The following is a 72089-nucleotide window of genomic DNA, read 5'->3' on the forward strand; positions in this document are numbered from 1 at the left end:
CTAACATAACTTCAGTAGCGTGCTGTTAGCCTGATCAAAATTTTATTCTAAACATCATAGACGATTGGTTTTCGAACGACCCGAACAAGCCAAAAAAATGTATGAGCATGTCAAGCCTCATCTTCATGTACAAGTATGTTTTTCAATTTTAAATTTTGCATCAATACATCTTGCGGCGCCAACCACAAGTCATATCTAAACCTTTGTCCATTTTTAGCATGAGCAAGACTTTCGCCATCGCCTTCCTTTCATCCACCTAAAAAAGAATCTTGTATGAAATTTTTAGATTGCTGTCTGTTTGTTTATCGACCTGAAGCCTTTTCACTTTATTTCGCTAATACTTAATTCTTATTATTTAAGGGTACTAATATGGTCAATGGTATTTGCCATTCATTGAACGGTTTATTGAATTTATTTGGTTCTAAAGCTAAGGTATGCACGAACAAGTATTTCCAAGTTTAGAGTTAAGATTTGACTACTAATATCAATGAATTACAGATTGATTGTCACGGGCAATCTTCTGATGCACGTGTTGGTAGATCATTGATGGCCGCTGCAACAACAAATAGTCCCCTTACCGTAAGTTATTAATGCTCTAGTAACCTTATTACAATATTAGGCTGGTCTTTGATGGTCAACTTCTATTTATTTCGTATATTAAATAGGAAAAGAACTTTTTGAAAAGATTGAACATTTCACCAGTTTATACATCGGATTATCCAGTTATTTTCAATATTATCTTGTGGTTGATGATAATCCTCGCTATCGGTCTTTACGTAACTGCTGCTGTTATGTGGGACATGGATCCTGGTCGTGATAGCATCATTTACCGAATGACTAGTCAGCGCATCAAAACCGACTAAATTTACAATCCGCTCGCTTCTAGACGGTTAAACATGAAAACCTTTTTTTTTAAATAGTAATCATGACTTGAATAGTGATAGACATATATATGCTAAAATCTGTTGTAATAAGATGATGGTAGAATGTAGCAGTAGGTTTAAAGCTTAATATTTTAGAAATGCACTCAGGGTAACCTGCTGTGGTGATATCCTGTACATATAGTACTTTAAATGATAACATTAATAATTTTAGACAAATCTTGCCTAGAAAATAACGATAGCAATCTGCTTTAACCTGCTGCTGCAATAATTTAGCTCGATACAGGACATGTATTTACTGTCAAGCAGTATCGCATGGACTATGTATTACCTACTGATACTAAACTGGATATTTAATACTAAGAAGTAGACCTAAGCATACAGTAGTTAGCATTCGAATTTTGCTACTATTACTTTAAATTTGCCTTCAGTGGAGTATTTACGCACTGAAATGCAGATCTACAGTTAGTACAACAATGTTAATCAGATTTACCAAGAAGTGTTACCTGCTTCGGTTTACAGATACAGAGATTATTATTAGCTACTAGTCCCAATACTACAGATATTTTTGGACAGATCAATTCATGCAAGTATTGCTATCGCATTTATGGATAGACTATCGGTATGTTGTTTGCTTTGCTAATTACTTAAAACAAAATTTTAAAGAAGCAGTTTGTTTAGACAAATTTTATATATTGTATCTAATTTATTGAAACTGTCATGCTATTGAAAATTGTTGAAGTGAAAGGTTTGAATAAAACATCCACTTTACTGCTTAGTGTTCATTTCTTAATGTATTTCGTTCTCTTTTCAATGCAAGACTGATACTGCATTATCTATTAATAAGCTATCCGGCTTATGAATACAGTATGATTAATGTAATTGCCATAATGAAATCCATATTAATTTTCTGCAACTATTTACGTACTGTATTCATCTTTCATAAATTACGATATACTCTTACGTTTACCTCAGTGCGAAAATATTATCTATAATGAATTAAACTCAAATTTATTCGTATCATCTGTTACATTCTGACACGAGTAAATGACGTAAAAATGCGATAACTCGCAATGCGACTGGTGTTTCCTGAGGCTATTGATTTCTTATGAAAAATTTATAGTTATTTCACTATGATAAAAAACCCCCTAGTTACAGTAATTTGATTAGAATAATATACTATCAGGTATTCCAGCAGCCTATCATTATAACCCGTAAATTAACTTCGGTAGTCAATTTAACTGTTCACTCTTTCACAAAACCAATCATTACAAGTAGAGGATCGTCTCTCAACTTACATTATTTTGCATATATCAAGGTGCAGATTTTACATCGATGCAATTTCAAACTATAGTGCCACAGTATGTCAGGTTGAAATGCCAATTACAATTTCATCATGATGGTTTTAATCTGAACGCGAGAACTCTCTTTTAAATGGTTCCTTTAAAACTTAGATTTACGAATTCTACGCTATTTTCTAGTGCTGATTTTGAATATCGATCAGAAAAAACACTATTAATGGTAATATAGTATTAAACTACATGTAAGCTATTCATTTCATGAGAGCATCCCAGCGATGATAGAAATGGTAAATTAACTTGGATATTAAATACTGTTCACTTATAACTACTGTAACGTTCCACTATAGCATTCAAGAGCAATAATAATTAAGTAATACCCATATGAAATTCTTCCAACCAAAGCGATTATTGTATCATCTTGAATCGACTGAAGCTTTTGCAATTTCTCCGACTGTATGAATTTGGGGTATTTTTGCTGCACATATCTGTATTATGCGTGTACAGATATTTAGTCAAGTATTGTAGACTATAATCTGTCATGTAACATCTCTCTACTTGATAGAGCACAAAGCGATATTTTCTTACTACCATTGCGAGCGAAATGGGTATAATTGCAGAACTAATTATATGACATAGAATCTTACATGATTATTTACTATCTTTACTCCAAAGGAAATATTCGAATCGATCTATATGCGCGAAATCATCATTATAGATTGATAGTCTCTAGGAAATAGTTCTATTCTGATTAAAGGCTCTAATTAAACGGTAAAGTTCTAAGAAAAATTCTCTACAAACTTTACAGCATATAAGGAACAGCAAGATAAACTTTTCTGTTTAATAATGACTGCGCACTCTATATGCTTTGTCGGGAAGATAATATAATTTAGATCTAGTTATTATTAATTAATTTCAATGGCATCCAGCAGCGATTAGTCAGCCTTACTAGTAACGGAAACTTGCAATACATTCGATGTGACTCATAATTAAGATCACCAGCAGTTGAAAATTGGGCGACATTATTTCGATGACCTTAATATGGAGTATCGAAGCCAGTTTCCTACCGCATTTATTATTGAAATTCAATAAAGCCTACCCTATCAAAATAATAAGAGTGATTTAATTTTCAGTTGAAAAGTTCCGTTAACATTGCCGATTGTACTTGCGAACGATATATTAGGGAAAAAGGCCATATTGATGATAGGTTATCAAGTTAATTCAGCCAATTTTATGTTTATGACAAAGGATAAGGATATTAGAAATATTAATATGTTACAAATCAACTTATAGACCTCAGTAAATGATAATAAAATAATATGGCCATTTCTACTGTATGTTATATCGTGATTGCTACCTTGCTGCTACTGAATTGATACAATAATGTCTGCTGCAGTGATTTTCCTATTCTTGGCTCTGCGAATGCTGATGTCCTCGATCAAAGCTTAGCGGCAATTCCTTTATGTTACGAGGTATTTCTTGCCATTACTTACATCAAGTATGGGCCGATATCGATCCCATAGAAGTAATTAATGATGGATTATTGGCAGCCAATGATATTATGATTCCGAAAAAAGTGGTAAAAGTAGGGAGATTAAATTTTTTGCAATTAGCAAAGGGCCAATCTTCATATTATATACTACATTTTTTATTTTTGCTTTAAAAATGAATTACTGATTCATTCATTTTTGAGGTTATATAACAGTCTATACAATACAATACAATACAATCATTCACGCATTTTTGAGAGCAGAGAGTCATTTGAGAAATTCACGATAGGAATTTCACTTAGGATTTTATGATGACTATAAACATAGTCTTTTATTTTCTTTCTAGTTTATCTATTTTTTGTCTCTAGAACTATGTGCTGTTAATTTATAGGCTTATTAATAAGTAATTCTAGGTTTTGTAAACTCATCACATTTATGTCTCACCTATCTAACAATCCACGAAGAAATTGTTTCACGATATTTATTTATAATTAATAGAAACAACATTGGATGATATAGAATCTGGAATTACTGATGACGTTAAAATCATCCATCTTTGTCATCACTAACGTATAGATTCGTTATGAATTCTAACTGCAACGTTATGAGCTAAAATGGACTATTTTTATTATGTTGCTGCAAATATTACTACGTTCATTGGTTATAAAGGACAGGATACCTCTAAAACTGCCCAGTCGAGCAACTAATTATACTCGTAAGGATAACAGTTTAAGACAAGGCTTTGTCTACAATATAAGAACTAAACGAGTATTGCATCTCGTATCTAGAAACTGAATATATTCCGATTGCGCTACCAAAATAGCATATAGTTTTCTGTCTATATTAAGAACACGATAAAGGCTGCAGCAACCTTAATTTATTTTGCTGTTAAAGATAGTATAAGATACTCTATTTGTATACTCTATATTTCTATTACCCACATATTCTAGGATGATGGCTATGAGCTACGGTATTATTTATTAAGTTGAATAGTATATTTAGATCCATGTCCATTATAATGATTAGTTGATAGCAAGAGAAGAATTTAAAAAGCAGTTTAGCTCAATTGACTTATGGAAGAGTATTAAAAAGTAATGATTAAAATGAGTTGGATTTACATCGTCGATGAACGGAAAGTAACGTGATGTAGAAATAATTTCATCGCTCTGTTTCATCATCTTGACAGTATAGCCAAGTTAGAGTTAGTAATAACAAAATATCCAATATAATTATTGATTGATATTAAGAAAAAATCCCCAAATAGTATACGTAAGCATAGTTTGCTAATATTGGAAGAATAATAAAGACGACAATAAAAACGAGTTGAATTGACATCGTCGATGAGTGGAAAGAAATGTAATGTGGAAATGATTTTATCATCACGTTTCATCATCTTGGCAGTATAATCAAATTAAGATTGGTAATAACTAAAAGGACAAGAAGAAACAATTAATAAACAATATCCCATTTAATTTTATTTCTTATCTAGTTAACGGTTAGAGATAAAAAAAATTGGACTGATAAGATTAAAATTTATCTACCGACAAATCTGTATAATAAAGAATATATTCCTTTCTCTCATAACATTTGATTCGGTAATTTAATCCAAATTATTTGATATTTTTTCAATGAAATATGAAATACATGTACTATGTATACATCAATCTATTGATCTGTGTGGGATCGAGCTATAGATAGAATAAATTTAACACAGGATAAATTATTTTTTATCATCCCCTCTTCAAATTAAATAGATATTTATTCATGGAAAAATATTTATTTTAAATAACAACTAATCCTTTGTTCAAGCATGATCGTACGAGGAAAGTGGGGGAAGGGAGACACTGATGATGTCCATCATTGCGATTTGAATAGTGTAGCAAACTATTTGAGTTGTAGAATGCTATTTGTTTGATTAGTGGTTGAAGGAAAAAGAAAAATGGAATAATATACAAATGCTGTTGGATGCTAAAGTAAGTTGATTTATCGCGCTGTTCGAACTAACTTACTTCCCTGCCTACCAACCTGAAAACAATATAACAACAAAATTATTACCTGTTCACATCTTCGTCTGTCACGCAAAGATTGACAACGACGAATGATCGATTCTAATTTTAGATAGTAGCAATGATTACCAGTCTTATTATAACCTGAATTGAAATAGTATAAATCACGGTAATGTAGAAGATAACGCTAAAATTGGATTTCAATTTCCTTTGTTTTTATCTAAATTGATTTAAAATCTTTCAGTAGTGAATTGTTTCCTCCATCTAGCTGTAATACTCCGATGAATAAAGCCAAGTAAAAATACTGCATCATCTTGATAGCCAGTAGGCAAGAGAGGAAGGTATTTTTAAATGATAAAGCAACGACTGATTGATGATATTTGCATGTAAGGAAGGCCCAAAATTTGAACATTCGTCCTGTAACAATCAATTTAGATTGGCACCAACTTTCTAAAGTATTTTTAATTCAAATAAAGATTATTAAATCAATTCAACAATAGGTGTGTCTATCAATTAAAATAGTAGAATGGAGTGACGATTAAAAGATATTTCAAAATTCTTCTCAAGTTGACTATTATCCTATTTTACGGTCAACATACGATGTGTTGTACGTCGATATTACGTTGAACATGATAAAAGGGTGGAGAATAATGCCATGCAAAGCAAACTCGTTGTCATAAATTACGCTGGTAATTTACCCATGGTTATCCTTCATTTAAAATAGTCATCGTACCAAGTATATATTTAATGTACCGACAAGGATAACAACGACAATAAATTGCTCATTCTGTCGAGATAGTCAAAGTCAAGTTATCAAGCAGATAAGATTTTCAAATAAGCATTGAACTTTAGTAACATTAAATAGCCCGCACCATTCTGATTGATATGTGAATTTTGAATGGATTATGAAGGCTATCCAGATGCGATAGGAAGTAGACGTGATTGAATTTATTCTAGGCGACTATTGGTATGCTCGTATGAATTATTGCTAAAATTGAAACTTTCAGTTGAAATAGGATTATGCTATGATAACTGAAATAAGAACAATTTGACCCCAATATTATCCCCTATTCCTGTACTCAAATATGATAGCCTCCATATTCAGACTGTCTCAATCATTTCAATGATTGTATTGATCTCGACATGATGATGCTTATGATGATAATGCTATCCCTATGGTAATGTTAGGAGATGACGACAGTAATGATTGTAATAATAAAAAAATAAGAATAACAGTTATGATGATGATTATGCGATGGACAACAAGGATCATCCTTCCATTCTTCATATTGATGAGTTAATTGATATTAATGATAGAAAAAAGAGTAATAATTACATTGGCTAACAATCATAACAATAAATTATCATTTAATCAAGTTGGACAATAACATAAATCATCGATTGGATAAGATCGCAAACACCCAACCTAGCCTAGACTATTCTACTGGTTGGCACCATCATCATTATGTTAATCACCATGTCCATCAACTCAACAATAGTCCATCTTTATAATAGAAAATCCGTATAATAAGTTGTAACAGCGCCAGCGTATCCATAATCTCGCTGTTGGCCATCCAATTACGGTTGGATCACAAGGTGACAATCTGACATCGCCACCTTGTTATTATCATTTATCTAATCCGATTGGCGATTGCCATCTCTTATTTTAACGATCATCCTCATCATAATTTCAAGCAGTAGGAAAGGGTAACAGTATCGCTAAGACAGCCAACACTATCTCTATCACTATTACTAATTCATCCGATAGGATGGTTCATTTGATTGATCGATAATACGCAACAAAGAAAACAACCGCAACTATTAGAACGACAACAAGGAATAGACGAATCGATCATTTATCGCTTTCGACGCTACTATCATTTATCCTTGTCAAGTGAAGAAGATTTCTTCCTGTTCATCAATCGATTGTAGCCAATTCTGAAATTTATTTCTTTTTTTTTTCCTGTGTGTGTCTACTTCTATTCTATTCTTGTCCATCTTGTTCATAGATCCATCATTGGAAATCGGTCTAATCATCCTGTTGATCGGAGAACCGATCCATCTTTACGACGTGAAGGTACTTTGATTTCTCAAATCAATAACAACTGCTATACAACATGAAGTCGACATCGGCTCGATCAGGTTATATCACGCGTTGTCCACCACAACAAGATCATCATCCTAATAATTTAAATTATGGACGCAATACCACACCTGGTAATATCGTCAATCATGATGAAATCAATGATGTAAATCACAGCCATTATCATCATTCTCCTAATATATCACGGTATCATTATGATAATAATAATACTATTTCAGTCAATCCAGCAGGCAATAGCAATAGCTATAACGTTAATCCCAATTATAATAATCATGTCAATCAGAGTTATAGCAATCCAATTGGAATTAATCGAAATAGTTCTGGCCATCTTTACAATTCTCATCATTCTTTCCATCAACAACAACATCATCACTATGGATCACAACCATCTCAAGCATCGCTATCGTCATCGCCATCACAACTACATTACCATCCTCAACAGCCACCATCGTCATCATCGACATTTTCTCACCATCATCATTATAATTCTTATCATTCTTCACAATATAATCAACAACAGCAACAACAGCCACTGTCTCAATCGCCATCATCATCGCATATTCAACATCTTCATCATCATCATCCTTCTTCTTCTCATTCTCTTCATCACTCAACTCCTACTACCAATCGAAAAAATGATTTAAAAGTAGTGGAAGTAACTGCACGCCCAACCACACTTAATACATCCGTTAGTCATCATATTGTGCCACATAAAAATCTGAAACCCATCACCATTACTAGCTTAGATGATGGCTCCATCGAATTGGAAGTCAGTTGTGGATCGGATAACTTAACCCTTGGACAAAAAGGACATCATTATCATGAAGAGAATAATAATAACGGATTAACCACCACGACAACGACTTCAACATCTTCTTCTTCCATAACAACGACAACATCGACTAGCACTGGTGTTCGAACTCACCTTAGTTATCAACCAACTACACAAAAAGTGACTACCAGTGTAGAGAATAAAAATGTCGATCATCCAATGCCATCATCGGCATCTTCTCCGTCGATTACATCCATCATACCACCATCACCACCACAACCGCAATCACAGCCACCACAACAAAGCCAGACATCATCGGCTTCCTCTCCATCATCGTCGCAACCGCAACTACCGCAATCGCAATCACAGCCATCACAACAAAGTGGCTCTCGTCGAACATCGGATTCCTATACGAATAATAAATCCACTTCAACAACAACAAATCGCAATCTTCATAGCAGTAGCAGTGGCAGTGGTAATAGCAGTAGCAGCAATAATATCAGTACCGGCAATAACGACGACAATGGAATTCCAAATTGTAAAAGTCAAGATGCTTCGCCACTACCTCAAAAGAAAGTATTTACTTCATCACTTTACCTTATTCCCAAGCCCATGACTAATTCAGGCCAACGTCAATATTCTACATCATCGACATCCAATAGTAATGTTAATTCACCCACGACTAATCATCCACCATCATTATTTCCAGGACAACTTCAATCAGTATCGCCGTCACCGTCATTAAATAATAATAATAATTCAAGTCCTACAAGTAGTAATAATAATAGCGTTCCGACAACACCACCACGAGAATATCCATCAACGACGATAAATGATTTAGAAGATAATGTAACCATACGCCGAGATTGGAATCCATCATCGTCTACTGTCCAACAGCAACAACAGCCAAATATAACACCGTTACATTCAACATTAGGACAAGCTCCATATCAACGCGTAAATCCTTATGCTAATGGACCAATGCCATCGTCATCGGTACAGCCACCACCAACGCCTTCATCATCGCTTAATCCGATGGCCAACAATATCACTTCTACTAATAATATCAATAGCAATAGTAGCAATAGCAATATCAATGCTGGCAATAATGCGACTCTCAATAATAATATTGGTGTTAGCAACAGTAATGGTAATACAAATTATGCTTTACCCAGATGCGGTAGCTATCATGAAGGACGACGAAGTCCACCACGAAGTCGTTCTCATACCTTCAATTCTGCCACCGCTAATATGGCCAATAGGACATCATCGCCAGATCGCCACTATACTAATAATTATTCATCGTCAGGAGCCTCTTCTCAAGGTATTAATCCGATTTATGATAATACAGGATCATCACCATTGCCATCAGCTGGATATCCGTCATCGCATCGCCTGTCACAACAGCAGCCATCGCAACAACAACAGCAAGGCCAACAGTTACCATCGACAAGTTCGGTATCATCCTCGTCTTCTTTACATTTAGAATTAAATCATCATCACGATTATATCAGTCCATTATCTAGTCCTGATATGGATGTTCTAACAAGTTATCAGCAACAGCAGCAACAACAATCATTATCGTTAACAGCATCACAACCAGCATCATCATCATCACTCCAGCCACTGCAACCACAACAACAACCATCTCAACTTCATCGAGAAGATTTAGACCATTCCATCGATAGTCCAAGTAATAGTCGTAAAGCACTTCTTGCCACATGTCAACTGAATAAAAGTACACCCAGTTTACTAGAAGAATTTGGACTAAATAGTAATGATGAAAAGACAACACGGGACGACTTATTTGTTGAAGGTAGAAGCCAATTTCACTTGGGTATGGAAGCTTCTATCTATGGTTCCGATTCCAGCTTAAATAAATCATCCACATCTAGTGTCATGGTAAGTCATTGATTCGTTTCTAGTCATTTTGGATTTGTTCATCTGCTTTCAAGAAAAAAAATTAGGCTTCCTTGTCATTATTTTAAACATTAATAGATTACTCTACTTTCCCTAGAGTCATTTTTTTTATTTTCAATCTCATTTCGCATATTTTACTTTTCAAATATTTTTTGGGGGGGGGGAGGAATTTTATATCGTCAGTCGTATCGTTTTTATAATAGTCAGAAAAAAAAAACTAAAATAATCATCATTGGAATCAGTAGCGGATTTCTGGCTTTCTATCCTGATAGCACCTTGAATCATCGTTTTATTTTCATTTAAATCTGTGAAATACAATTTTATTGGCAATGGATCACGTTTTATTTTGACACGATAATAAGGGAAAGTGGACATGCCAACTTTATTTGTTTTTTTTTTATATCCTGTATACCGCAATCTTAGAGGTTTGTACATCAGGATGAAAAAAAAAAAATTACCAGAGCGTGTTAGGGTGGGAAGACATGGCATTTTTTCTTTCTCAGTATGAAACACACTTTTATCCATTTGGATATTTGTGTCCAACCGGTTTTACGTTATTATTTTACCATGTATCCAATCTTTATCGGAAAAAATGTTTTCTTGGCTCGTTGTCTACAATAAACTATATTGTCCGAACTATTTTGACCATAGTCTAATAATTCTATGGATTAAAAAGGATTCTAATAAGTAGATTAGGGGCAATTTAGCCTTCTAAATCGCCAATGTAATCTTTTCATGGACAGAAAAATCAAATTAAATTCTAATAATGGATAATTAGAACCGGAATTAGCCTATGACTTTCCTCCATCATTTTGTAATGCATTTCGAATCCAATTTTATAAAGATAGATGGATATTATTCTACCCTATAATCATGTCTCTATTGACTATGATAGCGCTTGATTTTTTCCCTTATGAATGTTGCAAACAAGAAATTGATAGAGTGGATGAAATCGGACATTTCCTATCGACTAAAGATCATAGTATTATCGTAATGTATATATAAGCTGGAAAACAAATTCGTTTTTCTTTCTCCCAGTATTTTATGATGTGGATGATAAATTAGTCCTGTAGTCTTGTCATCATTTTGACATTTAATAGTAACCTAACCTAATCGAAAATAATTTCACAGAATAATGACCGATCGTAATGTCTTCTTTGATATCGAATTGAAAAGGAAAATATTATATTAGTCGATCTCTTTCCTCCCTATTTATCGTGCCTAGAAAGGATTAATCTATTCGTACGTCTATTTCTTTCCTTCTCATTTATATTGGTATCGTCATCAATTCAAATTGAATTGATCGAATGATTTAAACCAGACACTTTTTTACATTCTTGTTTGCATAGCGACTGTGTCCACTCCTTGTGAACTGAAACTTTCTATTTTTATAGTTTTTGATCTTCTTTTCTGCTCCATTCTCGATTTACATCTATCTACGGCGACTAAAGCCAAAAATCTTTGGTTCGATCCCTATTTGTATAAGAAGGAATAATTTCAAAATTTCAATTTAATCCTAGTGATACAGATAAATTTTTACTTTAGTTTATTATGATTGTAAACTTTGTGTCTTTCTCTCCATTCCTGTTGTTATGGAAATTTTAACCTTAAACTCATGCATTATTATGATTATTTGATTATGCACTTACCGTAACTTATTCAATGATTGATTCTCCGTCTAAAGTCCGATAGAGATTATTCCTAAAGCATATTCTGCCTTGATAGCAATCTTATGCTAGAACAACGGCAAGATTTGCCGTAGTATCAGCATTTATTTCGATCATGGTAGTCAAATATCTCTTTTTTTTTAAACCATGCCATCGTATTCTCTCTTATTCTTTTTTCTGCCTTCCATACTGTATCTTCGAAGTCAGCGTTGTTTCTGCTTTGATAATGCTACTACATCATTCTATTACAGAAAAGCCCACTATCATCCATTTCCATAAATTCGTACGATATCAGTAAACTAATATCTATTTAAGTAAGAGGGGCTATTTAGCTTGATTTGTTTTGCGATATTTTAGTCGTTTTTAACGCGCCTTAGTACAATATTGATAAACTAATATCCATGTAAGCGAGACGGCCATGATTGGTTTTACGGTATTTATTAGCTTTCATCGTGCCTTAATACGATATTGGCAGAGCAAGGTTGATTTGAATGCGAGGGCCATCGAGCATAATTTATTCTGCGTCATTTTATTATCTTTCCTACGCGGTGCGTCTACATAGAGCATAGGCATATGCTCGTGATATAAATTAAATCATTCAATTTAAGATTCTTTCTGAACTTTAGTTCAACTCCTGTATAGAAAACCTGGAGGAAAGATTGCTGTATGCTAGCTAAACCTTGAATTAGTTGAAATTTGCTGTAATTTCATTCTATACTAGAAACTTTTCGTGCTCAGATCAATTGATAACCGGCTTTAAATTTTAGAATTCAGTTGCTGTATTCATTCCTATTGTACTGAATCTCTATTGGAATATTGAATATTAGCAAATAATCTAGATTGTTAAACAGAATCTCCAGGAGCCGCATTAGTATTGATTACTGCTTCTTTGAAACTAAATGCAATTTAGTGTCATAATACGTAACTTTGGAGATATACTTTTCATAGCTTTGCACATTTACTGTCTATGCTATTTAGCAGCCTCGATAACCAGCATAGTGTAGATCGATGATCGCATTTAAACCATATCGACGAAAAATTATAGGCTAGAGATTTAGACATGATAGGATAACTGCTAGGTTTATAATTATACTATTTATGATAAAGACATGCTATTGGATGCATGATCCATCAGAAAAAAAACAAATTTATACTAGCGCAAGAAGAAAACTGAAATCTTCAACATGAACTACTATTAAGTATTACACATTAAGTTAATATTCAACTGCAAGCCATAGGCCCAGCATGTTCAGAACGATATTAATATTCAAGCTACTATATCGTTATCGAAGGAATATAATCTAATCTAGCTAAATTTCATTTCTGAATACTTATGGGTAGAAAAGATCAAGCTTAAATGATTCGATAGTAATAAGATCTCGTCATTCTACACCCGATAACTTTTGACCCTAGTCAAAAATAGTCATTGAAATATTTTAGGAAGTCCATTCTTATTCCATTCACAATGGGTGTTTATTTAACTACGGAAAAAAAGTTGGATTTGACGATTTACTCAAAGTAAGAAATGATCGTTCCGTCAGGTACTTTCAAGAGATTTTCTTTTTCACTTCTAAGAGAAATTCTCTTACAAGTCCGCTCACGCTTTACTGCAAGCTATAGATCTCACATTTTCATCACGATATCAATTTAGGCTAGATTGTATTATGTAAGGAGTGGAATCTAGCCTAGCCGGATTTCATTTCTAAATATTGATTTACAATGATTAATCATCCTTGATTGCTATCGTTTATTTCAAGAACGGTAGGATAGGTAAGGCTATGAAGGGAATAAGATATAAACTAAACGGGCTGTCAAGGTAGTTCTGACGTTAGTAGTGATTTATGTTAAGTTAAGCACTCTAGTATGCCATTAACCTTCATCCACTATTTTCCACTAATCATTATTGGATGATATCTTTTATTTTAATAGCAATATGAAAGATAAAATTATTGACCAGATTTAACGCTCATAAAAGGGTTGTCATGGGTGGTTGTGGTTTGAGCAGTGATTTATGTCAAGTCAATAACTCGAGTATTCCTTCGCTGATGAGGAAGTTCATGGCGTTATTATGGCATAAGCCATAAACCCTTTATTCCCTGTTTTCGACTAATCATCACCCGATGATATCTTCTATTTTGATTTCGATAGGATGGGCAAAGTTATTGACAAGATGTCAACTAAAAGGACTGTCATGGTACTTCTGACGTGATTAGTGATTTATGTCAAGTCAATAACTATTTGTTCTATACAGTAACATAATGACTAGACAGTAATGTAGAATGGAATAATAAATGCAATATCATAGCTCGAGGCTTGATTCTACTTCAAATAGTTCTGTTATTCTCTTGAGAATAATGGGATAATACTCCATTTTCTGACTAGTCTACCATTTGAGTTAATATTACATATGTTACGCTTTTATCGCAAACAACAAGGAGGATACCTTTGCTTTCGGCATTATGTTGTACCCTAATTCAATGGATTATTCTTTTCAGTATCGGTAGTGGATGGATTTGGAAGGGTTATTATTTCATACTGCTATTAGGGATGCTTTAAAATATCATTCATTTATATTCATATTACAATCTATCGCGTACATGAAGAAATCATATTTAGACTGTTAATCGTCATTCCTAGATAGATTGAAGATCATGTATTCGCCTATAAACATGGTTGCAATTAGTTGCAATAGGTTTTCAATATATTGATAGCATCTTTGTCTCTTTTTTGGACCTTTTTGCATTTCATCGGATACAGTGATAATGATTTCCTTTAATATATTGAATTGAATTCAATAGTTTAATCAGTTGGATTGTTTCTCATCCATTTACGATTGAATATTCAATTGTATTAGGAAGGCTGATGGATTAATAATTGTGGAGTAATGCAATCATAATCATAAACTCAGGAGTTTATGTCGCTTTCCATTCAATATAGTCAAAATGTAAAATTTGCTATCATACTTCATCAACTCTACTCTATATTAGTAGATTTTGCTTTTGGATGAGTCGTTTTTCGTTTTGGGATAAGGCATGGAAATTTTCACATTTAATTGAGTTACAAAGTCTAACCTGTTATTGACTATATAAGTTTGATTTTATACAAGCAGATTTTGTTTTTGGAAGAGTCCTCTTTCATTTAAAGTAAATTTTGCTTCTAAAAGGGTCGTATTTCATTTTAATGGGATAAAATTTTTATATTCGTCTTTCATTTGAATGGGATAAGATTTTCACATTTAATTGGATTACGGAGTCTAGCTTGCTATTGGGTTCATAAACTCGACTCTATAAACGTCAATTTCACCTTTTAAAGTAAAGGGTAGACTTTCATTTTAATGGAATAAAGATTTTTACATTTAATAGGATTACACAGTCTAACTTGCTATCGAATCCATAAGCTCGATTAGATATAAAGGTCTTTGGTTTTTAATCAAATTAATCCTTTTATATAGACTAGTAAAGTTGATGACAGTTGAGCGCTGTGTAGAATGGTGGATGATGAATGGATTAAATAGATTGCGTAGAAATTTTCTTGTTAATGTATTCATAAATTGTATTTATTGATCATTAGGCATATGAACCAACAGCACAGCTATTAGCTCGAAAAGGTCCAACCTTTGCTGAAGCAATGTTTGATCATGTATCGTATGAAGAAGATGAGTTAAAATTTCTTGTTGGTGATATTATTCTTATACTTGATGCTAATGACGAAGATTGGTGGTATGGTAAATTGATTACCGATGACGAAGATCAAGTAGAAGGGTGGTTTCCTTCTTCATTTGTTAGAGTAAGGAGTCATTGCAGTAACTTATAATCCTTTTCTACTCATATGTAATCATCCTTAAATAAAAAATTCAATTTTAGTAAGCAAGATATAGTCTATAGGATATTCTTTACTACTAATTAGGGTGTTGTCTCATCATTAGCAGTTTGTGTAAGGACATATTTTAAGTGAATTATACAGTTTTATGGTAACTATCTATCAGTGTACTGTTTGCTTCTTATTATATGAGTATCCATAAATGAAAAATTTTGCAGACAATATTCTATAAGTTTCTCTAGTCAATTTGGCAAGTATCACTCCATTCTCTATCTAGAATAGATTCAATAAAGTGCAGTAGTAGTTTCTCAGCTTCCATAGGCTATCAATCAAAGTAGGAAAGGGAGTAGAATTCCATTATAACTAATTAATGGGATTAATTGTATAATCATTTTTTAGTTACGTGTAGCTCAAGAAACCGCGGCCGAAGAGGTTGCCGAAAAGCAACGTAAAACAAGCGTATCCTCGGATAAAGGTGTTGAAAAATTAGCTTATATTAGGGGCCGAGTCATTGATGAACTATTGCAAACCGAGAAAGATTTTGTTGGATATCTTAAATTTATCATCCAGGTCTGAATTTAAAAATAGGTCTAAAATTGACATTAATATCATGATCAAGTTAATTATCATAAGATTAAAGCATTGATAATATCGATAGTCTTATGACAGAAACCAACTTACGCATGTAAATTATAACAATTTGATTTAGGATGTATTATACGAAGCAAAAGCACATCCCAATATGTTTTCAGAAGAACAGATTAAAACAATTTTTGGAAATTTAGAAAATCTATTTATATTACAGAAAGATTTTCTAAAAGATTTAGAAATTTCAGTTTTAAAGAATGACAACATATCATCGCGTATTGGCAAATGTTTTTTAGATTACGTAAGTTGTTAGCTGTTAGTGTGTAGGCTAATTAAATGATTGTGATTTATTGACTAAATTAAATCACTTCGAGTGTATCCTATAGATGATATCAATCTACTTAAAGGTTTGCTAAATATAAATTTAAAATTTTTTTATGACAGGGTGATCGTTTTGGTATTTATACTGAATATTGTGGAAATCATCCTAATGCCTGTGCTGAAATACGACGATTGTGCACTAATTTGAAATATCAGCGATTTTTTGAGGTAATATAAGAATGGCATGTTCTTTAATTGAATTGCAATTACAATTTAGCTGGTTAAACTTTCACGTGTCTCTTGTAGCCATTGTAATTTTTTTAAGACCATAGTTCTTGAACTATTTTCACGATGAAATACAAATGAAGACACTGGTATATCAATAAATCGTTCAGAAATAAGCCTAATCATTTATCTGCAATCTATTATAATTTTAGTTGTGTTGCAAACTGCATCCACTTGGTACATTGGGTATGGATGGATTTTTAGTTATGCCAGTCCAGCGTATTTGTAAATATCACCTACAGCTAGCAGTAAGTGATCATAAGTGTAAATGCGTATTGTATAAATTAATTGCCTTGATCGCCCACTACAGTCTAGCAGTGGATGATTTTATAATTATTTAGCTAAGAGAAATGGTAGATTTAAATTATTTTATCTTCATGGTATCTTTTCATGTAGGAACTACTTAAGCATACATCGCCAACTAGTAGCGAGTATAGTATAGTAAAGGCTGCTCACCAACGTATGAAAGGTGTAGCTAGTAAAATAAATGAACAGAAAAGATTAATTGAAAATATTGCGCAAATCGCAAACTGGCAGAAGTCGATCGAAGCATGGGAGGTTAGTTTTTAAAAGCTTAATCTTATATTGTCAATATCTGGTTACCAATGAAAATTGCACAAGCTTGATTGAATTTTTTACTTTTTACGTACGCTCTAGGGTGATAATGTGGCTATGAAAAGTATCAAATTGATATATAGCGGACCTGTGCGTTTATTGTCGAAAGGCAAAGTGAAAGATCGTATGTTTTTCTTATTCGACCGTCAATTAATTTGCTGTAAAAAGGTAAATCATACAACAAGTATTACTCTCAAATAGATTGAAATTTGCGACAAGAGTTGTTTCCTTGTAGATTAAATTGTTCGAATGTAAAAGTATATTCAACGTTAATGGTATTTGTTTGTGTACTTAGGATGGTGGAGGATTAACAAAAGGTAATTTAGTATATAAAGGACGCTACGATCTAGAAGAATATGATATTATTCCACTGGAAACTTTTGAAGGTAATATTTAAATAACAATTTAATTATTTTATAGACATTAAAGGTTTTGATTGTGATTTTCTGAATGCTGTTTCCTTAATCATATGAATAGAGGAAATATTGGAAAGTGAGGGTTGGAAAGTACGCTGTAAAGATGATGTATTTATATATGGAACAGCTACTGTAGAAAGAAAGAAAGAATGGGGTGATGCTTTTATTCGAGAACGTGAAGAAGTTGAAAGTATGGAAGGTAACAAAATAGTGTTGAATGTACTGTTATAAAATTCATTATGATATTATTATTGACTTTTTAACTTTTATATAGATTTGGAAATTCCTGAAGATATACGACGAGCTTTAATTATAGCATCGACAAAAACAGAAAAGAAGAAACCGCTTTGTAAGTAGAATGTAATATTTAAAGTTTTAATCTTTCCCCATTTCTTGTTTTACTTTACTTTCGAGCCTTTTAGGATAATTTCGATTGATAAATACCGCGTATATCCTAATTTTTGTTCTCTTTGTCGTGTTATCTCATAGCAACAAGATTAAAGTTATCACGTACAAATACAGAGCGTATATTAAGGGATTTTAATGATGATAATGAAGTTTTCACGAGGCAGCGTTTAAATACAATATCAGGGCCTGTTATCGATATAAGATCAAAAGCAATGCAAAATAAGAAAGCTGGCCGATGGACTAAATTTGCTTTCCTTAATCGTAAGAAAAAATCAGAAGAAAACGATTAATGTTGACCTAACTATTGAGATGGTGATCAAGATTGGAAAATGATGTTGATTCAATGGAATCGCCCATTGGTGCGTCTGTTTATAAATTTTTGAAATGGATCATTCGAGTGATTTCCATTTTATAAACTGCAAGAGTAAAATTACTGGGGATCTCATTATATCTACTAATTTGATTTCTAAATTGTTGTACTTGCTTAGTTATATATAACATAATGTATCATCTATTTACTATTGAACAGGGTATAATATTGAATTATTTGTAGAGTTTTGAATCAGTTTTTGTATATTATCCACATATGATAAGTCAAATATTGATATAAAGAGATGATACTATGGCACTGGTTTACTACAATAATATCGCTACTTGCATTTTATATTTTGTATATAGAATATATATATATATAGTGTTGCTATACATCAGAGTAAACAATGAGGATAAGATTGGCTAATCGGCATCCACTAGCAGTACCAGCATGTACATTTAAATTGATGAAAAGCTTCTTTTTAAGTCATTAATTAGATTGAGATGATAAGAATTTTATCTTCTTTTTTAGTTGATTACTTCAGTCTTATTTTTAAAGTCTCATAAATTGAATGATAATTATTCCTGTGTATACTCTTTCCCTTCACAAGAACTGATGCTGTTTTTGCCTGTAGTTTTATTGATCGAAAGACTCAAGGATTGATAGATTATCTTACATTGTTTTCAATTATTGCAACTGACGTAAACGATGATTTAAACGAAATTCTATAACAGAAAACCATAAAAATATTGTGGAACTATTCAATGTTGTTATCATATTGTCATGATGTTTTATTAACTTTGCTCTCTCTCTCTCTCTATATATATACACTTTTCTCTCGTTGAAATGACATGGATGGAAATTATTCAATTTCAGACATTTCATGCGTAGATTTTATTGTAACTAGAAAACATTGTACGTTATTGCAATTTGACACTGATATTATATAGCAAGACGAAAAATTGTTATCAAAATTGAATAAAAAGTCATTTATTACACACTTACTCTCGGATGACGATTATTCGAATGTAAAGCCCTCTCTCGCTAATATACTGTAGAGGAGGAGATACCGTATCATTTGACCTTGCAAAAGGAACAATTTGGCCATTTGCCTATCATCATAGGAAGGCGTCGGCAATGGCAATATTCATGCAAGATGAAGGCATACTAATTGCATGTTTTCGATGGGAGTTATTTTGACGAATGTCGGTGCGAGGATAAGCTTCTAGGTAATACTTTGACTGATGAGATGATTGCCCTTGTAGATTATGTGGTTGCACACCGTACAGTACCGTAGTAATAAGGAAAGTGAATCGTTAATCTCATATTGCAATTCCTTACTTCTAGGTAATACTAGACTGATGAGGTAATTGCCTTTGTGGATTATGTGGTTGTGCAGTACTGTAGGAATAAGGAAAGTGAATTGTTAATCTCATATTGCAATCCCTTACTTCTAGGTAATACTAGACTGATGAGGTAATTGCCTTTGTGGATTATGTGGAAAGTGAATCGTTAATCTCATATTATAATTCCTTACTTCTAGGTAATACTAGACTGATGAGGTGATTGCGCTTGTAGATTATGTGGTTGCACACCGTACAGTACCGTAGCAATAAGGAAAGTGAATCGTTAATCTCATATTATAATTCCCTATTTAGGATTAACTCAACTACGAATATTATTTTTGATTAAAACTAAATCGAACCAAACGTTATCATTCGCCACTAGTCTCCGAACTTACTGTAATTCCTAACCCTAAAGGCGATTACAAGTCAATCTGGAAGTTTTTGACAATCCTAGCAATTTTAGGACTGTGCAACCTCGGGTATTGGCCATATCATAATCGATCTCTATACGAGTATATCGAATGATTGAATACCAATTATTCAGTTATGAATTGATCAACAGTAAAAGGATATGGAATCGCTACGATCTGATGATCTATTCTGCAGTAATTGTTTTGTATGGTTTGTATGAGTACGAAGACAGTGGAATGGCGCAGACTTGTCTCGTTGATAGGATCAACTTGTTCCAAGTATTCTTCTTCAGTTCATAGTAGGGCTGCAAGAAGTGAAGAGGAAATAAGCTTTCCTTCTTTTCCCTTGTTCGGAGCTCAGAAAAACTTTCACTCCATGGAGGTAAAGGGAAATCTTGATTCTTAGCTCAGCACTTAGAAGTAATAATTACTATGTACTTTGCAGGGGTGTTTATTTTCTTATCAGACGTAGAAAAAGGGAAAAAATATTACTGAAACTAAGGTAAAGTGGCCATATTTAACACCATTACGTAGCTAGAGAGCTGAACTTTTTATACAAGTTGATCGAATTATGCTATTCGTCATGTCCATTATAAAATATCAGTTGAAAGACGAAATGTGCTACAGAACAGTGGAAGCTCTTAGTAATAATAATAATTGATCAAGAACTTTGCCATCCAAGAGTTGGAAACGAAAATAAAACATAGCGGTACAGTGTACAGTGTACAACATACAGTATATTGTACAATGTACTGTGCGGTATTGTACTGTACGGTTCAGTACAACACAGTGTATTCGTCTTAACCCTAACCCTACTAATGGACTGTACATGTGAGCACCATGTGAATACTGTACTGTACTATACTGTACACTTGCCATCCAGTACAGTACTAATACATAGTGTTTTCCAGCTGTCCGTACCAGTACCTCATCGACTGTGAGAGAAACGGACTTTCATGCCGGGCGAGACCGAGGTAAGTCAATGGATTGCATGATTATCCATCATTTTATTGCTCGATAGAGGCATCAATTTGATCGATGGACGGGTAGACTAGTCCAATTGATGGTCTACTCTGTCTGGTTAATATGTCGGCCAACTAAAGTAGCCTTTTCTTAGCATAATTATGCGTTGATGGATCAATATCGATCGACATCAATTTTATCTTGATGATGATGATGATGATGAAATAATTCATCAACTTGTTGTCAATCTTTGCTAGTCAAGAGCGACAAGTTGGACTGTTGCAATGCAATTTAATGGATATTATAAATCATTTTTAGGTCATCAATCAACATTTTACACCGATTAATAAAGTCAAGCTATCATGAAGAAGAAGGTTTGCACCTTATACCAGTATATCTATACTAGACACTTTTTCATGCTGAGAGCGAAATGGATTGCTTCCAGGAGACCATTTACAAGCAGTCGCAAGATATCTTTCTCTATCATTCAAGTACTCTGTTATCCTATACTCTATACTGTTCTAATAGTGTAGTGGATACTGGCAATATCGATCATAATCGATCGGCACTAGTCGATATCCTCAATCAATCAATCAATATCATTAACCAAAATCAATCTATTCAAGTGGACAATTGAATAGTACTTCGTTATGATCATAGTGACTACATCTCTTCTTGTATCATCCTGTACTATGATACATGCTCGATGCTGTTCAACTTTTGTAGTCCATACTTGAAGTATCCATAACAGCTGATCACAACGTGTCGATATATCCTTCATAAGCATGATAGACTAAAGTTAACTTTAGGTTTGATGTAGATAAAAAGTCACGGTACAATTGGTAATACATGTCCAAGATCATCAATTAATTATACGCATAGATGATAGGCCAAGTCCTCTAGCAATACATCTTTTTCCCTCTGTGTGTTGGACTATCATACAGTACTGTACAATATCTAGAACGCATAGATAGACTGCTATACTGCACAATGTAGTTAGTGATGGTGCAAATGGGATAGTAATCACTGTCATTTCAACAACACCGACCGATTCAACGGAAAGCCATGCCTTGAGCTGTACAACGATAGATAATAATCCATGCGAGTATATTCAGATGGCAAGTGTCCTGTATATTTTTAAATCTACATCATCCAATTATAATTGGATGATATAGTTTGAAACATTATATCGAAGAGACTGAAATTGAGTCAAACAGCACATTGCTAACATAACGTTATCATGTTAAAAAAATTGAAACAATTTTTACTAACTTGGATGAGCTTATTCTTTAGCAATATCATCTGTTCTCAAAGTAGTTCTTACTTTTATTGTAAGATCGAATCGTTCTTCATTGAATCCTTATCATTTTGTAATCAATATTTTTAAGTACTTTATAAGATAGTTGAAAAGGATTTGAGTACAGTATTAATTTCACAGCAGCCGATGGAGCAATAGACATCTTGCAGTGGTTAGCAATGATATCGTTGAGTGGATAACATTATAATATTATGAAATTGAAATGTTTAATATAGTGTCGCTACATAATTGAAATAGATATACAGTAAACATGACAACGTATTTCACATATACGTTGATAGTAGCATTACTATATATGTAGGCTTAATCAGCACTTTGCTCTATTTTATTGCCGATAAACAGGTATTACTGATGGGTAAGAGCGAGTCTGGCAAGACGAGCATGAGGTCAATCATATTCGCAAATTATATCGCTCGCGACACAAGACGTCTTGGAGCTACTAGTAAGTCAATTCTTTCCTCATGAATAAAAAAAATATTCAGTTTTGCCTATCAAGTTTGCGTTATCTTCATTTAATTTCACCTGACTGTATTAGCATAATTATGATAACATACATCTGTATATATCTGTACACACAAGATTGAGAAAATTTTATAAATTTCACCTAAAATAGCCATTACGTTTAGGGTGATAATAAGTACTGCTGTTATGCTTCAGTAATGGCACTAATATACTGTATATACTTTTTTTGCCGTGATTTCAGTTGATGTAGAACACTCTCATGTACGCTTTCTTGGTAACCTAGTACTAAATATCTGGGATTGTGGAGGGTAAGGATGAATCAGTTTTATAAATTGTTTTGTTATCATCTACGTATTTCAATAAAATGTACTATCGTAGAGGTAGTTCAATACATCATGTACAAACTTTTATTCTTGATTCGATATGATATGGGTACTGTACTGTATATGGAGAACCAAAGACACTAACAGTGATGTTGACACTGTCAATGATGTGAATGCTTATAATGAAAAATATTTACTTGTAGTATCCATTTATGTTACATATTGACCGTAGACGAGAATGTTGAAAATTCTAACGCGTGTAATCATATTATGTTTGTTATAGACAAGAAGCGTTTATGGAAAATTATTTTACTAGTCAACGTGATAACATATTTCGTAACGTAGAAGTTTTAATTTACGTATTTGACGTTGAAAGCAGCGAGTTAGAAAAAGACATGCATTATTATCAGACATGCTTAGAGGCAATCTTGCAAAATTCACCACAAGCCAGAATATTTTGTTTAATTCATAAAATGGATCTAGTACAAGAAGATCAGAGAGAAGCGGTAAATTACATTGAAAAATAGTTATAGACCTGTTAATTAATAAATTCATAACTAAATCCTTCGAAATAAAAAGTAAAATATCTGTTTATCACTGCCTCGCCTTAGATCTTTCGTGAAAGAGAAGAAGACTTGAAGAGGCTATCGAGACCTCTAGAGTGCACTTGTTTCCGAACGTCTATCTGGGATGAAACATTATATAAGGTGCATTTTTGCTTTCATATATATTTAATCGTATTCAAGTAAAATTAAATTGAAGTTATTCCTCAAGGTATGCAATTCAATTCATTTCAGGCATGGTCTTCTATTGTATATCTGTTAATACCGAATATTTCTAATCTTGAAAATAATCTAAAGAAATTTACTGAAATTTTGGAAGCCGATGAAGTTTTACTGTTTGAAAAAGCAACGTTCCTGGTTGGTTGTGATACGTTTCACTTCATTATCATCTTTGTTATGCTAAAGCTATTAATTACAATTTTATTAAGGTTATTGCTCATTGCCAAGTCAAGCAGCATCATGATATTCACAGATTTGAAAAAATTAGTAATATTATTAAACAGTTTAAATTAAGTTGCAGGTATGTTGCTTTTTCATAAATCCGCTGACAAATAAAATTGATAATTCTGTATAGGACAATGTTGGTAGTAAGGAAGTGTTGTATGATATACGCTTGCGTCTTGCTTCAATGCTATCATACTGTACAATAAGTGGTGTATTGATAATTATCGTGAAGAGAGTGTATGTTAAGTGCTGACGTATTTTTTTCCCACAATTATAGTAAAATGCAGTCAAATTTTCAAAGCATGGAAGTTCGTAATTCGGAATTTGCTGCTTACGTCGAAGAATTTACCAACAATACATTTGTAATGGTAGTCATTAGCGATATTGCCATCCGTAAGTAAATTGGACACGCTGATAATTAATTAAATGAAATTAATTGATATACTTCTAACTCCGTTCGATGGGCATATATGCGCAAGTATTTATAACTTGCAGTTTATGTCACCAAATTCTACTGTACTTCAAATTAGGTTTAATTTTTATTTATGGTTATTCATTGTAACATCTTCTAGCATCGACGGCCCTCCTGATCAATATAAAAAATGCCCGAAAATATTTCGATAAGATTGAAAAGAATGATTTACGCTCCGGTTTCCATGGAGAATAATTTCTTATCATTCGAAAATGAAATTAATACAGCAATCTGTGTTTTTTTTCTTCTTCGATGACCGATGTCTTGTCTTATAGTGTGTTTGTGCACAGATATGGATATCGAGGCTCTCTCTTAATGACGCTAGCATCATTAATTAAAGTATCACAATCATGAATAAGATTGGCACTTGTAGTGATTTCTACCTTATTACTTCGCCATCGTGTGAACTAAAAGAGAAATCTGAAATTCTACGATTATAATTATAATTACTAATAGTATGGCAGTAATTTCACTATGATTCTGTTGCACGCAAAAGGTAAACGTCAAATCGATGGTTTTAAATCCTTAAAATTTAATTCGGTATTAAAATTTGTATAATTGTAGGACTAAGGTTATAGTGTAATTATTAATTGATGATGTTGTTGTAATCGTAGTTAAAACCATGACTCTGAATTTAAGTAAAAATGTGTACTTTTTATTTAACTAGTCATGAGATAAATTCAACAGTCGAGAAGGGTTTTTATTTTGTACAAATTTGATATTTCGTAAAATAAAACATTAATAAGGTGTTTACTTGTTTATTTTGAAATATTAACACCGCTGCTGAGTTTATTATTAACATGTACCAGCAGCGCAACTGTGAAAGTAATACACTGTAGACGACCGAGGTCACACCAAAAGTGCCAAAAATGTTATGTTGAATCCAAGAAAAACGTACAACGACGATGTTAGATCGATACGGAAAATAGTATAACACTAGATAATAAGTAATCAGTAGCCCAGGCTTGGATTTTCCAGCAGACAATCTCATGAAAGATAGAAGGTGCTATTCTGACAAATGTCCATAGATTAATAAGTAATATAATCGTAACAAATGACTTAAACGGATACGCTCACTCGATTCTAGTTAGACTACAGTTGACTTTAACCGTGAAGCGATTTTTGGCTTTGCATATTCAACAAATTCGTCAATAACCACCGGCCAGGCACCTACAGTAGAGTGAAATTGGTATTGATAACAAATTTAAATACGGCACCATAAGGAGCTAGAGAAAATTTTTACATTACCGTCTTCATCATAATTTGATAAGTCTTCTTTAATTGTTAGAACAAAATCAAGTAATAAATTCCACGTATCCTTCGGTATTGAGCGCTTATAATGTTCCTGTCAATAGCAAATATACAGTAATTTTACACACATAATGGAGGTAATGCTGCATTTTACCTACATGCTTTAACTATATCCTAAAATTGCATTAAACAAACTTTGTTACAATAACGTAAATGAAATATAAATGTAATATTTTGGATATAGCTTTCCTAGACATACCGGTCAATCATTAGTATTAAGAAATTTTTGATGTCATACAATACCTTTAAAAAGTCACACCATAGGTCAAGAGCTTTAAATCTCTCCTTTAAAATTAAATTCCAATACGCAATTGCTGTATTTAATTCTAAGAAACAAGATTAGGAAAGTATTGATTTATTGCAGTTTGAATTTGCTATTTGTATTAATATGGTATGAAAAACTTGGGATGAAAATCTCGCTGTAGTAGCAGCGAAATAACTTAATAAATGTGTATTTAAGATTTTTTCAGTCTTACTATACGGTCGTATGGTAATCAAAGATCCAATGGATGTGTAAAATTTAACCTCAATACTGTTGTATTACCACTTGTAGCTGATATAAAATATACTTTTACAGACTAGTAGGTTTACTCGTATATAGGCAAAACACGGTAAGAGTTGTCTAGATGGTCAATCAGCAGTTTCCCATCGGCAAAGGTTTGTGAAAAAAGAAAGAGTAACGTGTAATAGCATGGTACAAATTACTATAATGTACACTGTACCATACAGGCATAGACTACTAGACGATTATCTAGGTTTTCTTTTAGTAGGCTGTGACCTTACAGTGTACATTGTACAGCTTAGGGAATACGCACACTATTGCCCTATATATATAATCTATTGCTACTTTAGGCAAACCAAGAACCTACTTTCTAACGACAATAACCACTTCATATGGCTACCTACATTCACTATTTTTACCACGACACTATCCTAAATTATAGCAAAACAAATAAAAATAATGGACGTAATACTCAACTTGACGTAGTCTATCATGCACAACTCATATCTGTATACGCTTGGTAAGTATGATGTTGATTTTAATCATCGGGATTCTATGCGTATAAAATGTCTTAGTAAATGCTTATTAATTGTGAGCATACCCATTCCTCGCTGTTGCGGATTCTTACCAAAACCAAATGTAAATTGATAAAATTCCTTAAATTTTACTGAATCTTGTATTTCAGCTTCTAAATTATTAATTTGATTTTTCAATTTTTCAATAGAATCACATCTATGAGTAGATAGAAAAGAGATGTTAGGAAATATAAATTGAATGAACCAAGTTTAAATCAGATTCAACAATATGTAGTACAGACAGTATCTATTATGTATAAGGTATAAAAACTTCTTTAGTTCAGTTGCATATTACAATTTAGTTGCCTTTGCATTATTGGACTTTTGGCTTGATAAATTGTATTTATTGATGAGTCTTGGAAAAGTTAAAGTAGCGCTTACAATAATGTACCAGAAGTATCTGGTTCATGGCTTGGTATGTGTAAAAACTCTCAATTTGTTACAGATATAACTAACTATAGCATAATCTGCAGTAGATTTAGGTACTTACTATAATATATTTATAAGTGGATAGTAGGTACAGATTAATTGCTAAACGATCGAATCCCAGGCTGTATATAATATAATTTTAAGGTAGCTCGATGACTTACGTACTATAAGTGTATTATCATAAGTACCGTTTTTAGTTCAATAATTCTACTACTTGTTCATTCGGATGAATTATCATCATGTTTTTTGTCACTACGTTAATTTTAGCTTTTACTCGATATGTTCAAGAAGGGATATTCTACACCATGTAGGTGATGGTTATTTACGTACACCATAGCTAATACTGAATGCATGGATAAATTGTCCATTGACACGATAGCAACAACATGGCAAAGAGTAGTTTATGATTTGTTACAATACGGCAATCCGTATACGTTATCATGATATGCTATTGAATTCGTTTCATTCATTCGTTGATTGGAATCAATATACTACGTACTGTAGACTAATCGGGCAAGCACTGAAAAGGTAGTGGTAAGTATGAGTAAAACTATCACAATCGATATTCATTTTTATTTTATGCGATCTAAGGATAGTTAAGTAATGACTGTATTGAGTAAAGAGATTGTAGAATATTGTTTAAGATTGTTGTAATTTATCGTAATCGATGAGAGGATAAGAGGAAGAATCCAAGCTAATGTAGGCATTTTGTTAGAATAACAGATATGTACAGACCCTAATTCAGTCATTCCAGTCATAAATTCCCTCTTGGTAAAGATACATTGAGTTTGAGCTTTAAATTTCCATGCAATAAGTAAGACAGGCTGACCAACAGGATCGAGTTGTAAGTCCTCACAAAATCGAAAGATACCATCTTCTAAAATTTTATCTTCTTCATTAGGATCTTTATAACGATCAAAAATGGTACCTAGGCGTTTTTGATCGATTGCTGCTGATCTTCTGGTTGAGGAATATTTGTCAGGATATTGATAATAATCATCGATGGCAGCTTCTAATTTCCAATCATGTGCTGATAGGCAATGAATTGCAGCTTTTTCAGTAGTTTGCGTCAATGAGATAAATTGACGTATTTTCTCGCGTTGAGATGACTTTAATCGATACTAATGGTGTTAGAAAAATGCATGATGACAAGTAGACTCTACATCAATTTATTTTATCTATTCAATTTCATTATGACGACAACTGATAAGCAATGTTTTAATCTATCTAATCTAATTTATAGATTCTTCCTTGGCACTCTACCATTTGTATTTTGATTTCTCCTTTGCGATCTGTAATTTTCGTCGGCTCATTCGTACTGCAAGGGAAAGTAGCAGCTCCAACTGCATCCACCGGTGCACCTAATGGCGTAACTAAGCTAACTGGCTGCGGTCAAGAAGATTAGTCAGCTTGCTAGCCTGAGAGTAGTGGACATGACGGTCTTTTCGATCTATAGTAAATTATAGTTTATTCTGACTGAATTGCGTAGGCAACTGTTGCCTTTCTACAGTGCACTCCCTACAGTACAGTATTGTCGTTTTACAGTACAATGGTGGTATGCACTGTAAGGGTCTGTCGCTGCAAGCGGCTAACCCAATGGGCACTTTGAGCTTATGGTCGCACTTTTACTGTCGATACAGCTATGGACGATCAAGAAAGCGAGGCTGATAATGATGAATAAAACATGATTGATAAGTGTACATGTTCTGTAAGAGAGACAACTCTTTTCTGAGTGCCTGAAAGCAGCATGAAGATCTAGGAAAAGTATGGATTTTCTGCTACGTTTTTGGACCAAGTTCTCGACGTTTGTGAACCCCATGACGGAGTCGATCTTGACTACAGCTGTATCGCCTAATCTAGTAGTCTATGCAGTCATGACTAAACCACAGACTTTGACAAGAAATTAGTCGCTTATTGAGTGCTTAACAGAACCCATACTGTGTAGTATGGACTATTCACTTGAAAAAAAGATCATTTTTAATTGGTAGTTCATGGCTGTAGCAATGATGGAGATAGAAGGATTTTTCCTTCTATCTCCATGGTAGCTGGGTCTCACTTGAGGCGAGTCGGTACAGTACACTGTACTGTAATCCAGTGCTGGGACTGTAAAACCGATGGATCGTACTGTAGCCTACAGTGTACAGTCCATACACTAGAAACGCAGTCCTGTACTGTACGGTACTGACACTGGTACTGTACCAGTAACCACCCATACATGTCTGAACTACTATAGGTACAGTATGCGTGTCGCGGTTGTGGATGGTGAAGCGACTGACATTTTCTCCTTCTGTACCGTATGACGCGCGTACTGTCGCTGATCCCATATTGAGTCTGCGTTGAAGTTGGATGTCAGACTCAGAGCGGAACCTTGCACTAGTGAAATCGTTCTGGATGTCGGCCTTTCAAAATGGATGAAAATCATTCTAAACAATTGCCATGGGGCCTTAAACAGACTGATTTAGCCCCCAATTCTTTAGAGGTAACGTTCAATTGATTCTATGTTATAAAATTATTCAAGAAATAGAGCTAAAAAACATCCTTGGACCACAATATTGCATTGAGTTATGACCATTGCAGCTCAAGAAAATGCCAAAGCGATTGGTGGACTACCGGAGGCAAGCTAGTGCAGTGATATCCTAAATTATCCTCAGTACATTGAATGTTGAATGATCTTTCTTTTCCTTGTAGTGGGGGGGGGGGGAAATCAATCACTTCATCTCGTCGATATAGGCTAAAACGATTAGTAGTTGAATCGATACAGCCTAGCATTGCTTCTACCGTTTACCTGTGTAGTATAGTACAGTAGAAATCGAGAAGCAGTTATTCGACAGTCACATTTTGCATGTTGGACACTACTGACTAGGGTACAGTAGTTTGGACTATGATTGCACAACACTAGTGCTAAAATTGAAAAGTCCACCTTTCAATGGCTACCAATCACTAACCCCACTTTCCGAATTTCGACCAGGACACAATCGACTCACAAGGAAAAGCAATTCTATCGACTACTGCTTATTTCAGTAATGTTCATGTCCATGATTTACAGTATGGAACGAATAGAAGCACATAATGTCGACACGTCTCGTCATAGATTACAGTACTCGATCGATGCAGTAGTCCATGGTATACAGTAGTAAATGAATAAATGATATCAATCTTACTTGCTGATAATTTCCTAACATTCATCACCATTTGCTAATGAAAGGAAAAATCCATAGCATACGACGTATTAGGATATTGCCGCTAATTGAATCATCAAAATGATACTATGTCATGCTTGTATACTTGGAGAGTGGTTTCATCTTTTGTAGGTTGTAACATTTCTTCTCTTGGCTATTGTAGAAAATGTCACAAAGTAAGTTAAAAGCATTCGAATCAGGAACATTTGGAGTCGGTGGTGTTAAAAATGTCGCTAAAAATAAGAAAGAACAATTGGAAGCAAAGAAAAAGGTACAATTTGAATAAATTCATCAGATGGTTAACGACCAACCTGGTCAACTAATTCATCTGGTGCTAATCAAATTGATTACAATACGTCTATGCTAACGATACATTCAGGTATAGATATACAACATTAGCTGTAGTCGACAATACATCAACTGCAATGTGGTATATTAACATTAATCTATCTTCAATTCTGTACTGGATGCATTGACAACTCATCAAGCGATTCTCCATAATTGATAATAGTTTTTATGCGTAGAGACATGAATTCGCTTTCGTAGACATATACTCGTATACTTTGTACGCCAAAAGCGGTAATACAGTATAAGAGTACTTAAATACTAGTATAAATTAGAAAGGATAGCTTTCGTAAATCGCCCATATACTGAATAGCGTTTTCTAATGATTAATGTCAAGTTAAGTCAAAAATGATTGAAGAACTATTATTGTCAACTCAGAGGTAAAAACAGTTCGTCAAACGCACTAATTTGTAATGAAAACTTTCTTGCAGATGGATGAGGAAGCTGCAGCTGAAGCTTATGCCAGCTTTATTTCGTCCTTTAATGAATCAAACTCTCAGGTCAAAACTTTTGTTAAGGGCGGTACTAGCAACACGAGCAAAAGTAAGTTTGATTGCCTGGACTGCACTGAACATACAGTATTGTAAATCTTAGATTGATACTACCTCTATAGTGTAAATAATGTTATGCCTGATACTAACTCCTGTGTTAGATCATAGTAAAAATGCCTCCTATCTTCAGGATGTTATTTTGCATTGTAACATTGATAGATAATCAATTGGCCTATTGCTATAGAATTTCTCTTTAGTACCTTATCTTAACGTAAGATATGATTTAAGTACATGTTGTCACTGCCGTTTTTCCTTTTTCCATATACGCGTACTTTCTGCAGAAGATGAAGAAACTAAAAATAAGCAATATAAAACACCAAAATTAGAAGCAATGTTAAAAAAGTCAACACCTGTGTCTGCTCCTGAACCATCTCCTAATAAGACGGTAGTTGAAAGTGGATTGTTTTTATATTAAATGTTATCAACTACGAGAGCCATTGACGTTTTATCTTACGCGTGCATCAACATTAAATTAGGTTGCTATTAGTAAGAAAAAAGAAAAAGAAAAGAAAAAAAGTAATTTGGAATTGTTTAAGGAAGAACTTAAAAGGTAATAAACAATTTTTAGTTTTTGCTCATAATATAACCTTAAGTACGCAGCCTTTATTGCTAGAATACTTCGTAGTGCAGCTACGTTACATTTCAATGCTATATTGACACATACTACTTAGGGCTCAGCAGGAGCGTGAAATTCGTCACAAAGTCAGAAAGGAAATCTCTTCTACTTCATCTACATCGGATCCAGTTGTCAAAGGTACTCTGTCTAAAAATGAATACGTTAATGGTTTATTTCATGCTAACTATAGCTATTAATAACAATTAATGATATCATGTGTAATTATACTACTGTATACTGGATGTACCATAGAAAATATACAGATACTAATTTACTACAAAAAATATAATAAACCTATCCACAGAGGAAATTCCAGGATATGGTTCTTATGATACCGGAGACCCTAATACCACAAATCTCTACGTCGGCAACTTAAATCCATCTGTAAGGATCGCAACCGTTCGTTATGTAATTGAAAAAAATCGCAATTGATAAGCATGCTGATACTATAAGTTATCATCTACCAGATTGATGAGGATTATTTATGCAAATTATTTGGCGAGTACGGTGCACTTGCCAGCGTCAAAATTATGTGGCCAAGAACTGACGAAGAAAAGAAGCGTAATCGGAATTGTGGTTTTGTTGCCTTTATGACTAGAACCGATGGAGATAAAGCTCTACGTGCGCTAAATGGTTAGGCTTAGTAATTATAACGAAAATTGAATTTTTTAGTTCTTCCTCCTTTTTAAAATGAATTCCACAATTATTCTCCTTTTGTCCACCATAGGGAAGGAAATTATGGAGTACGAATTGCATGTTGGATGGGGAAAAGCTGTGCCTGTACCTCCTCATCCTATTTATATCCCAGCACATTTAAGAGGAGATAACAAAGATATCCCTCCGCCTCCTACTGGTTTGCCGTTTAATGCTCAAGTTAATAAAGTTAAGGATGATAAAGGCAATTTGAGTAAACCTCCACCTGGTGAAAATCAGCAAGACATGCCCTTTGATCCTCAATCTGAAAATGTAATAGTGAAATATTTTTGCCTACTAATGAGTAAAGCTATATCACCTATAACTGTTATCTAGTATTATTCATCACGGATATTTTTACTTTTTATTAACAGAAATTAACCAATACTGTTGTAATAGTAGTGAAACCAACAGATAAGTATGTCAATATTTTTTATACATCTTAAAATTTTAGCCTTGTCACGATATAGCAATAAATTAATTTATTTACTTTTACTTGAAAATAATCTTAAATAGGGAACTACTAAGACTAATTCATCGAACAGTTTATTTTGTAATGCGTTATGGTCCTATGTTTGAAGCATTACTTATGGGCCGTGAAACAACTAATCCACAGTTTAGGTCAGTAATAATAATTGATTGCTATTACGGGAGACTGACTTGCAGTAGTTCAAAGTGTGGCTTCTAACAAGTAGACTCTTCTTTCTTTTCTGCCTAGATTTTTATTCGATAATCAAAACCCTTCCCATGTATATTATCGCTGGAAGTTGTTCTCATTATTACAGGTAAAACTTATCAGTATTATGTACGCTCTTGCTTAGTATAAATCAGTTCTGTTGCCGTAACATACACTATTTGATCTGGCACTAAAATGGTTTCTTATTATCTAGGGAGACCATCCTTACAAGTGGAAAACTGACGATTTCAGAATGTTTAAGGCGGGTTCATGGTGGAGACCACCACCTTTACCTCCTAAGCCGAAAGAAAAGCCCGTGACTGAGTCAAAGAAAGGCTTACTCAGTAGTAGGTACGGTACTCGCTTTTGCAATAAAATCTAAGCCCTTAATAAGCATAACTTGCATTTTAAGTCTCTACTCCGCCTATGATAAATCAATAAATTTAACATTAGTACTATTTGGATTGTTAGGAGACGAGAAAAATTAATTAAAATGCTGAAGGCATTGACATGCGATAAAGATAGTATTGCAAATGCAATGGTATTTTGTTTAGAAAATGCGGTTGGTGCTGAAGAGGTTGGTTCAATTTTATGTTAATAAATTTATTTGGCATGCTTCTCTTTTTAATTGCATTCTCTATCGAAAAGATCGTAGACTTTATAGCAGACTCTTTGGCCATTCTTTCTATTCCTCCAAACTCCAAAGCCGCCAGAATATACCTTATTTCCGATATTTTGTACAATTGCGCTGCCAAAGTACCTCATGCTTCTGATTATAGGAAATTGTAATTATCAAGTTATTGACAGAATTTAAAGGTTTAAAGATTATGTATTCAACCTAAATTTTAAAGTTTCATTACATTTTTTATTTTTACAGTTTCGAAAATAAATTACCAGAAATCTTTTTAAATTTAAATAAAACTTATGAAGCTATAACAGGAAGAATGAGAGCGGAACAATTTAAAGTAAACCATATTTTAATAATACGAAGAAATGTATTTTGCTTGCTTAATAACTATTTGATAAGTGTTAATGTGTAATTTTACTAAATATATTTTGTAGAAACGAATTATGATGTGTCTTAGAGCCTGGGAAGGATGGGTTATTTATCCGTTCGAATTTATATCAACGCTTCAAGAGAGCTTTTTAGGTTCTGTGAAAACGCAAGATCAGGAAGAAACTTCGCATTTTAGATCTTCCTTCGCCGCAGTTGATGATAGCCTGACAAAGGTATAGACTTAGTTTTAATATTTGTAATTATGTATATATTCAATTATATTATAAGCAATGAATATTTATGATTACATTTACTGTCACAGGCTGAGGAGGATATTGACGGTATTCCTCTGGATACTTCCTTAGACGGAGTACCAATGGATAGTGATTTAGACGGTGTGCCATTACAAGATGATACTATAAGCTATGAAAACTCATCAAAAGGTACGAAGACACGTTTATAATGCACTGATATGAGCATAACTATGATTTACTATCAAGTTGTGAATTGTATTTGTTGCATTGTTGAATTTGATCTTTTTTACGTAATGTTCTGGTTTATTTAGGATATGAATCTGTCATCAGCTTGGATTCTAAGTGGGAGCGTGGAGATTTTAGTAGTAATACACCAGATCGTAAGGAAATTGATAGTAATACAGGTCGTCCTGGTACTACTTCATCCGTTAAAGGCGACCAAGGTCAAGAGGGAAGCAAACTATCGACATCTTTTGGAGATGACGAATTTAGGAGAAGATTACGCGAGATTGAAGTAATCTTAGAAATGAATAACACTTGTAATCTTAATGTTAATACGTAAATAGAGGATACAATTGGAATCATGTACATTTCGTAATTGTACATTCAGTGTTATAGCGTTTTCTTTAATATTCTAATGAAATAATTTTTTGATTGATAGCACCCACTTTAGTAATGTTGATCATGCTACAGTAACTTACTTAGCTATTATGCATAATATACGTACATGGTCTTTCTAAGTTAAGCATAACCACTGCTTAGTTGACTACTGATGCTTATACAAGAGCAAAGAGTGTAGATTTTTAACGTTATACTCATATTTAGACATTCACTAGCGAATCGTAAATTGTGTATAATTGGTCGATGTATTTATGACTAATGGATTCATTTATTGACTACAGGTTAAAATCATGGATTATCGGTCAGATTTAGAAAGTGGTCGACGTCACAGACAAAAAGGATTGACAATTGAACAACAATGTGATCAGTACCGCGATCAACTGAAACAGGTTAGTTTCAAATTGGTACTTAAAGAAGTAGCATGGTATCCTGCTATTATCAGTGATTATAGCTGCTCTGACAATTGCATTATACTGTACTGTAAAAGTGAAACTTTCGTATTATAGTAGTTTACTGTCTCAATGCACTATATTACAGGAAATTGGTCATAAAAAGAAAAGGCTTGGCGATTCTCGTTCACCCGATATATCAAATTCACGAAGCCCGCGATCACATTCTAAACGCGCAAGATCGAGATCGAGATCGCCTTATTCTGACTATCGTCGCCAACGTACCTCAAGTAGAAGCAGTAGATATCACTGATACAATTCCCCATAACTGTATTGTATATAAGGAATGATGTAATTGTACTATTCACCGTGGATGTGCTGTTAAAGAACTGTTCATAAACTGGTTAAAACTGATGATCGTTTTAGATATATCAATGTTTTCATTCTGTATTAAAATTAATAAAATTTTATTATCTTCATTCGATTCAATTTATGAAAACTGTTGAATGATATCAATAGAAGATAATTTACGATAGTTTCAGCATCTCGATCTCACGCCTGATTTCAGTTTCTAGTTGCAATTTTTCTACCTGGAATAAAAAATTTCAAGGGATTTTTATATCAGTAGCAACGAAAATTATAATAGCTAGCAACAATGCATTTTTGTAGTCTGAGTACAAATAAGCATGATCATTCGAAATTCAATCAGATTTATAAGTTACAGTAGCTGAAAAATGTAGACGGCGCTAAAAAATAGTAAGTCGATCATGAGATCCTTTACTATCTTCAAGTAAGCGTATATAAAAATTAATTATTGCTCAGAAGATTAAGTTAAGTATAAGAACTGGTAGTTATATTATCAGTGTATTCGGAATTTTACCTGATTTGCTTCAAGCTTTTTTCCTTCACTCTGTTGCTCCTTAAGGTTTTCTATCTGGCGTAGTTTCTATAATACCGTACAAAGCTTACAGTTACAGTTCAGTAATTCCATTTCTATCCAACAATAGCTTATTAAGTTCAGCGTCTAACCCTTTGCAGATTTTTAAGCTTTTTCTGGTTCTCTTGCTGACGCAGGGAGGATGAATTTTTTAATGCTGGTGCTTGACCACTAACATTTTGATTACCTGCAGCTTCACTATTACTAGTACTCTAGAAATTGTTATCAATATTAATTTATCTAAACTAATAATATAAAACATGTAAGCTTTTCAATACGACTTTTAAACACTGTTTGAGTAGATAAATTTAAATCAACCTCCTTAGATTTAGCTTTAGCATCTCTCTTTTTCTTGTTTTTTAACGCGGATTTAGATACTGGCTTGTCTATAATTTTTGAAAAATAAAATAGTGTATGATATTTTAACAGCAAATGGATCGAAATATATCGATATAACACACCTATGGTTAAAGTAGACGAGTAAAACATTTTATTATCTGGCAGTTATCGTAATAATCACTTACCATCTTTTGCATTTGATGAAAGAGTGAATTCTTGATCGTCGTGCTATAAAATAAAATAAATTCGTCTTAGTAACTGATAGTATTCTCTTATTAAACAATGTTATTACCAACCAATTTAATTCTAGATTTAGCCCCCCTAGCTCCAGGAGGTCGATAGACAGCTGGTTTAGCTACATGCAAGTAAAGTATAAAAATTAATAAAGAATATGTCCTTCGAAGGTAGAAGGCTTGCAGTACCTTGATGCTTGGGTGCAAGCGTGGCACCTTCAATAGGTTTGCTGCTAATTTGAAATGGCGGAAATAGATCACTTGGAACGGGCCTCCAGCGAACCTTTCGTAAAATATAAAGGCATATAATTCATTTTAACTTCATACATATTAGTGACAATGATGCATCTTAACAAGAGGGAAATGCCTTTAAACTTATAGCCATAGAGTTTAAACTCTATCTAATTTAGCATTGTAACACAATGTAACTATTCAACTTTGAAACAGCATAATTCATGACAAAATTACAGTAGTTACCTCCCATAATTCTTCTTTTGGTTTTATCACCTGCACTTCGTGCAGAAGAGAGCCAGAATAATGCCAAATTTTATATCTTACATATAGAATACCATCAATTACAAACATAGGGCAGTGGAATAATGCGAAATACAAAACTTGCACATGATCAGCTATATACTACATCTAACGCATGAGTACAATATGTTAGACTACGCTAGCTGGCACGTAGGTTACCCATTTCCTTGTCGCAATCGCGGAGCAGTCGTTGCTGTCGCAAAATACTGTCCGTCGGGACTCCATTCGAATTGTGTTGAATCGCTAGCCTATAGGAAGCGTGTTTGATAAATAAACGTAATCATTAACCTAAGTAAGCTATTTTAACATTGTAGTCGTTTCTGCGATATATAACCGAAGCAAAGGTATTACAGATCACTGCATACTTATACATCTATGAGTTTTAGATGCCTGGAGTAGCTGAAATTAATCGTAAGTAATAATAAAAGTGAAAATGGCGATCTTACTTGAAATTTAGAGATGAGTTTCAAGTCTTGCCTATTCCAAAATTCCTAGAATTATATTTACATTTACATAGTATTTAGAATCCTAGGGCAAATACTGTAAAAGTAATCGATAATTTGTTTACCATTTCTCCTTTCAGGTTGCCAAATCCAGCGAGACAAATTACTATCAGACTTAAAGAGTGATACTCTGCTATTTGAAGTTGAAATTATTACGTAATCACTAGTTACAGTTGAAAAATTGCAATATTTTTCTTGCACTAACGCATTTAGCATAGGTCAATTTAAAAAAGATACTAGTTCCTTGAGGATTAAAATATATCAAATTTCGATAAGAAGAACCAAATTCATGGATAGGATCGCATTTTAAATTATATAATGTTGCTTTTGCCGGCATAGCTTTAAATGAAAGTCTTAAGTCAAGGAATTTTTGGTCACAGTTTAAAGACTTGAAACATGCAGTCAATACTTTTAATTTGTTATTTTACAAAAAGATAGCACTTGAAATTTATCTAGTTGATACATCCGTAAACAACACAAAATTCTCTTCCATTTGGGCTCCATTCGACAGAGTAGATTGGTCCTGTTTTCGCTAAATATATATTTACATGTAAATCATTCTATAAGAGACTAGCTGAATGAGTTTAAAAACTGTTATGGTTCGTATGTATTATTGAGATATACAACGTATAATTAAAGTTTGATAAAGCGAGCACTACTAACCTAATGAAACGTGAATACTATTTCCTTCGTCATCAAGAAAATATAAGCTTTGTTCCCCATAATAGGAAGACCCAGTTTTATCAGATTCCGTTGATGCATGCAATAACAATGACTTACCTAATATTGAGAAATATCTACATTTAATGCTATGGGAGTGCACACTGTTATTTATTATGAAGGATAAAAAAAATACAAAATGTATACATTTATCTGATCATACCAGTCTTATTCCATGACATAGAAACATTATCTGCTTTATAAAAGCTTTTTTGGCAAACTGGACGATCAAAGTTGGGGAAATTATACATCTTTACATAGGCAGGTGCACCCTAAAATGAAAAAATTTGTAGTAGCACGTTAAACAAACATGTATTTTCTTCTATAGGGTCTATAGCGATGATTACGATAAGACGCGTATCTAGGTACCTTTTTTGTAGGGTTAAAAGTTGCAAATCTAATAGGGTTAGTTGATGGTGATAAAGAAAATTCTTGAATACCATCTTGGCTAAGCTTTGCTATAGAAGTTCCTCCTATAGTTATATAATCATTACATGACTTGTTGCTTTGACTACAGTCATAAGAATATGGCACAGGTAAAACAAGTAATTTAAGAAGTTTACGTTTTAAGTTAATATTTTCATGTTATTAAAAAATGATTATACTGTCTATTATAGAGTATGCTAACAATACAATGCTTGCAAAGCATCATTTGATACCTATATCTGATCCTTTAAGCACTAAGACACCATCGACAACCACTCTCGTACAGATTTCTTCGTCTGTAGACCATAGAGGCTTCCTATTAAATTATAGAATAGCATTATATGCCTAAATTATAATGTTTCTTTTAGCCTTAGCCTTACGTTCAGAACAAAGTATCTTTGTAATAAAGATATTTTATTAATCATGTTTTAAATTTAACCGATCTACGTTATGTAAGCTAGCATAGGTAAAAAAATCTATACCAATCGGTGTGTCGCTTATGAATAAATCCTGCAGACTTTTCACCACTAGCCAAGTTCCAAATAACTAGGTTATGCGTTCCTTGAGGCGCTTTGTCTGATACTATATTACGATAAGACAACTTACTGTTAGGATTATTTGCGACAGTCACTAGAATTGCATAAACTGTTTTCATAAATTTTAATCCCTACTGCGATAAGGTCCCCATGTTGCAAGAAAGGAATGCTTTGGAGAGAACGCTAAAGAGTTGCTGTATCCAGCTGGAAACTGATGAACTATTTCGCCTTCGGGAAGTTTTATCACTTTAATACTATAAACAGTAACGATGGAAGAAAATTAATGATTTCAGTTGATTATATAAAAATTTTTCGACATCTCTAACTTTTTACTTCCTTCATTGTGATGTAAATGTTAGCAATTTAGTTCATAATTGAAATTTTGAACTACCTGTAGTAACTATACGCATATTTAAATTTTAGTTAGATATCATCGTCAAACTCTTATACCATTTGCTATTTATACCATAGAAGTCATTCATTTTTAGCAGCTAAATGATGTAATGATGTCAATGTCATTTATGTTGTGGTAATAGCTAATGAAATCAATTACAATTTTGATTTCCTCTGGGTTGGACCGGGATACTAAAATACAGAATTGAAAATATGCACTAATATGTGCAACTATTTTAATTACTAAATAATTGACAGGTTATAAATTTTATTTATTTGTTTAATATAACGTGAAATAACTTCAATTACTTGTAACTTAAAATAAATTTATGACCAGTATTATTTCATATCATCAATTGATATCCTAATTGCATACAATCCTATCTTGACTTGATCGCTAATCTCACTGGCGTCTAATTTATGGATCGGTATATTAATTCCACGTACACTATGTCCTTAATAACATTGCAATAATATACCGATACACTACTACAGCGTTGTCCGCATTATGGTACTTGCGAGTTTACAATTACAATTAAAGTAAGATACCAATTAGTGCTATAACTCATAAGGGTATCAATTCAGTATTTGGAAACTACAGTAAAGACCGGCTTTATCTTATTGAAAAACTACCATAGATACTGCCTGATTTGATAAAAGATTGAATTTATAATTTTAGTATTTAACGAAATTGACAGGGCTAAAATATTCGTCTGGATTAGTAATACAGCTAAGTCGGCATGAGCTGGAAAGTAGACAATATGCGACTATAATTAATTTATAATGACAACTTTAGATCAATATGAGAAATTTACTGCCGCTATCAAAGGTTTACATGCACAATTAGACTTTACAGAAGATGTTCATCGTATTTAATGATTCCTATAGGATTCACTCATTGCATGGTACTTTAATTGGAAATGCATGCATGAGTTATTGTATTGGCAGTTAACCATAGATTGATTCAATTTTTCCATTATCAAAAATATTTTACGCATGTATATGTACAATGCTATACTCACTCGCTATCACTGATCCATGCAAGAAGGTTGCCATCATGAGAGAATGTTAAGCACTTACACTTTGGAGATTCATCCCTTTATAATAGTAAAAGTAGGTAAGAACGAGTCACTTTGAAGAAAGGGCAAACTTTAGCTAATATCGCACTGTAGCGATAGTGTATTTGTCATCATCCTTGACATGATGACTTTGAATATCAAACAATTCAATACCTTACACAGTAGGAAAGGAAAATATTAAGCATTCAATAAGCATGACAAGGTAATAAGATATTACTAGAGTGGATTATACAGCATATTAACAAACCGTTGAAAGTGTTGGTAATCGTCACATTTATATCCAGTTTGCAAAGTTAGACCAGAAGATCCACGAACTATACAACAGATGAAAGATCCAAGAATGAGCAAAGGTGATATTCATTACTGACAACCACTGATGCATGATTGATTAAGCTTAAAATACTTGTAGAAATATTACTCTATTTTAATTTATGCGATGATGTAGTTCTCCCCTATCATACTAATCATTCAATGATAACGTGATGAAATTGATAATGGACTAAAGCCATTTGTAGACGTTTCTATACGATTACTGCAATAGGGTACGAATCAATTTCTGTCTTTGCTATGCATAAGGTCAATGACAACGTATTAAGTGAATTGATAGTATTACTATAGTACAATGGTGGATAAAAATCATCACCATGCTTCTTTTTAATCTGATTTAAGACATTGCTAACATGATTTGGATTCATTTGTGTGGGAGCATTAAGCTGAGATGGCCTAGACAAATATTACCCTACGCCATGGCTGCAATTTTTTCATGACTGTTCATATCGATCATGAACCAGTATTAAACTACGCATATTTACCAGCAAGAAGTGGAGAAAATTGTTGTTGTTGAGTAGCCATAATAACTGAAGACAGTGGCAGTAATTAGGTTGGATATGCAAGCAATCTTTAAAGCATCGAATCGATGCAAGCCCTTGAAAGAGTGATCGAGGAAGTTAGAGAGCTTGCGATGTAGCCAACTGGTGTTGAACTTGTCGCTTTTCCAGGAGTTCCAGGAGAAGTCTGACGTACTCTACAGTGTACAGTACGTCAGACCAGTTCCACCAAGCCAGAGACTGGGTAATTGCAGTACACTGTATGTGACATTCATGTCCAGTATAGGGTACAGTAGCGAGTCAACGGGAAAGTATTTAAAAAGACTTGGCTTTTATTACAGTACCCTCGACGATAGATCGGCAGCAAAATCGACATTGTACTGTACGCAATGTACTGTACGGTACAGTACGGTACAGTGTACAGTAAGGATGTTACCGTACTGTATACCCTGAACGACAGTACTTAGTACAGTAGTCCCTAGCTGTATTGTTTTCTTCTTGCTCGAGGACTCCTCCTTCCTCTTGCTATAAGTCCTACGAGAAGTGCTCAGACTGCTAAGCAAGTTCTGTAGTTGGCCGTGACAATTGGTTGAGTAAAATAGATTCCATTGGGGCTTCGTTAGCTTGCTGAATTACGCTGTAGAGTAGTACTCGTACTTTTGCTGTCTCAGCACTTTCGACAAAGTCTCTCCCATGATAGTGCAGCATAGCAGGGATTACATAGAGACCCTTCTGCACTGTACTACCCCCAAGACTCAAAGTCTGGTGTGTGGCAGTGCAAGACAGGATTGTGCTGGGAAGCGCCGACTTCCATTCTCATCGGCCTCTTTGTAAAGCACTGAGCATGAAGTGAGTTGCGACTCGTATATCAGCATAATGAAACATCAGGACGAGTTGGCAGTGCCATGGGACTAGCAACTAGCCGTTATTTGTTACAGTAGGACGCTAGCAGTAGCATAGCTCATGAGCACAGGGGAACGTAGGGAATAGAGATAGAAGAATCGTTAATCTTTCTTCCTCTCTATGGTTCAGAATGTGTCATGCCGTCACCGATTGAGAGTATTGAGCATGACTAAGTTAGCAGCGATGCAGCGTATAGTCATAAAGTAGAGTGCCCGTGATATACAGTAGAACAGGTTTTCTTACTACATGTGTCTACCAAACTACGCTTATTCAATGCCCTTCCATCATAACGCAATAACGAAATAAATGCCATTCAATCAAGACAAATTGACTACCATTTCAGACGTTAGTAGTATTATATTAGGTAGGATATACGTGTACTTTTCATGACAACAGATCTATGGATGTCGAGGCCTTTTTAAAAGTTGAGGAGAGACATACAACGTGTTTATTTTCGTTTCCAACTTTTGCATGGCAAAGTACATAGTAATTATGACTACGTGCTTCGACTGTTCTTACGAGTAGGGGAATTCTATCAACTTGTATATAAACTTCAGCTTTCTAGCTACTTGATAGTATAAACCATAGTCATTTTAGCTTTGTTTCAGTCATATTTTTTCCCTTTTTTAGTGCGTTGTTAGGATTCAGTATGGCCAATCGACTACAATACTTTACTGTAACTGAGTACTGCTGGTGCAGTACATAGTACTGTAGACGAAGTACTGTATCCCCGCCCAAATCCAAAGCAACAACTACCTGTTGATTGTAGAGATTCCAGAGTTCTTAAATCTCCAGCAAAAGGATCTGAGAAGCAGACCATTAGCCATGTTGCAGTTAGACATGGCTAGTTTCTCTCGCTGCCATTGAAGCTGACAGTGTAGAAGAAATTGGTAGGCAAAAAAAACAAAACAGATATGGATGCTACACAGACAATAACATCCGTATTTTGCAACTGTTTTCAAATTGGCATTGGTCAAAGGCCGGCGCAAACGGAACCGCAAAATAAAGTCGCACTAGACACCAAACGTATGGGTAAGATGTCCATTAAAATTGATGTTGTAATAGAGTCAGATAGCCATCCAGGATTGTATCACAAGGCTACGTGAAATAGTTATCATTTAAATCAGACATTAATACAACCGTCATGATATTTTATGTATTGCTCCATCTGTCGTCTATTCCAATTATTTCGAGAAAAATGACGATCTATTTGATCAAATAAGCTGAGGGGATAATATTGCCGATAGGCAGAGTACTCAACCAAGTCTACTTGTCTACACTAGCAAGATGGACGCATCCGCCTCCTTTTCCGTAGCCTTCGCCAATATGCGATGAGTTAAATTTGGATCGGATACTCTAGCAAGACATGAATTCATGTAGGATCTTTTCAATGATCCATTCAATGATATACTACCAACAGAATTCATTGATGAATTCAATACTGCGTACAAGTACACCCAGATTTTGTAAACAACTTTTCACTCCCACTTCATTACGGACTTTATTATACTATGTAAGATCATTAAAAGCATGGCTTAAGGGTATATTAGCATAAGTAAATTCTTTTAGACTACTATCAACGGACTTGAAATCCACTTTAGGATACGTGTAATTGTCGCTTGATCACCAAATGGACTTAGAGTAGCTACGGATGAATCATTATGGGCTAAATTGAAGTTCTTACCATAATAAGATACAACTATCTACACTGTGGATTAGTCTTCAATTTGTAACTGCAGTCGTTTAAATGAACCCGTTCAGCTAGTGAAATAAGTTTTTCTTAATTCAATTGCATCATTTCGACAAAATAAAAATAAATCAGCTACTATGCACCTAATATACAACAATTAAAACGCACAAATATTCACTAGGTATCCCGTAACTTAACAGAAAATAATACGCAATATCCCCAAATTTATAAATCTGCTGTTTGAGATTAGTTCGGTTTGTGGTTGGTGAACAACTGAATTATCTCTACGTATATCTTATCAAATGTGAAATTAGCCAATACTTCTTTATTTAGAAAAGAATAAATTTATGTCAAAATACGATAATATATAATTAGCAATCGTTGATAATTACAGTGATATAATCAATCAAAAAGAAATATTGTACGATAAAGACAGTTTTAGAACAAGTATCACTTATTTTATCTATATTATTTTGTTGGTCCAAATTATAATGCAAAATATACAAGCAATTAGTAATGAATAATTTAAAATGTCTTCTATCAGAACGTTCAATTCGTACTTTTGGCCTTTGTTTATAGCTTTCACTTTTAAAGTACCATAGGATTTGCACCCGTGCAAATTTTTTGTCCCGATGTAGCATTAAGCTAGATGTTATCGCCAATATGTCGAATATTAGTTTGGAGAAGCTAATTTCACAACTTGAACTGTTATCATTCAAATCGCCTTCTTCTGCTGTAAAGAATAAATAATAGACATAGCAACTTCAAATGTAAAAGATTTGAACACGTACTAGTATTTTGGCATTGGCAAACTTCAGAGATTGACCATAATATATATAACTCATGCAATCGAACAATCAGTTCATTACTTTACGATGCGGTTTACTGTACGATTTTCGAAAGCTTAAAGTTTATAATTTGAATAGTATATTTTCTTGGTAGGGTCTAATTGTGTTATAGTCAAGTCGGGTCGCCGGATATGTGGCAGCGGTGGCTGTTTAGCAAATTCACCAATCGCTCAAAATAAAGGCTATTTTGAGATTAAAGTCCAATCCACAGGTAAATCCAAGGCATTGAATTCAAAGTTGAAAATGTAATCTGCTGATTTCAATTTATAAATCTTATTACAATATAAATAGAGCTGCCAGCTCACGTAGTTCTTCTCTTAATGACTCATGAGAACTTATCTTACTCATCATTTAATGAACCCTGATCCAGGAGTCTGTTTTACTTTATCCAAATTAATGGCATTACTATTGCACCATAGGTTTATTATTACGGTATACTACAGTACTAATCAAGAGAATGTACAGTTTCAAATTCATAAACTACGCCTATTACAGTATATGCAAAGATTATCTTTTATCATTTTTTTTGTACCTATGAAATATGTCCGAAACAAAATTATGTATAACATGACTATAAAATCATTAGTACAGTACTTACCAACTTCAATAAATAGCTTTGTTCAATAATACTAATTGAACTATAGGGTGACATGATACTTTTGACTTGCTAGTTATAATTATACTTCATAATGACAGGTATTTGGGGATTTGGTGTAGCTTTTAAAGATTGTAATCTTGATGAGATTCCTCTCGGAAACGATTCCAAGAGTTGGGTCTATACATCTAGTGGTAATATATTGCATGATGGTACAGCGAAGTATAGTAATTTGAAAAAGGCTGAAGAAGGAGACGTTATGGTAAGCTATTTCATCACCTAATTTCGGTTATTACGTTTAGATATAAATCACTGCTCAGTTCTGTTTACTTATAACTGTAACCTCAAGATATATAAATATCATTAAAATTTCGTAGATTGCGTGTCATTTCTTACAATTAATTGATAACATTTTACCAAAATGTAGGCATGTACTTACGATCATGTAGAGCTTAATTTTTATCTCAATGGTGATAATTTGCAAGCTCCAGTTACAGGCTTTAAAGGCACTGTATTTCCTGTGATTTATGGTACGTTGAATTCATCTACTTCTATATTTTTACAAATAATAAATTGGCACTAACAAAAAATATTTTATTTCTTAAACAGTCGATAAATCTGCAATCCTTGACGTTAGTTTCTGCGATAAGTTCTACTATCCTCCTCCAGTCGGATTTGAAGGAATTATGATGGAACACTCTATCATATAAAAATAACATTAGTAAACCTATAAAAATAATGGATTCAATGATACTGCTAAAAATTACTGTATATTTTCGATACCCTGTATAACAAACTCTATGAATTACTGACGTGCTTAGCATCAAGAATCTACTGCCTAATTGCGCCCGACGTTCCTTTTAATCAAAATTTATAGATTTCTTAGATCATCACATACATACGCGTTATTGTATTGTATTGACAAGATGGTAACAAACACAATGAAATTAGACTGTATTAAAGCAATCTCGATTTAAACTATATATAAAGTCTGTTAGCGATACTATTGTAACTTGGACTCCGTCAATTCACTTCCAAAGCATGGATGAATTGATAGAACATCGAGCACGGTTAATGACATCAGATATACTGTTCCGTTATAATATAAACAAATTTACCTATGTTTTATAGCATGACGTAATTTTTTATCTTAAATTTTCAAAGCAAATATCATTTGACAATTGTCTAAGTTAAAATAGAATTTTTGATTGAAAATTAAAATTTACTATTCATCCTAACAGTAGCATGCCTTATTAAACGATTTTTAACTCTCCTGTGGTTATAAAATTAATTCTCATATTTATTTCGTATCTCGGAATAGAAACAAATTGTTGTTTAGTAAAGGTGACATGACAGCAAAAAGTGAAACCCTGGATTTATTACTTTCGAGTGTAAATTACTTTAATTGCACGTACAACTGAAGTTTTAAAAAATTTCGTTGGACTACTTCGATGAATAATACCAATAAAAATGATTTCTGTACTACTATAGTCCATATATAACATGAATTATTTCGGTTAAACTATACAATGCATTATTCAAGAAGAGAAAATGGTTTATTGAGTTTATTTAAATCGCTCAACGTATTGCAACTTGAGATGGAACAGGAAACGGATTCTGTTTGCTCACAACTAGTTTTTGATGTTGATGTGATATATAGCCACGAACATATCCCTAATACGTAAGAATAGAAATTATTATGAATCAGCTACGATGCTATTTAAGCTAAAGACTTTTACACCATGTACGACTAACCGTGTAAATTAAATTTGCTAAAATACATTCGACCTCATCTGCATCAATACCTTCTTCCTAGGTTTTGTATATGTGGGATTGCTTAAAATTATGCTAGTTCATTACGTTACGTTATTAAGCAATAAATAAAAAAAGTACATACTAACCTGCATACTACTAAGTGCAACTACAAATGCCGAAATAGGCAGCTGGTATGTTTGCATTAGCAGGAATCTGATTTAATAAAGAGATTAATAATATTAATTAAAGAAATTCTAGTAAATATCATAACTCTAGCAAAATCCTTTACAGAAATGTAATTAAAACATACACTTTCTTGAAAAGATTCCGAAAGATTAGCATTTTAAGCCTTTCCAACATTAAATATACTCCACATCGAATTAGAAATTTCTATAGATTTTAAAAAATTTTTATCGTATTCGTAACGAGAACAAGTACGAAGATATGAAAAAAATTTTGCACCTCATTTATCTAACCTGATGTTTCTCGATAGCTTGATTAAATTTTAGTAAATTTCCAATTCTAGGAATCGTAAATAGAACATATTGGAAACACAGTACGAGTAAAAAGCGATTACGGAATAATTTTTCAGGCTTACTTCACAGCACTAGCGATTTCTATAAATTGTGTCAAACGATATTTCGATAGAAGTTTATTGCTTGGGATATAACCCTATCATTTTATTGAAAGAAAGAATATTAGGACCATTGTTTGTCAGGGAATAATGCGAGAGAGTTAAAACAATGTATTACTTACAAGCATCATCTTGACCGGCAATAAGTACATAAGAATTAGCCTAGGGGTATCGTGAACCATTTGATGTATTAGTTCCGTTCAGTCATTACAGTGTACCGTCATAACAAACACATACAGTACGTATATTTAGATTATTAGATACTGTAGAAAATTTTAGAAATACGATGCTTTCGAACCTTTTATTTTTTCTACTGGCAACATGGCAATGATTAAAAGCAAATGATAAATTTTCATCGGCTACGCAAGAACAAGTCAATTATAGAAATTAGTAAACGTTGCATATCATAAGTGAATATTAGCTAATAGAGGAGAGCAATTAAATCTGTTATAGCAAATTAATTACCTTCCTTGAACTGACTATCAAACATAGCCTTCCGTCCGACGTAATATCTTTAAAATAAAAATTTTATTCAACGACGTAGTTAATAAGTTTATTAATTCGAAAGCGCAAAATGTCCGCATCGGAACGTTTAGATACCTGTACGTTACAATATGTGATTTGAGGAAATCGTCTTTTATTGCAGCACTACTTATAGCTCGTGTCAATGGTTTACATAAATGTAATTTATTTAACTATTGCAAAATAAAAAGGAACTAATGAGATTAAAATCAAAATATAATTTTGGTTAAGTAGATACCCGTGTGGATGTTGTACTATTGATAAATTTGACCTTAAGAAAAGATCTACAATTTTGGATGATATTTACTTTTATTTAGAGCTATACCTTGAAATAAATTTTGAATAAGTTATTAACAATTCCTAACATGCCCCATTTTTTGGAATTTTCTAAAGCAGAACGGCTATAATATAAAGAGTACAGAGTAAAAGCACATCATCAATTACGGAGTGATAGCTTGGATAGCAGTGCCATAACAACCATATTAAAATTTTTTATAGACTACACGATTCGGGTAGCGTAATACCATTTCTAATGATATGAAAACAATTTAAGGGTAGGATTATTCATTTACCTATCTCCAGCGCATACTCTAAAGCAGTTCATTAATGCTTCCGCCGTCTTTTCTAAGACGTCCGTGCTCTTGCCTTTGGAATAATAGTAAACCTAGGAGATAAATGGATAAACGTCATGAGTTCATTTTGAATATCACTGATATATAAACATAAATATATTGTGCTAATGACGAATTCCATAATCAATGAATCAACATACTCTAAACGCCAATGCTGTCAATTCGGAAATTACTACATACATAGTTAAGATTCCCCTGTGAAAAAATGGGAAATTTTTCTAATAATCTTACAAGAAATTTGGAAGCTAATTTTAGCAGCATTTAATGAACGCTTGTAATATCTTTGAAGGTACTTACCAGTTTTCATCTTTATGAGATTGCAAAGCGCGTGCAAATGAACTTTAAGATTAAAAAGTTAACTTTTATTAAATTTGGACAAAAGCAGCATGAATGCTTTTCAACTGTAGTGAGTAGGAGTGTAAAACAAGAAATTTTAGCATAAAATGCTATATCCAGACTTACTGCATTAATCCTAACTGTGCATCGAAAGCATGGCGAGGGTCATAATGGTTGATAGCAGCAATAACTCTATCGCAATTACAAAAACTTGTCAGTAGGTACTAGAATGTGCATATATTGTAACATACTGGTACTACTATGGCCTAAAGCGTAGTGTTTAATGAAAAAGCTTTACAAAGGACTGTCAATGTATACATGACTTGGTAAAAGATTTGAAGAGTGATTATCGATGAGGATAAAAAAGTATCCATCAAAGTTGTGATCATCAACGTACTTCATATGGTCAGCAACGAGGTCAACGTATGGAGGAACAAATCGCTGGCATACGTAATGGTGTATAACATCTTCCCTTTGCTGTACAAATATAAAGAAAATTTTGGAGACAATATCATAGAAGGAATATCATTCAAAATAGGGCAATACTATTATTCATAGTTAAGTATAATATCGCATCGGCCAGGTTTTATATCGTGCTAAATCGTTGCGACATGATAAAGATTTTATCCTAGCTACAGATGGCGTATTGTGACTGTAAAATGCTACTACGCAGCAGTATATTACGTTTACTACTAGGTAGAATATAATTATACTATAGTATAAATTCCAAGTACAGCTGGAGTTTCTTGAAGTTAAGTATAAAGCATAAATTCCATGATAGTCACTACAACAGCATGCATGCATTTGATCGTTGCTATTATTTAGCAATGGTACCTTCAATTTCGCTAATTGATTCAAACAAAGTGCTAAGTAGCAGTATTTTACTTAGGTTTACTTAGGTACTGTATAACATAGCTTCTAATTATAGCTGGAGCTTGTTTAAGTTTCCACAGCGTATCAATAACATTGCAGTCATTACAGCAGGTTCAATTTAATCATGGCTATCCTTTGGTAATGGCACATTCAATTTGGATACTTTAAATGATCATTGTCGATACTGATCATGATGCTCATAATGCTCATAAGTTAAAAGATGATCATCGCTGTCATGTAAGGGTTGCAATATGTGTTATACCTTTAAGCCTGGATTCTGGATATGTGAATCTCGAATGGAAAGCAGACGCTATATTAGAAAGAAAAGAGTAAGCGAAATATGGAATCACGCTGAAAGCATAAGCTGAATAAAATATGCCGTCAAAATGGACACCTGTCCATACTACCAATTCAAGAACAAGTCAACATCAATCTTGATGGCAATATGTATTTAATTATTTATTGACTATCATGATATCATTTGTATTGACTGTCCGATGAAGTCGATTTGATACTGCACGTATCAACCATTTAAAAGGAAGAAAGTAATACGTACCTATGCGTGACTAAATGAGGAATGTAGTCAGACTATAATCATGGTATACTACAGAAATTTTATACCATTGGTGCTTTTACTGTATACTGTAGTAGTATCATGTCTAACCATTCTCTATTTCATGACTAATATGTTAGTGTTGATGATGACTATGGTCATCAAGCGAAGGCAATGGATATTGAAAATTGCATGATACAAACCCCCAATCTTCTTCCATCTTTGTTATTAATGGCATTTTCTAGCTAGAAGGTCAAGCAGTTGAATTGTATCAAGTTATTTTAATATAATACTTGGGAGCAAACACTCTACAATCAATCATTGCATTGTGATCTAAGATGATTACTATGATTCATTCCTTATCAAAGGCGATGATCATTTATGGTGAAATAAAACATGGATGAAATTAGATAAAAGTGATCAGCCACTTACACCACCAAGGTATTGAGTAAAGCTTTGATTAAATGCCATCTCGCGTCCGTCTCCTGCTTATTTCAGTAATGTCGAATCTTTCCCTCAACGTCTAAGGAGGTGAATGCAATCTCGATGGCGTTTGCCTCAGTAGTTCAACTTTGTACTCAATATTCCAATCAATCAATGGATTAATGATCCTCGATAAACTTGCCTACCATGCACTAAAGTACCAAGTCGAGTTGATTGATTCGTCAAGCTCTGGACGCTTCCCACTTCCAATACCAATTACTAGTGGCAAAAGTGAAACGGTACGAACGCGTACTGCCGCTTATCTTGAACATGACACCAGTACAGTACCGTCACGACCGTGGTCCGTCTGTACACTGTACAGTACACTGAGTACAGTCAGTAGTCAGTACCACGTACTGCACGGTCTGTACCATGCCAGGGACTTTGTATCTACTTCCCATACGAATCACTAGGAGCAAAAGTGAAACGGTACGAAAGCGTACTGGCGCTTATGTTGAACATGACACCAGTACTGTACAGCAAGGTACTGTCACGACTGTGGTCCATCTGTATACTGCACAGATGGACCGAGTACAGGACTGACTGTCCTAGTCAAGTCCGTAGTCAGTAGCACGTACTGCACGGTCTGTAGTCTGTACCATACCACGCACTTTGTATCAGCAATTGGCTCATTTCATTTTCAACCTTTCCTACTTCCTATACGAATCACTAGGAGCAAAAGTGAAACGGTACGAACGCGTACTGGCGCTTATCTTGAAGATGACACCAGTAAAGCACGGTACTGTCACGACCATGGTCCATCTGTACACTGTACAGTACACTGAGTGAGTACAGTCAGTAGTCAGTACCACGTACTGCACGGTCTGTACCATGCCAGGGGCTTTGTATCTACTTCCCATACGAATCACTAGGAGCAAAAGTGAAACGGTACGAAAGCGTACTGGCGCTTATGTTGAACATGACACCAGTACAGCACGGTACTGTCACGACCGTAGTCCATCTGTACACTGTACAGATGGACCGAGTACAGGACTGTCATAGTCAAGTCCGTAGTCAGTAGCACGTCCTGCACGGTCTGTAGTCTGTACCATACAACGGACTTTGTATTAGTAATTGGCTCATTTCATTTTCAACGTTTTTTACTTCCCATAGGAATCACTAGGAGCAAAAGTGAAACGGTACGAACGCGTACTGGCGCTTATCTTGAAGATGACACCAGTACAGTCAGTAGTCAGTACCACGTACTGCACTGCCTGTACCATACCAGGGACTTTCTATTCATATCTTTGTCATTGTTCACTACAGTACAGTATACAGTGTACAGTCCATTCCTTTACAATGCATAGTACAGTACTGTACAGTGTACAGTACGGTATATCGCGGTACGGTAGCAAGTTGCCGTTTGAGACGTTCCAACAGTCCAGTACTCCAGGATTCCAAACAGGGAGTCAAAATCTGAAAGGGACAGTACAGAATGCAGTATAGTCTTCTGTCATGGTCGATATCCCAAGTTAACCAAGCGTTATTCGAACCCCCATTTTTTCAGCATAGCAGAGATTCATTAGCTAGCACGAAAAATGCCCAATTGAAGATAAAAACCATATCATTAAAACTACCTACTTCCACTGTTTTAGTGTAGATGATATAGATATGTCACCCCGATAGATCATGATACAAATAAAAGCAACCCATTGGGGTGGATCTTGAGATTGACTAGCGCGATACTTTTCATCAAATGCACCTCTCGCTTTACTATTAGTGAATTGACTTTATTCAAGGTTGTACTGTACATACATTAGCACAGTCATTGAATGATCGTGTAAAGCAATGTCGAACAGGTCTTCAGACTTTCCTTTTTATCCGATTTTAGCTGGAATAGTAACGGATCGTTTTGTAACTTAGCTGCGTCGTACTATACAAATATTCAAGTTGACTCCATTCCGAGACACGACACAAACAAGCATTTTGATAATATAAACATGTTAACAATTTGTAATCTACGATTATTACAACTTACAACTGATCTATCATGATGATAATTATCAGATATGACATTACGCTATGGTTAGGACTTAGTGTATTAGTGTTACGATACACACATTGGGATGATTATTCACGACACCGCCTATTCCAAGATTGGAACAGTAAATCCTGGTATTGCCTTCCAGTCAATCGTGTCACGCAACAATGGCACATACAACGTATTCGTTAAGAATCAAGGACTGTCTGCTCATTAATAATACATGAAAGAGTAAAATAACCGTATAGCAGTCATTCGGTTTCAATCCGTCATCGATAACAATTATTTTTGGAGTATGGGAAGGCTGAGCACAGGAAAGCCTATGATTCGCATTATTCAAACGGTGACGATGTTAATCTCTTGACGAAAAGATTAAAGTCCCGTTGCATGAATTGCAACATCATTTATCCTTTTTAATCTTTTATGCGCGTATACAAGTAAACACATACTATCAGTCGGTGACGAGTAAAAATAGAATCTTACTAATATCCTACTATTCGTATTCTTTATACGTATGTCCCCAGTAATAAGTACGTATTTTTACCATTGCTCACTGTAAGCAATTCATGCATGCACAGACATTGTTGTTCAGAATTAGAATATTATAAACCAGCTATCTTATCCATGACTTCTAATTGGACTATATTTAAATAATGAATACGTTTACGCCATCAATATTGTTTAATCACCATGATTCAATTTTTACGTATTTACAATGGCCGCTCTAAAGAGGTTTTTGATATCTTCTTTATTATTGCTACTGCTTAGCAATTATACTAGAAATTTTAAATACAGCAATACAGTATGTCGAAAGACGCTAAAATTGCTCAATCTACATTTTTACTAGAAATTCAAAATACAGGAATACAGTATGTCTAGAGACGCTAAAATTACTCAATCTACATTTTTATCATTTCATTCATTACAATATGCTCGCAATAGTTTACTAAATATTGTCACTTTCGGCCAACCGTATCAATCCTATTAAACCTCAAATAAGATAATTTACTATTTTATATAGTTTTTATACAATAGTACGCGATATTCACAAGGCAAGTCTTCAGTATGACCGCTTGTATACCATTCAGGCTATTAAAATTGAAACTGATTCTTTTATTATTAATGTTAAATGTCTTAGTGCTATAAATAACTACTAATTGAATCAATCTCGCTCGATATCGGTGTCGTTTATAAAATCATTGCATTACAGCAAGTGCGTGCATGCTAGTATTTTGATGTAATTACTAAGTAACAATATATTTTATAAAATAATATTCAAACACTCACAAAGAGTAAGTTTACTTAATGCTTATTCAAAATCTGTACTTGTAATTATCTTTTTGTTTATGCATATGATCACAATTCTCAATTTGAAATCGATAAAATTGATTATAGTCATTCGATTGAATTGTTTGGCAATTATATTCTCAATGATGTAGCTAATTTATCTAAACGCCTTCTAGTATTGCTGGAACGAAAATTTATCACTTATTGTTACAAAAATATATGTTATTCTCAAATTTTTCTTCTTACGTAGATTGACTATAGTGTTTATTCTTCTATTTATGTAGCAAATGTTGTTTATTCGTATTTCATTATTCACATTCCATGTTGACTTTCTACGCCTTCATGAAATTGCAAAGAAAGGATGTATCCGCTAAATTTAAAATTGCTAAAGTGGATACTAATTAACTATTATTAATTAAAGATAAATCAAACTTCTACTTATGATGCCTTATGTGCAATGCACTGTATTCTATTTATTAAACGTATTTTACCGTAAATCAATTGTGGATCATGTTTTCTTAATAATGAATCAATGTTTTCATGTTTATGATTAACCACCGTAGCTATTTATCGTAGGATTTGATCACTAAAGATTTCCTTTCCATTTTAAGAATTTATCTTGTTTGAGTAGGAACTAAATGAAAATATTACATCTCGTGACCTTATCTGGCATAGTGCAGCTTTTCAATTTGATTTTTCTTGCCTTGTCTGTGACTGGTGAATAACCATTTAAGCGGTACATATATGATTATAGTTACTACAGAAATTTTACAATCGGTTATTTATTAATCTCTGCGATATCAAATGATAAGTAATAATATGGATTCGTCATTCCTCAAAGTGAGAAATGACATTAATACTGTACGTACTTGCCTGATATTTACGCAAATGAGATAAATAAAAGAAATTGTCGTGATCATTGCCATCACATCTCAATTTTCAATTCCGCTTTCTTATTAAAAATTAATAAAACGCACCGTATTCATCATTAAGTAGCGCAGGCAGTAATAAAAAATAGTAAATAACAAACGTGTATACTAAATAATTCATAATTAATGATAAAATGCGTAAATGCGTCGAAATATATCCTTAATCTTACGGATTTCAATTAAGTGACGTATGCTACGAGTATAAAGCACGGTAATTATGGTACACTGCTGTAAGTACAATATACCATTGTACATTTTTTGGTTGCATATATTATTTACGATCAGCAAAAAACAATTTTATACCGTTATCTTGTCATACTACATTATTCCGTAATCACATCTTTTTATATTTTAAGGATGATGAATGGTATTTGTACTAAAATTCAGCGACGGAAATTGAGAGATAACACAATTTATTGATAACTGAATATTTGCCTATAATGAGCATAATAACGACTAACTGTGCTTATTCGTCGTAATAATCACACTCTGGTAATGCCAGGTCATGTAAGCGAAAGAGAATTTGTACATCATATGATTTTAATTTATAGATAGCAAAATAGATCGAGATAAATACGCGCCTTCTATTTCGTTCTAATTGTCTTGAATTCGGTGTCATATCGGTATTTTAATACTGTTATGATCCTGCGAGTATAGTGTCTACGTATACTCATGTGCTATTTTCAGATGCTACGAAAATCAATAATCAAGTACAGCAATTTACAGTAAAGTTTGGTTGGTGATTTACAAATTCTCACTTTAAAAAATCTTCAGTGCAGTGACCCATCTTTAAATATCGCATAAAACTTGCATAGTATGGTAAGTTTTGCTCTTATTTCTTGTTAAAAATTTTAAGGTTACCAAAAGAGTAGTACTAACTGGTACTATGCTAGAGACCGTAACGAAATGAATAAAACAATTCCTTAAAGCACTGGGACAGAGAATAATTGACTAGCATCATGCTTTACATTTGTATTTAGTCTATCTTCATAAGCAATACCTTTGAAGGTGCGTACTTATACTAATAAATGATAGTATTTTAGTGTAGCAATAAAGTGTTGAACGTTACATACGTTCAGGAAAGCATTGCAAGCTTAAAATACCTTCTATTTCTTTTACTTAATTAATCAACTACCGTATTACGCACTTTCCATTCGAATAAAAATTTTAATCCAAGTCCATAAAATACTAGTTAACAGGGCTATTCTACTGCATGTTTCTAATTAATGTACGTTGCAATCTATGAATTGTGACTTTATAACTGGAAGGTATTTTGAACGTCATTACAGCTAACTTTCATGGGCTTTCCAATGTCAATATAGACTGATACAGGGCAACAACAGCAGCTATAAAATTACCGTTAAATCGGGGATTGTCTACAGTACCTCAAGTGAATTGCTTAGTCCTCGAATAGAGAGTTGATCATAAGCTGTACATGATGCGAAAGAAACAACTGGATAATAATTCTCTTACACAACCTTCCGGTTTAGTAACACGAGTCCAATATAGGAAAAACTACGGTACTGCTACAAGCAAATAAGTAAACGGTCACAGGGCAGTATAATAGTACTGTACATAAAATTTTCTTTACCATCTGAATCCTTTATTACTATATATATAAAACAACTTTATTAGTATGTGATGTGTACCGGTAGTTAGTTAATTAATATGGATACTTTTAGATATTGTACGACTTATGGCATTAATTTATTTAATGAGTAAGTAATTACTAAAGGATTAATTAAGATTTTATATAAAAAAGGCATTTAAGTAATTAACTTATACCTAAAGCTTAAAGTATGTCACCTACTATAACGCAATAAATTCCATTCGCTTTATAGATCGTTATTAGTATTTAATATTTAAATCATTGAAAAAATTCAAGTTTTCTGACAGGTCTATCAAATGGTAATACTATCTGTTAAATGAGCACATTATCGTAAACCGTCAGCAAAGCGACGGGAGTTTGCACTAGTACCTATTATATCATTCAATGCACCCTTTGATATTATTAGATCGCTAAATATGTTATTAAAGTTAATTCTTGGAATTATATAGTAATATTCCGTGTTGATCTGATTATATCTTACTTATCGGAATCCTAAATATCAGGAAGTAGTTATTAATAAAATTTCTATTAGTATATCTGTACAATCAAAGAAATATTTTTTATGGACGAATTTCCTGAAAGTTTTTAGCAAAGTTTCCTAAGGATATTATGGTCGCTGCGGAAGCGGAAAGATATACCGTACTAAATTCACAGCTATCGCCATATTTAATGGCTACAATCACTTAACGGTACCATAATTACGATGTAACTAAATAAATCGCTATTACATTGTTAACTTTCTTTTATTTTCTGTTATTACCATATCCATATTACCAGACGTTATGAAATTTTCTAAGGTTGCCTAATGTAAGTATACGATCATCATTTGTTGTTGTCAAATTTAATGCCAGTCTTATACGTGGGCGAACAAATGGAATTAAATTAATTGGATGTTGTGAATGTTTTATCATTCGTTCAACAAGCTAACTGGGATGCAAGATAATCATATATCAATCAAAGTATTGTCAAATTAATTCTATTGCATGTAAATAACATTATTGATAACAAGGAAAGGATATCGCTAAGTAATTGTCCTTTATGCCAATAACAAACAACTATTTATCGAGTAGCCTAAACATTTCTTTACGCTCCTTGTGCTTTTCAAATTTATTATATTTGATTTCTTGCCAATATATTTACGATTATGAGATTCGCACAAAATTTCAAATTGATTATATTTGATTTCTTGCCAATAAATAAATTTACGATTATGAGAGAGATTCGCACAAAATTTCAAATTGATTATATTTGATTTCTTGCCAATATGTTTACGATTATGAGAGAGATTCGCACAAAATAGATATCCTAACTGAATGAATATTTTGTCCTATTCCTAAGCTACTTCATTACTAGTTTCGCGTGATTTTAATTCAATTTTTCTTGTAATTTATCAAGACGAACAAATCAAAGTAATTTAAACACAATTTCATATTAGCATGGAGAGCAAAAAAATATTTATTACTAATAAAATCAAGATTTATAATTAAACGATACGTTAACACACTTTGGAGCTTGGATATCTTTCTTTTAGGTATCGGAAAGGATGTTAATTGAAAGAAAATGTTCAATAAGGAAAGGAGCTGGTACAATAAGAATTCATTTCATACATGACGGAGCACGGACTGTAAGGAAGGAGTTTATTGATATTTCTGTCATCTTTGTAGTGGTAAGGTTAAAGGTTACAATTTATGATTGCCGGTATCTTTGCTTAACATGATTTCAGTAGAAAATATTCCAAACAAAAACAAAAATCGATTAAGTAGCCGAAAGAAATATCGGCAGTAGTAACAATGCTTACTTATGATACCTACATCATGCTTTAAGGAAATATGCTAAGGTAATAACAAAATGAACAGATGGTATTGAAATTTTAAAGTAGAGTTAAGAATGAAAACTTGAATCTTTGATGGCAAAGTTGTAATTACTAATTGTACAAGGATCATATACGCGTCCATGTTACCGCATGCTCGTATCCTTTCCCTTTTCATTCAGGATTTTCAATTATGGATAAATTTCCTTTATCGATATTAGCAAGTATTCCAAGCTATCTAAAAATGTAAATAGAATTGTATTTGATACCACAAATGAAGATGATTGAAATTAATATATAAACGCATGCAGCATATATCCATATAAATGAGATAATGCTACATGTTGTTTTTGAATCGCTTTCTAATTGAAGTGACAAAGAAAATAGATGAATGAATAGAGTCTTGTGATTTCAGCTTTGCTAATGAATACGTTACTACTTTCACTATCTTAAAAAGGAATATAATTTATGGATTCTACGTCCGTGTTCATTATCAGTCTACAGCAAAGGAATTTATTACAGGCAACGGTTCCAGTTGATTTATCAGGGACTGAATGATTGCAGTGTCTATGCATACCTTTATGGGTGGTGCATGCCTATTATGTAATAATGAATGGATTCTACCGCTATATGGTTGATAGCTTTACTACAATCAATATCGATGATATTGTGGTATACTTGATATCAATCTATAAATATAGATATTTCAGGTTTTTCGCTGCAAATACCAGTCTATCGTGTACCATGGATAACTATTGTGGCTGATGGAAGCAAATTTCCTGTTCACTTTGAGCAGTGATCTTATATTATCCGTCTAAATGAATATTGGCGGCGTTTATGTATACCCACACAAGCGTTTAATAGTCCTTCCGACTCTGTTAATCTTGATCTATTCTTAGATATTATAATTTATACTTTTACCGCTTTACCAATTGTAATATTACGGTGTTTAGTTTAATACAATGTAGTCTATTATTCACAAGTTAGTTCTACTTTGGAAAGAGTAATACAGTAGCAATTAGAAGCTTTAATTGAAGGTGGATCCATTCTATTCCGGTTTTATTCAGCTTGGCTGAATGTATGATAAAATTGCACTGTGTCATTTTTTTGTATCAATCGATTTACTCCATTGATGCTATTCATGCCATCAGTGTAAAAGCTATTGGAGATGCTCTACTGGTTTGACCAATATACTGAGTTGGTTGATTCTATGGCAGAAAATAAGATACAGCTTTGGACAAGAAAAATATTTTTTCAAGCCTTATGATCATCATCAGAGATGGGCAATACTAGTGTCTACAACCCAAATTGGCTTTAGCATCCCATCTGAAAGTTAAAATGCTTCTTTCAACAATGTCCTGACGAGTGTCATTCACCGTTGACTGATCTGCTCTAACTGAGGTGAATAGAATTGGCTGACTTGCTGACGGATGACTCTTGAGGACATCCTCGCTATTGTCATAGATTGAGGGTGAAGTGAAAATGGTTCATTTAAACAATGTTATCTATCATTACAGTCGTTCGTCGCTGACCCGCTAAATAGAATTGGCTGAGCTGCTGACGGATGGTCACTCTGGATGACACACCGTCATCTTTCTTTAACCAATCAAAATCGTTCTTTTAGGCGTCCATATCACAACTGTTTCACTCTAAAAGTGTCCCCCCTCCAAAAATGAACACTACCATTGAGACTACTATGGACTTCACTTGGTGTTTTGTTCCACAATGACATCTCTATTTTTACTGAATTATTACTGAGATCCTTTCTATTCCTTCCATACTTTGAATATCAATTTATTCTAACTATGAATTTTCTTATGAAGAAGAGAATCATTCTAGTCGATTAGGATAAGATTATAAGATCTTATGAGAATCTTATAATCTTATAAGTATTAAGATCTTATGAATTTTCTTATGAAGAAGAGAATCATTCTAGTCGATTAGGATAAGATCATAAGATCTTATGAGAATCTTATAATCTTATAAGTATTAAGATCTTATGAATTTTCTTATAAAGAACAGAATCATTCTAGTCGATTAGGATAAGATCATAAGATCTTATGAGAATCTTATAATCTTATAAGTATTAAGATCTTATGAATTTTCTTATGAAGAAGAGAATCATTCTAGTCGATTAGGATAAGATCATAAGATCTTATGAGAATCTTATAATCTTATAAGTATTAAGATCTTATGAATTTTCTTATAAAGAACAGAATCATTCTAGTCGATTAGGATAATAGAGATCAAATGAATTTTCTTATGAAGAAGAGAATCATTCTAGTCGATTAGGATAATATAAATCAAATGAATTTTCTTTTGAAGAAGAGAATCATTCTAGTCGATTAGGATAATAGAGATCAAATGAATTTTCTTATGGAGAACAGAATCATTCTAGTCGATTAGGATAATATAAATCAAATGAATTTTCTTATGGAGAACAGAATCATTCTCGTCGATTAGGATAATATAAATCAAATGAATTTTCTTATGGAGAACAGAATCATTCTCGTCGATTAGGATAATACAGATCAAATGAATTTTCTTATGGAGAACAGAATCATTCTAGTCGATTAGGATAATATAGATCAAATAAATTTTCTTATGAAGAAGAGAATCATTCTAGTTGATTAGGATAATATAGATCAAATGAATTTTCTTATGGAGAAGAGAATCATTCTAGTCGATTAGGATAACATAAATCAAATATGTCAATTGTAGAATATGGAAATTATACGATGAAAACATGGCCATCTCTCTTAACTTACAGAATATAGCAATTGTTAGATTCTTTTCCAAATGTACAATTAGTAGATATTTTTAGCTCATTTTTATTCAATAACTGTAACAAGGATAATAAAAGGGATTAAAAATCCAATAAAAAAAGTATTCAATCTCTATTCTACCTAGCTAATAATAGAGAAAGAGTGCTGTATGGACTGAAATTGAGCGTGTCAAACGAAGAAAACCTAATTTATTAGTCATCTTTGGATGTTTTTTTTGTCAGTATTGCATTGATTAGATTACTCAAGTCATTTAGAATGATGGATAACATAAGGCATAAATAATACGGAAACAATGCCAGCACTTCCTTGAAATCAATTTGGAATGAGCATTATTTCTCATTATGGGAAGCAAAAATGAATTTACCATGATCATCGATAGAGCAATATGCATTATTGAGATTCCTACAAGGTTAACGTTTAGGTAGATTCTTAATGTATTCCTGTGGTGTCTTTGTATCTTTTACCGTATAAAAAGTTAGAAAACTTATTTTATAGCAAATTCTTAAAGATTAGGTTTGGCATGAAGGAGATACGCTAGGGAGGGGAATAAAGTGATTGTACTAGTCTTTTTTTTTTTTTGAAGGGGGCAGAAACATATGTTGGCAATTTCCCGTGGATTTATTTCCCGCTTGTTATATGTTCTTCCTCTAATCGTACACTGTATGTGATGGAACGCTAACTACATTCTTCAATGCTCTTGTATGACTGTCTATTCGATGATCAATTTCATTATCATCCAAATGCTTAATTATCATGAAAGGACTATTTAATATTATCCCGTAATCTATCTTCCTTTGATAATCTAATCATGTTATACGGTATTTTTTTATGTGCTTAATTATCAGTATAATGATGGTGTAGACAAGCTATTGATTGATATTTGTTTACCTTCTATCGGCTATTTGTTTTGAAAAAAAGGCAAGTTTAAGCTACATACGGCAGCATAGAATCATTATTTAATTTACTTATTAATCATGTTAAAATATCGGAAATTTAACATCCTAAATTATTTTGAAAATCTTGCAGCTTAATTTATAATGCAGTTGAACAGCAAACTTTGCTATTGATAATTCATGTGTGGGTGGTAAAAAGTTGAAAGAATCTTTCATTTTTTCCGATAGATGAACAAAAATTGGACATTCTTCACAAATAAAAATTAACCAAAATTGAACATATCGTAGGTGGGTATTTAAATCATTTTCATTCCTAAAATAATAGCCCCTTGAAATCAACTATTTTTGTCAAATTTGTGAGTTTACGGTACTTCTATTGGGGCAATAAAAATCCTTTTTGTACATTGTTACACTCTTAGTAATATACTCTTTATTGTTGATGATAATTTTTCCATACCGGTGTTAAATTTAGATCATAGTGATAGTAATGAATTCTATCTTAACGAAAGATATTATTCTAAATTTATACGTAGCAATGATATACAATAAGAAAATACGTTAGTATCAACTAAGGCATTAAAAGCTACTAAAATAATCAAAATATTAATTACTGATTTATTCAATACAGACTACTTTTAGATAAAAAAGAATGAAGCATAAGCAGACAATCAATTTATAAATAAATGCTTGGATATTATTTGTTCATTCGCCTATGGATGATAAAAAATCTTGTAGCCTTCCTTTTTTGTTACTTTGAACGAATAAATGAAGAGTCTGAGTTAAACACAGAGAAATATTGTCATCCACTTGACGAATTTCCAGTATTATCTCGATCAAAATAACTTATATTTTCTTCTATTCAAAGTATGGGCATGGTTAGCGATGAATAGCTGCAACATGTATCTTTTTTAATGGGGTAGACTATACTCAAGGTTATTCAATACGTATAAATTCAATGCAATAATTACCGTTCTATTAACACTGTATCATCCAAAAGATACAGATGTACCTTATGCGGTAGTTGTTAGCATGGATAACATTGAAAACTACTGAAACTAATTTTCGCTATTAGTAAAGGAAATAGGGGATGACCCAAATAGGATACCAATAGTACCAGTATTCCATTATTACCATATTACGATGTAAAGTCATAAGCGTGTCAAATAAATATTGTTTTCATCACCGGTAGTGATGGAAATCATCAATCAAAATTCGACTCAATTGTGAATTATGACTATCATCCTACGCATCATGAATATGTGCGAGAAATACAAATGTCGGAAGTTTTTCCTTATTTTTATATACCATAATAAAAAATTGACTGTATATGTAGTCAATCTTTCATATTTTATTCATCAATCCTATCTTATTGTTCATTACTTTGTTATTGTAACTCTTTCTCGCTACCGTAGATCTATAATAGTGAAATATCAAAACAAGCAATGGTCAATTTCTAGTATTTAAATTTATCTAGCCATTGTTTGCATGCCTACCACAACTTTGAACAATAATCTGCTACTGGACTGAAAGGTATATATAGGTGGCGATTTGATTAAAAATTTCGATCCATTTAACGGTATACCAACGATTGGCTTAAAGCTAAAATCACTTTCAATCTCCGCCCTCTTCATTGATTATAAAGTCGTTATACGATATCATATATTTCTTAAATTAGAATCATGCTATCCACGTTATCATTACTGACACCAGGCAGAATGTTACAGATTTGTGCTTGGATTGTATGTATACAAGTCCATGTTTGCTTTGGTCGTTCAGCTCAAACAAGGTAAGTAAGACCGTAATTTCATATTTCGCTAAAATACGATATCATAAGGAGTAATCAATGTAAATTATTACAGACCATATGGAAGAGTTGTAGTAGACACAAATCACTACAATTACTGAATAGCCATAATTATATCCTTGACAATATACAGTAATTTGTTTCTTAAATGTCGGTAATAAATGCTGTTATCTTTCCATATACGCGGTCATCAATTTATCATTATACTAATTTCCAGGCAAAATAATATAATTTTACAGAATTTACTAAATGGAAGAATAATTTTAGACTTAAACAGAAAAAATACTGTACATCATCAGATTGATAAAGATCTTAAAATTCATCGCAGTTGAGGTTTTAATTTCATCAGTCTGGTGTTTAAAATTCTTTGTTTAATTTCTGATTTTAAAACTAAACATGAATAACTCTGTAGCTCAATGAACCAGTCAAACACTTCGCAATTTCTTAAATTAATGATAATCTATATAATTATTTATTAAATGCATTCATAACTACGTAGAGTTCTGGTCATTAGCATCAAATAATGATAAATGCAATTAACCTTTAATTTTAAATTTATTAGTCATACTGTAAGTTAGCAGCCCATTCTAGACAATTGATTACAGTATAATAATGGAAAACTTGCTAAAACTAAGGTTTCATTTCTAAATATAACGTACATCTCTAACGATAACTTCCTTCCTAACAAGATTAATTATTGTGTAATTAGTAATATTTTGTCAGCTAAGTGAAATTTGATGCATCAAAAATCTTTCGTTTAAAATCCATAGATGAAAGAGATATCACGGTACTGTATTGCTAAGTAATATGGATGTTTTAGTGAAGATTAATAAGATCTTGATACTCGTACTTTAAATCAAATAAAATAATAAATTAACTTAGGTGATTGTGATTGCTATCACACTTAGAAATTTAGTATAAAGGCAGTAGTAAAAGACTTTGCGATGAAAGTTTTATAAGTTTTATTTTATAACTATCTCATCACACCCCTCAGTAGTCTATGAAAAGAGGAGAGAAAAAAATAAAAATGATTACATAGCCGTATGAAATAATATTATCATTCTTTCAGGTACAGATTAAAAAAATGACAGCTAAACAAAAGTAGTGACACTATCAGTGCAGCTTTGCAACATTTTGGATTATATTCGCTATGATTTCGATGGTCAATAGTAATGTACTTTGAATACTTTTAGTTGTACAGGGTTCTCATTTCTGTTAACTAAAAAGAGAACTTCTTACTTGCGTATTAATTTATTAACGTGAAAATTTTTCATGAAATGTTCTGTTATGATCAATGTCTATTTCGAACGGTCATAATAAATAGTGAATATGCCCCAGTAAAATATTTTAGGATATTGGATAAACTAATATAATTAGTTTTTGATTGAATATTATTGATAATACGAAATACATCTTTTCCGCCTAACTGTTAATGCCGCAAATGGAATATTAAAGTTATTAGAATGTTAAGCACTTAATTCAATCTCATATCAGATGTATGCTGATATTCATAGCTGCAATTATTTATCGAGTAAATAGATCGTTGAGATAATTCTAGTTTGTGGGCATATTCATGCACTTTTTAGCCTGACAAAACAGCATATATATCATTTAAAATAAGCATGCTATTTTTAATTATAAAAGCAAACAATAAGAAAGCAGGACTAAGATAACTGTAGCGTGGTACAACTTAAATACAGCTATTAATAATTTATTAAACTTCAGGTATTGATGATTTCAGTTTATAATTGAACCCATCTTTAACTATTTCCCGACATTGCAACAATTGTCTGCGATGTAAATGCCAACATTGTTCACCAGTCGATGATCACAATTAAAAATGGTGTTATGATTAAACACCTTTTAATATTGTTTATAATGCACTTCTTAGTTTAGTACTTTAATCTATCATGTGAACTGAGCGATAAAAATTGGCGATCGAAGCGTAACTATTTATTGTAAAGATATATCAGTAAATTGAATTCTAATCCAAACAATTTTGCTTCCTTTTTATCTGTTCTGCTATAGTAATTTGAAAGCTGGTGTCCCTTCTTTAAGGATCCCGGAATATGATGGGCATGACGATAGTACAAACAATTTATTCCTCGTAAGTTTTGGTTATTATAATCAATAAATAATATTGATACCCCAGTCTATAGCCTATAATAAATACGGGTAAATTAATTGAATAATTAATCTTTGAATTAAACAAATGGTAATGTCATCACCAAAGCATTCCGTAGACGTTGAATCGGCTAATACATTCTTAACTTGTCTTATTACTTTAAAGGGAGAGTTAAATTATTTGATCGTAATGCTAATGCTTAGTGTTATCTGATGTGCGAATTTCTTTTATGGTGGCTAATTTCTCACAGTACTGTAGTTGTTAATCATTTTATGAGCAAAAATAATTCATAATGATAAATTTATACTGCAGTCAGCTATGTATCGGGGGTGATATAAAGATAAAATTTTTTACTTAACATATCAGACAATGATAGTCAACATCAACTCAATCGATTTCCTTCGCTTAGAGTACCATCAAGGGACGATTATTGTTTTCATGAGCATTAATTCCCGACAGATCGGGTAAAATTTTAGATGATTCTGGTAATATCCCGGTATTGCTTTGTCGTAATCGATATGAGTCTCAACATTAACAATATCAAATGGACGCCGCCGATGCTTGAAAAGGATTTCGATTACTAGTGAAAATAGAAAGTGTACATATTCCAGTAGAAAACAGTTTCATATTGTCAGTTTGATAGAAATTTGGAAAGGTGATTTTAATCATTCATAGATAAGGTTTTGATTTAATTCCATTTAAAGTACGATTAAGCCTATTTCTTTCTCCCATCTTAGAACATTTTAATTACTAAAATCATTCAGTAGTTATTTATTTCGATACTTTAAAGTCAAAATTTACTAGCCTACTTTTAAATTTCTATTGTTAGTTTATGTGATTCAGTTGATATTCTCTGTTTTTCGCTTATATAACAACTATATATAAATCAGGATTCCCATGTTATACTTTTAAGTTAGTAGTCAGACAAAGGTGCTCATTAAACTTAAATTGTTACCTTTACTTAATATTCTATACGCTTGCAGTACCCAGCAAAATATTTCGGTCTAGTTGAGTCATGAATATAAGGGGGTAGCGTGACTTCCGTAGATCGAGTTACAAAAGATTTATTACAATTTAATATTGACTTAGCACGAATTAATTTAACCATGACTCCGTTTTGTTCTTAAATGCTATATGCATAAAACATCAGGGTTAAGCCTTTTAAGAGATATTACTGCTAACGAAGTTAATATATCGCATTTCTTATTCTACATTTAGGCAAGAGCAAGTGAAAGTAAGATGTCTGCAGATGCGAAAGGTAACGTTAACTCTTATGATTTTTATTGATAATTATATAGGCTGTAAATATCAGAGTTACATCCGAGACCATCTATAACTAGAGATAATGGATTGTCAGAAAGATTCCATAAGGACTAAGCAATAAATGAGATTAAATAAGTATAATTAAAATTATTGTATTCTTTTATTTCAGACAACCGCTGTGATGCAGGATGGATTCATTATAACCTCAACTGTTATCGCGTCTTTCAGAAAAGCAACGAACGCCAAGACTGGAATAGTGCGCAAGCAGAATGTAATAAGCTTGGTGGCAATCTGCTTAGTATACTAACCTACAAGGAACAAAATTTTGTCCAAAATAATTTATTGTCGACTGGAGTAAAAAAATCGTATTGGATTGGGTTAAACTGTACTAGTATTGATGACAATTGTCGATGGCAAGGTATGCCTACTGCCAATCCATATTCTCATCGATCTAACAGAGTAAAAGATGATGGCGTGTCAGAAATGTGTATGGAAATCAATATGAGAACGAAGTTTAATGGCTTATGGACAAGTAGAAATTGCAGTATAAAGCAGCGTTTCATCTGCAAAAAAGGTATGTAGATGTTATAGCATCCGGTTCAACTAATATAAAAAGAATGCGCACGAGTAGCTATCACAGCAACGCTGATGAGCAAAGTATTACGATTGTAAATTTTACTTTTCAGCTGATTACGTAAGAAACTTTTGAAACGTCTTGACTTACTTTCTAACTTAATCCTGTTTTCCCATTTCTTTTAATAATAGGCGCTAAAAATATTAAACTAAATTCCATTCATCGCCAGTGTGGTGTCTCTTATCATAACGATTACAGTTTACTTGGCTTACGTATAAAACGAGTGATTCATGGTACTAAAGCTTCTGACTACATGGTGCCTTGGCAAGCTTTCATTCAAATTAAGCGATCCGATAACAAAATAGTTCGCTGTGGTGGCTCATTAATTGATAAAAAATACATTATTTCAGCCGCTCATTGCTTTGATAAAGTTTCAAAAGAGCCTCAATCAATCCGTATCGTTTTAGGAATTGTTAGGTTAACTGATCTAGAAAAAGGCAATATGCCCTGGCAAACACCGGCCGAGACGAAAAAAAAGAGCCAAAGTAAGCATCGATTAGGGGAAAAGATACTATATTTATCGCATGACGATTTAAACATTCATTCAGCTTATGCAGGTGGTTGTCAAGGTGTTGGCAGATGTACCATACGTGATTTTAATGCTGATGTAGCAATACTTAAATTGCCATCATCTGTACAAACTAATAGATACGTAAGAACGCTTTGCTTGCCTAATAAGAGAATATTAAGCAGCAACCTTGGCAATTTAGACTGTCGCGTTGCAGGTTGGGGCAATACCAGAGTAAGTGGTTCAGTTTCTTACCCGAGGTATTTACGTTGGGCTATGGTATCTATTCTTGACACAGACAAGTGTAACAAATCAGTGGCCTACCGTAATAGTATCACAAACAATATGTTATGCGCCGGCAAGTGGGAAGGCGGTGTTGATACATGTCATGGCGATAGTGGTGGACCATTAATGTGTCGCTTACCAAATAGCCCGTGGATGCTGATGGGCATTACAAGTACTGGAAAGGGCTGCGCACAGCCTATGTCTCCAGGAGTTTATACTAAGTTATCATCTCCAATCATTAATAACTGGCTGAGTCATTTTATACAATAGGATGATACTTTTTCTACTTAGGAAGAGATTTTAAATGCACTTCTGATAGAATATAAATACTAGCTGTAGAATACAGTAGAACAGCTGTTTAAAACAGTAAATTCTTTAAAGGACACTTGATTGCAGTATCTAATACTAATTTCAGGTTTACAAGAAATACAACTAAATATAAGATTAAATGATAACCTTTATATTAAATAATGAATGATATTAAAAATTGAATGAATCATTGCGCAAATTATAATAGCATAAAATTAGATATCAGATATCGTATAATTAATTCACAATGCTATTTATATTTCTTCAAACAATGCCCATTTAGCTCCAAGCATTTTAATTGTGGCCTAAAAATTGTTTATTTTAATAGCTCAATCGCATACTCAGTATTACAAAAGTACACATGTGTCAGGAGGAAACTGCCTCATTTTTTTATTTCTTATTTAATTTTCTGTCGACAGAAATTATCCATTATATTTGTAGAGCTAGCATTTTAATTAATTGCTAAAATAATTAAATTAATTACTATATAAAATAAAGTAATGAATGTTTACATGTATATATTTGAGAGCTATAAACATGATTAGATATACGCGTATACAAATATAGATCTTTAATTCTACATTTTACAAAATTTAACATCATGATTACAGTGTTGGGAATATTATATTAAAATAAATACTATATGTAGAAAAATTTTATCGTTTTACTAAAGTATGCAACGTATATGAATATCTATTTATTCAAACTGTATTTATTGCGTTTAAATATATATATATATCGTAAATAATAATATACTGTATTGGCTTCATTAAAAGCGTCTATAAGACGGGTAAATCTCTAATACAAGTTTTACTTAAATGCTAAATAGTGAATAATATTAAGAATGTTATAATTTTATATTATTGTTTCACTGATAAGGTTAAATAAAGATAAAAATAATATATTCAGACCTTGCTACTTCTAAAGTCACGATATTGAAGTATATTATATATATATTGATACTTTATACGAATACTTCTATGTAACTCTCTGAATTTAGCAATGTATGCGTATTGCTATATTGTATTTATTACCTCTTGGTTAATGATGCCAGTATTTCACGTGAATAAAGGCTTATTAATAGACTCAAATTTTATGTATCGGTGGAAAATTAAATGCTTATGATAAATGATTAAGCAAGAACGGAAGGATAAGCGCTAATGAGACGCTGCA

At 33.0% G+C, this 72089-nt stretch overlaps 10 protein-coding genes across 10 annotated transcripts in view; 7 read left to right on the top strand and 3 right to left on the bottom strand.

The window, feature by feature from the left end:
• TRIADDRAFT_51292 (uncharacterized protein) overlaps positions 1-863 on the top strand; it is a gene marked incomplete at both ends in the record, with an annotated part of 5311 nt that extends 4448 nt beyond the window's left edge. The window contains 4 exons of the mRNA XM_002107569.1: positions 61-133; positions 361-432; positions 499-579; positions 666-863. Of these exons, the coding sequence (XP_002107605.1) occupies positions 61-133; positions 361-432; positions 499-579; positions 666-863 (424 nt within the window). The remainder of the gene's footprint in view (positions 1-60; positions 134-360; positions 433-498; positions 580-665) is intronic.
• Positions 864-15756: 14893 nt separating this feature from the next.
• TRIADDRAFT_19156 (uncharacterized protein) lies at positions 15757-18163 on the top strand (the record flags this gene model as incomplete). Its single annotated transcript, XM_002107570.1, has 8 exons — positions 15757-15924; positions 16357-16527; positions 16667-16846; positions 16990-17094; positions 17304-17399; positions 17548-17709; positions 17809-17934; positions 18062-18163. Coding segments are annotated over 8 exons (1110 nt in total), but the record flags the coding sequence as incomplete, so codon positions are not given.
• Positions 18164-21984: 3821 nt separating this feature from the next.
• On the top strand, positions 21985-25399 carry TRIADDRAFT_49549 (uncharacterized protein; the record flags this gene model as incomplete). The annotated part of the gene is made up of 9 exons (XM_002107571.1): positions 21985-21996; positions 23283-23382; positions 23644-23710; positions 24009-24231; positions 24337-24432; positions 24523-24645; positions 24717-24808; positions 25010-25125; positions 25305-25399. The coding sequence occupies 9 exons, from the start codon at positions 21985-21987 to the stop codon at positions 25397-25399; spliced, it is 924 nt and encodes a 307-aa protein (XP_002107607.1).
• Positions 25400-26291: 892 nt separating this feature from the next.
• Positions 26292-28779, bottom strand: TRIADDRAFT_49550 (uncharacterized protein; the record flags this gene model as incomplete). The annotated part of the gene is made up of 5 exons (XM_002108389.1): positions 26292-26374; positions 26453-26549; positions 26759-26841; positions 27619-27749; positions 28757-28779. 5 exons carry the CDS (start codon positions 28777-28779, stop codon positions 26292-26294), a joined length of 417 nt encoding a protein of 138 aa, XP_002108425.1.
• Positions 28780-30428: 1649 nt separating this feature from the next.
• On the top strand, positions 30429-36655 carry TRIADDRAFT_51296 (uncharacterized protein; the record flags this gene model as incomplete). Its single annotated transcript, XM_002107572.1, has 21 exons — positions 30429-30500; positions 31364-31471; positions 31977-32088; positions 32378-32481; positions 32573-32646; positions 32768-32850; positions 33017-33096; positions 33180-33345; positions 33440-33678; positions 33780-33823; positions 33922-34026; positions 34124-34190; positions 34296-34432; positions 34553-34658; positions 34730-34866; positions 34959-35046; positions 35144-35311; positions 35401-35521; positions 35644-35846; positions 36235-36342; positions 36491-36655. 21 exons carry the CDS (start codon positions 30429-30431, stop codon positions 36653-36655), a joined length of 2487 nt encoding a protein of 828 aa, XP_002107608.1.
• Positions 36656-38304: 1649 nt separating this feature from the next.
• TRIADDRAFT_18281 (uncharacterized protein) lies at positions 38305-42062 on the bottom strand (the record flags this gene model as incomplete). The annotated part of the gene is made up of 13 exons (XM_002108390.1): positions 38305-38404; positions 38545-38633; positions 38832-38876; positions 38954-38994; positions 39126-39227; positions 39352-39420; positions 39552-39668; positions 39772-39880; positions 39978-40078; positions 40268-40350; positions 40517-40616; positions 40706-40824; positions 41986-42062. Coding segments are annotated over 13 exons (1152 nt in total), but the record flags the coding sequence as incomplete, so codon positions are not given.
• A 2624-nt stretch (positions 42063-44686) lies between these two features.
• On the top strand, positions 44687-47615 carry TRIADDRAFT_49551 (uncharacterized protein; the record flags this gene model as incomplete). Its single annotated transcript, XM_002107573.1, has 5 exons — positions 44687-44804; positions 46405-46521; positions 47007-47167; positions 47333-47435; positions 47515-47615. 5 exons carry the CDS (start codon positions 44687-44689, stop codon positions 47613-47615), a joined length of 600 nt encoding a protein of 199 aa, XP_002107609.1.
• Positions 47616-48483: 868 nt separating this feature from the next.
• On the bottom strand, positions 48484-52681 carry TRIADDRAFT_51299 (uncharacterized protein; the record flags this gene model as incomplete). The annotated part of the gene is made up of 19 exons (XM_002108391.1): positions 48484-48579; positions 48661-48717; positions 48807-48873; positions 48971-49050; positions 49137-49182; positions 49259-49332; positions 49417-49456; positions 49593-49653; positions 49760-49806; positions 49895-49989; positions 50142-50217; positions 50389-50480; positions 50589-50643; positions 50746-50787; positions 50911-50976; positions 51182-51261; positions 51920-51967; positions 52414-52455; positions 52643-52681. 19 exons carry the CDS (start codon positions 52679-52681, stop codon positions 48484-48486), a joined length of 1203 nt encoding a protein of 400 aa, XP_002108427.1.
• A 16670-nt stretch (positions 52682-69351) lies between these two features.
• On the top strand, positions 69352-69762 carry TRIADDRAFT_18412 (uncharacterized protein; the record flags this gene model as incomplete). The annotated part of the gene is made up of 1 exon (XM_002107574.1): positions 69352-69762. A coding segment is annotated over one exon (411 nt), but the record flags the coding sequence as incomplete, so codon positions are not given.
• Positions 69763-70028: 266 nt separating this feature from the next.
• Positions 70029-70877, top strand: TRIADDRAFT_18710 (uncharacterized protein; the record flags this gene model as incomplete). Its single annotated transcript, XM_002107575.1, has 2 exons — positions 70029-70214; positions 70323-70877. Coding segments are annotated over 2 exons (741 nt in total), but the record flags the coding sequence as incomplete, so codon positions are not given.
• Between the last annotated feature and the right edge of the window lie 1212 nt (positions 70878-72089).

This window comes from Trichoplax adhaerens, genomic scaffold (assembly GCF_000150275.1).
Source record: "Trichoplax adhaerens TRIADscaffold_1 genomic scaffold, whole genome shotgun sequence".
Lineage (NCBI taxonomy): Eukaryota > Metazoa > Placozoa > Uniplacotomia > Trichoplacea > Trichoplacidae > Trichoplax > Trichoplax adhaerens.